The sequence below is a fragment of the Vulpes vulpes genome, chromosome 11, assembly GCF_048418805.1.
Source record: "Vulpes vulpes isolate BD-2025 chromosome 11, VulVul3, whole genome shotgun sequence".
In the NCBI taxonomy this organism is placed as follows: Eukaryota; Metazoa; Chordata; class Mammalia; order Carnivora; family Canidae; genus Vulpes; species Vulpes vulpes.
The window spans coordinates 2,900,569-2,972,657 of NC_132790.1; the positions used below are offsets into that span (position 1 = coordinate 2,900,569).

The 72,089-nt window shown below is 38.0% G+C and overlaps 2 pseudogenes; both read right to left on the reverse strand.

The window, feature by feature from the left end:
* Nucleotides 1-20,950: 20,950 nt before the first annotated feature.
* On the reverse strand, nucleotides 20,951-21,691 carry LOC112935017 (RNA transcription, translation and transport factor protein pseudogene; annotated as a pseudogene).
* A 12,909-nt stretch (nucleotides 21,692-34,600) lies between these two features.
* LOC112935015 (AN1-type zinc finger protein 5 pseudogene) lies at nucleotides 34,601-35,248 on the reverse strand (annotated as a pseudogene).
* Nucleotides 35,249-72,089: the final 36,841 nt, after the last annotated feature.

Sequence of the window (72,089 nt, forward strand, 5' to 3'; positions counted from 1 at the left end):
CATTTTAAGCTTGACTGGGTTTGGAGAATACACTTCCAGACTCACATTATGGCTGTTGGCAACAGATTTAATTTCCTTGGCACGTGGTTCTGATGGCATGGTTTTTCCTAGAGTGTGAGGTCCAAGGAAGAAGAATACACCCAAGATAGAATTCATAGTTTTTTATAACCTAATATTGGGAGGAATACGCCTTCTTTTCTGCCATTCTGTCTATTAGAAGAGAGTCCAGTACACACTCAACAGTAGGAAAACTTAAAGGTCCATCTTTTAAAAACGGGAATATCAAAGAACGTGTGGACATTTCAAAAGTGTTAAATTATTAACAGAAACAGCTGACATAACTTAATATCAGTTTATGCATTGGAAACGAATTGTCAAAAACAAGTCCCATTGTTTCTTGTAAGATGGTATCAGAATGATAAAAGCCTAAAAATGTTCTTAGTATTTTGGGAATAGAAGCATTTCATGAGTCACAAATTAGCAATGGGCACAGTTCATTTCTTCAACATAGTTGGTTGGAGTTTTGTATCATTAATGTGCTGAGTTCTTTGGATACAGTGCAATAGAGGAGATGAATATAAGAAGAGTTAAGCAAAGTAGGGAATAGCAATGCTATGACAGGAATGACCCAAGTACATGTGGGGACACAGGAGAATTGGCCAGAGTTACAGGATGGAGAGAATTGGAGGAGGGACTAGTAAACTCATCCTAGTGGAATTAATTCTTAAACTAGGTATTATAAGAAATTGTTTGGAGAATATATTTTAGTGCAAGCGCACTCCTGAGAGAGAGAAAGAGAGAAAGAAGCCTCCAAACAAGGAGATGACATTCCAGAGGAAGGGCACATCTTGGGCAGAAGCCCTAGAATCATCAGAAATAAATGAAATGGTTTGGAGGTCCAGGGAACTCCTAGAGATATGTTAAAGTTGTTGATTCAGAGGACAGAGAATGGAGACCTAAAAAAGTAAGGCCAGAAATATAGAGTAATGAATGGAATGCCTTGCTTTCTTGCTACTAGGGAACTTGGATTTTATTCTAGACCTATGTTTTTCAACTTTAATAAGTTATATCTCACGATCAAAATTTTTGCCAAGTCTTTATACTGTCCACACTATTATTTATGCAATGTTTAAAAACTATAGTCTGATCTTACCTGAATATATTTAGCTTAACACGGAACATCTTGAGTTGGATATACTAAATTTATTTATTAAGATACACATTAAATATACAACCTGTTTGGACAGTTAGGTAGGATAGAGAAGGGGCATTGAGGGATTTTAAGCAGATGAACAATATTGTAAGATTTATGTTTCATGGCGATCACCCTGAGAACTGTATGGAGAGTCAATAGCAGAGGGACACACAGGACACACTTTCCAATTCCATGTGCCTTGAGCTGTGGTGGCCCATGAATAAAATCAGCATTTTCTTGAGGCAGAGTCCCACTTAAAAAAAAAATAAAAAATAAATAAAAACCCTTGTCTACTGTCTGAGGATCATGATAGCCCCAACTAAGCAGCACAGAGTGTGAGTAATCTTGAGTGGGGGAACCTTGATGCATTTTATGAATTCCCAACAGAAAGAAGCTAATAGTGCTATCATCCTAGCCCAGAGGAAGAAGGTCGAAAAATTACTTGGAGTTTTGGAAACTTTTTTGCCTAAATTTACCCAGAATACCCTGATTAGTGGTAAAGAATGGCAAGTGGGTTGCCTTCTTTCAAAACATCATGGTTGTTAGTTATTAGCTTCATCTCAGAAAAAGCTTACTTAGTAATCTTAATATTTAAGTTACCTGAGCCGTGGTGAAGATTCCCAGGTTGATATTAGAGACACACTCATTCTTATATATATTTACAGGTTTCTCATACTGTGTGTAACTTCTGGACGCCTGGCAGGGCCTTTTAGAAAATGATCTTACACGTTGCTTTTCTTTAATAGTTAGAGAAATCTTGAAATAGATCAACAAGAGCTTCAAAGAATGTAAAATTTTCAGTTTGGGATATGCCCAGGTTACTCTAAAATGGATGGAGTCTCAGCAATATTGTTCAAATGATGACATTGAAGTGACATAGGAAAAGAAAAGTATGTACCGGCTCCAACTCATTTTTCTCCATCTCATAAATGTGCCTCATATTATTTAATGGTGTGCTTAGAATTAAAGAAATTATGTAGAGATTGAGCTTTAACATTTGATTTAAGTAGGATTTGCAATGTTTCCAATTCTCAGAGGCAAAAAGCATTTCTTTATATAAATACAGACACACTCACATGCTTCATACATACTGAGGAAATGAAAAGTTAGTGACTTTTAATTGGCACTGGGATTTCATGCTTGGTTTCCTATGTTATATACTTGCTTACATATTTTTTTTTTTACATTTATTTAACAGGGGAAGTTTATTTAATAGCCTGGCATTGTATAGGGACAATGAGTGGAGAGAATGAGTAGAAAATAAGTACTAGAGTGGAGAAGAGAAACTTGCCAGCTTTTTCAAATTAAACCTGAATTTGGCAATAATTTGTGAAATCCTCATTTGATATTACTTCATGTTTATTGTGTGGTATTTTAGGCTCAGAATTGTTGGTGAATATTTGATTTAAAAATAAAAGCCCTAAGCCACTCATTTTCTGCTGTATCGGTTGTAGCGACCACACGCCATTGCCGCTCTGGCTAAGATGCATCAATGCATGAAGCCATCTGGAAAGATTGGCTCCATATAAACAGCATCCTCACTTCTATGGTAGTTTTTCAAGAAGAGTGGCCTAGCCTCCAGATATTACAGACATGTTGGATATTTTCTGAGGTCTCTGGACCAAGTGACTGCTTTTCCCATCAAGTGCCAATCCGCACATCTGCCCTCCTATAATATATGTGGACTTAGAGCATACAGAGATGAGCTTGCATCTCTGTAATTAAGAAACCTTGTGAATCTCTTAAAAATAATAGCCATAGTCATTTGGAAGAATAAGATCAAAGCAAAAGTAGGCAACATTTAAAGTCATTATGAAAAGTGCAAATGTACAAACAAATTGACCCATTATTCTTTGCCACATTCAAACAAGATGCATAATGGCTTCTTCCTTTCTGCCTCCACGGTACTTGGTTTTTTTCAGGTTGTAGAGCTGGATTATCACCTACCTTATTCACTTGCATGAGGGCTTATTTATCCACATGAGGTTTCTCTACATGCAGTAGATTAAAGACATTTGGGAATGTTGCCTATGAGAATCTGTTTATTCTTTTCAGTGCCTACCAATAAATTTCCTGGCCCTAACAGACATTTAAAATTTATTGAATAAAATTGCATCATTTCAACCTAGAGATCAGAGATTTTAACAAATAGAACTCTTTCACTGTACAAATGAGTAAATTTCAGAGAAGTGTGACCTTCCTGGAGTCACCTGAACAGTGAGTGGAGTGTCTTGATTAGAACTACTGCTCTCCAAGCTGACACTCTTAATACTCTGGCTCTCAACTGGCTCAAAGTCGTTGCTATGATTTAGCATCCTATTTTCTATCTTACAACTTCTTCCAGTTTCTGATGTTTTCTTAATAGCTCTACAATATCAAGGCAGTGATTTCTAATACATGCATAAAAGGTGGTGTTAAAAAACTGGCTGAATATGCAAGAGTACTCTAAGCAATATGGCACTTAATTCCAGTTCTTCCCTTTGAAATGAATTGTAGTTGTTTTTACCTGCTGACTCCTTCCATTTCTCAAGTAAATAAGCAGAGAGGACTGAGAAGTTTTATTTTATTTTGTTTTGTATTTTTTTAACATGTTACAGAGAATCCCTGCTGTTAGAATTTCTAGTTCTCCAATTATGCGTTGGACTTATTTACACTGAGTTTTTAGAATGTACTAGGAAAAGGTCATAGAGGTTCTAATTGGTCTCTCTTGCAAAGTAGAATGAAGTGGTTAATACCAATAATGGGGTTAAGGCAATAGGCAGAGTTACAATCAAACTTCAAGAGGTACCGAGAATAACTGTTAAGCTACTCTGTCCACTTTATTGTTAAAAGCTGTTAATTCAATCACAGGGCACTTGGATTCAGGGCCTTGCAATTACAGATTTTATTCTGATAAATAATTTCTGTTAAAGTCAGAATGCACCAGGTTATTGAGTTGATTTTACTCAGGCTATTGCAGTAGGGTGCGTGTGCCAAACCAAGGTGGGAAACAGCAGGCTGTTTCCCTTAAACTTTTTTTTCAATTAATTTTTTATTTTTTATTTCTTTTATTTATTCTATTTAAATTGATATAGTTAACATATAGTGTATCATTAGTTTCAGATGTAGAGTTCAATAATTCATCAGTTACATGTAACACCCCAATGCCCCTCACTCACATCACGTGCCCTCCTTAATACCCGTCACCCAGGTACCCCATCTCTCCACCCTCCTCCCCTCCAGCAACCCTCAGGTTGTTTCCTATAGTTAAGAGTCTCTCATAGTTTGTCTCCCTCTCTGATTTTTCTTATTTTTCCCTTCCTTCCCATATGATTGTTTTGTTTCTTAAATTCCATATATGAGTGAAACCATATAATTGTCCTTCTCTGATTGACTTATTTCTTTCAGCATAACACTCTTCAGTTCCATCTACGTCAGTGTAAATGGTAAGATTCCATCCTTTTGGATAGCTGAGTAATATTCCATTCCTCACACTCTATGGGGACAGGTAAACAAGTTGCAGATGGAGCGAGTCACGTGGTTATTTTACCCTCAGAGGAGGTCTCATTCAGTTTACTAAGAAGGAAACATTTATTTCTGCCTCAGCTAGTTTCAGGGGGACGGAGTTCTCACCTTAGTTAATTGCTTATGAGGACAAAGAATAAAAAATGAGCTGGGGGTAAGAGGAAGGGTCTGTGTCTGGCCTTATCAGCAGGTTCAGACAAAAGAGGAAAGAAAGGTCTGTGTTTAGCCTTGTCCTTTATTAATGGGATGTTTGTGTTGAGGACAAAGATGTACATGAATCATAATGAAAAGTGTCCCTCCTTCTTGGGTGGTTTACCTTGAGGAAGATTTATTATTCTTCCCTCCCCTGTCTGCTCTCCATTAAGATACAAATATCAGAGCAGCTTACCCAATAGTCTTAAGAAACCTACAGGTTTCTTTCCTGTGGTTGCTACAATAGATAACTGCAAACTTGGTGGCCTAAAACAACAGAAATTACTCTCTCATGATACTGGAGACACAGACGTCCCAAAACAGCCAAATGGGACTGAAATCAAGGTGTGGCAGGGCTGTCCTCTTTCTAGAGACTCTAGAGGCAAATCTCTTCCTTTTGTCAGCTTCTCGTGGCTTTCTCCATCTCTTGGCTTGGGCTCTCATCGCTCTCTTCATCAAGGCCATCATCTTTAGATCTGTTCATCTTCTCACTGCCTTCTCTGTGTTTTATAAATCTCCATTTGCCTCCCTCTTGTAACACCTGTGATTGTGTTCAGGACCCACCTGGAGAATCCAGTCTACTCTCTACATCTCAAAGTCCTTAACTTAATCACATCTGCAAATAGCACTTTTCTGTTAAAAAAAAATTATAAGTTCCAAGGATTAGTGCCTGATATCTTTCAGGGTCATCATTTAGCCTATTATAGACTCATACATTTATTTTCCCAATTTATCCTGTTATGGACTCACACATCATTTTCCCAGTTTATTCTAATAAGTGATAAATGAGTCCTATCCTGGAATGGGCACTTTACTCTTTTCCTGAACTGTGTTAAATCAAGAAAGGGGCCAAGAAATTAATTCAGATTTGCTTAGTACTTACTATATATTTTCCAGTGGTTGTTACAGTCATTATCTCATGCTACATTAGAGTCAGCATTTAGAGAATGATTGGCAGTATTCTTACTTTACAAATGGGGAGTAAAAGACAAAGGAGTTTTGTCTGTGCTTTGTAAGCACTCACCTACAGAAAAATGTGATGAAGTTTTCAGTAATCCAGAGATGCAGAGAAAAAAAAAAAAAAAAAAGGACATGGAAAAATGAAATAATTGTGTGTTAGTGACATTCCCAAGTGCCATTTCCTTTTTTTTTCCTCTCCCCACCTCCAAATTCAAAGAATGATCACCTATTTTGAAAAAATTGATCACTCTTTCAATATTTTGGATGATAAATGCCCTTCCTTCTGTGAAATAGTGATGAAATACTCTTTGTTCTGTTTGTTGGTTGGTTTTCATGTCAAAATTCTATGTTGGGAATTCAGATGTTTGTTATTACTGCTTAATTTCACTCTTCCACAAAATATTGCAGTCCAGGAAACTCCACGGGCATTAACCCACTGCATTATCACAACCAGTGACATTGTGATTCACATTCAATTAGGTGGCTCCAAAGCCTATATTTGTTCCTGCTGCCAAGGAGTTCTGCTGATTACTGGAGACAAGAAAGAGAGATGCCTCCATTTCCTCACCACAGGCTGTTTTGTAATGTTTTCATGTAAAGAGGTAAAAAATTAATAGGGTTTGTAACATATAATTTTGTTCCTTCCTTGTCAGTGTTGTGATATATTATCACAATTGGCAGGTAGCAGGTATTCATTGTCCAAAAAAACAAAAAAAACAAAAAAAACAAAAAGAAAAAAACAAAACAGAAATAAGCTGATTCTTTGGGTGGTGTTGGTAGAGGTATGTTTGGAGGAGAGCTGGTGTGTAATTGCCATAATAAAGATACATTCTTGGCTCATCCCATTTCATAACTCATAGACCCAGCAGCTCAAAGGTTTCCTGGATCGTTGAATGAACGAACTGCATGTTGAAGTAGCTGAATTTGTGCATGATTTTCTGATCAACTTGCATATTGCATCACTTGAATTTCCAGATACAGGTAGTTTGCTATAGAAGTTGAATTTTTAAATAATTAAGATGACAGGGACTCCTGGGGGGCTCAGATTAAGCGTCTGCCTTCAGTTCAGGTCATGATCTCAGGGTCCTGGGATGGAGCCTCGCCACATCAGGCTCTCTGCTCAGCCGGGGTGCGGGGGGGTGTGCTTCTCCCTCCACCCCTCTCCCTGCTCTTGCTCTCTCTCTCTCTCTCTCAGATAAATACATACAATCTTTAAAAAAAATAAGATGATAGAAATCGTTTGAAGAACTCTGCCTACTTTCTGATTTTTCTTTTTTGCACAATTCTCAGGTTTAAGGATTTTTTTTTTTGAATACAGAAAGTAAGTCCTTTGGATAACCAGTCGGCTGCTACACCGCATTACGTTTATACCCATACTTACCAAAATTAAATTTATATTGTTCATCTCACATGAGAGGAGAAAAGTGATATCTTGATGTTTCCTTTTCTTTAAGAAAACTTGGGATTCAATTTTGACAAAGGTTATAGAAGGATCCTATTTCTGGGCATTGTTGCATTTGAAAACTTATAGTTAGGAAATGAAAGAACCTTGTACATCACCCTGTAGGCCAACTCTGTAGAGATAAATAGTGGCTTTATACCTGGCCATAAAGTGATAGATCACCTGTGGGAAAATGATAGAATCCGCAGCCCTGTTCATTCTCCCCAGGTGTGCAGGAACCTGAGAACCAGTACTTAAAGGTTCTACAGTTATGAACTGATAATCATGATTATGTCCGCTAACCCCCGGAATGTTTCTGGACATTATATTTATGATTATAAAATATATCATCATACTATTATATTATTATTAATTAACCATATTATTTTTGTTCTACCATTGACTTATTTTCTACTTATTTTCCTATTACACAAATCACTGTAATATATACCTTTGAGTGCAAGTTTTTTTTTTTATTGAAGATTATTTACTTCAAAGAGAAAATACCTTGAAGTAAAATTACTAGATAAACATATTTAAAAACTTTTATCTCTTTAAAGAGTTTTCAAAGTTTGTATATGAATTTATTTTCACAAAATGTGTAGGAAATATCAGAAAGGGAGACAGAACATGAAGACTCCTAACTCTGGGAAACGAACTAGGGGTGGTGGAAGGGGAGGAGGGTGGGGGGTGGGGGTGACTGGGTGACAGGCACTGCGGGGGGCACTTGACGGGATGAGCACTGGGTGTTATTCTGTATGTTGGCAAATTGAACACCAATAAAAAAATATTTTTTTTAAATAAAACAAATACCACCACCACCAAAAAAAAAAAAAAATTATTTTCACACTAGCATTGTAAGAAAGAGAAAATTTTTATGGTGTTCTAGCCAAGAGTAAGCATATTAATTTTGTTTGTTTGCTTAATAGGAAAAATGCATTTATTTGTTTTAGTGACGATTGAGTATTTTATTTTGGTGACATTAGATTAAGTGAGAATGTCATTAAACTAAACCGCTGTGGTTTACCAGATGAGTGTTTCTTTGCTTCTAAATTTGAGATCTTACCTTTGTCTGATGGCTCAGATAAATGTTCTTTTTAGATGTTCTTGTTCCTTTCCTCTCCCTCTCACTTCAGGAATCTGCTATGGCTTGTTAAAGTCCTTAGGTTGGTTTTAGGTAGTGGCGGAGGGGAGTGAGGTCTCTGCTATTCTGATTTAGGTTAGGTCTTACGAACCCTGTTCCTGGCCTTGCAGTTGTGGCCTTCTAGTACCTTTTGCCTTTACCTTGGTTCTAGTTATTTCCTTAGTATTGAATTTTATCATTTCTCCAGAAGTGAGGTTCTTCCTAAAGAGGGTATAAATCTCCCCACTGTCTGCAACAACCCAGGCTTTCAGTGATCCTGCCAGTCCATACTTGACGTTCGCCAGTTTGTCAGTTACTCTATTTGAACTCTGGTTCTAGCTGCCTAGTTGCGTCTACCCTAGGTCATACTTGCTTATGTTTTCTCTGTCCTTGGACACAGTAATTCTCCTCGTATTTTGTGCCAGCTGTTTACTCTGTAACCTCAGCTACTTAAAAGTCTTGCTTTTTTCCCAGCTGTATTAAAGTATAATCGACAAATAAAATTGTAAGATATTTAAAATATATGTGATAATTTGATATGCATCGTGAAAGGATTCTCTCTCATTAAATTAACACAACCTCACGTATTTGCCTTTGTGTATGTGTGAACATTTAAGTTTTGTTCTCTTAGCAGATTTCAATTATATAACACAGCATTTTAAACTGTAGTCATTGTGTTATACATAAGATTCTCAGACCTTAGTCATCTTATAAAAGTCTTACATTTGAAATTGGTGCTCCCTTTTTTTTTATGAGTGGATATGACTCTCATTCCAGCTTTCTGTACCCCTAGGTAGACGCTAGCTTTTCCTTTAGTAAATTTTTTAAAGTGTTTTCCAAAATTCTGAGGCAGGGAGAAAGAGAGGAGAGATCTTGGTACTAGAATAAATAGAGATTAATAATACTATTCAATGAATCACAATCAAACTATATTTCTCTCACCCTTAGGGGATTCTTTACCTTGAAAGAAAAATCATCTCAAGGTCCAGTGAGAAGTTTTGAGTTCTAGTGCTGTGTTCTAACTTAAGCTTGTTTTTGTTTCTTACTTAAATATTGTGAATATTGTTCATAATTTTAACATTTAAGTTTGTTCCATGAATTGTACTTAGGTGGGATAAAAATGTCAATGGAAAATTGTATTTTCTTCCTGTTTTCTATGCTTCAGCTTATGGAAAATCTAAAATCCTGGGTGATAAGAAAATGAGAGTGATGGCTGCCAAAAATATCACCTGCTTACAGTGAACAACCTCAAATAAACTAAACAGGCAGAAGTACAGGCTTTGCAAATGGCCTCACATGTAGTGTGAAAGTAGGCCACAGGGATGATTGGGAGGAATCACGTGTGTCTGTTAGCATGATGGGGGGAGGTCAGTCGTAGAGGGTCAGTCTATAGACGTGTAAGGTAAACAAGCAAACAAACATGGTTTTGCTTCCATCCGTGAAGATGGAATCTTTCCCTTAGGAGTTTTCCATTTAGATCCCTGGAGGCTTCCATTACTAAGGATACTGGGGATGGATGAGATCTCATGTAGTCTGACGCTGTTTCTGGGAGGCATTTGCAAGTCTGGGTTAAGCATCATATGGATTTTCCAAAGTCTTGGGTCAGATCTCAACACTACACAGAGTCTATGATTTAGAGAAGCTTGTTAATAATCCATAAATCACTTTTGTCCTGATAAATTTGAAATTGAATATATTAGTCCAGAAGGTTTGTAAAACCATATGGTTTGGGGACATATTCGCTTGTATATAGAGATTATTTATTCATAAAAGTTCCCTCTCAGAAGAGAATTTCAAATGATCCATGAAACATCGATTTTTTGCCTGTAGTTTTACAATGTACACTCTTCACATAAAACACTCTAATGTAGTTTATTTTCCTTTTTTTAAAATAAACTCTATTCCTTGCCCAGTGGGGCTTGAACCCTGAGATCAAGAGTCCCATTCTCTATCAACTGAGCCAGCCAGGTACTCCTGCTTGCTATTTAATGCAGTTCTTGATACATTAGAATAAGATGACCACTCTGCTTTTGGCTATTTATATGTCTTTTCCAATAATCCAGTTATTCCTAATTCATAAGTGTTTCTATTCCCAGTTGAAAAATATTCCTTTTGCCACACAAGCAAATGGCAGATTCTTAATTCTTGAAATGGCCATTAAAATAAAATTAAATCCTTCATTCAAGCATTTCTTTTTCTTTCACATATATCCATCGCAAACTTGACAAAAGTATACAATTTAGTATTTGCATTTCTCTCTGGTTTAAAGTTACTGTCTAAAAAATATTGAAGGGGCACTGTGGTAGAGAGAAAAGAATATAGAAATTAGAGTCAGACGGTCCTTGGTAAGTTATGCAACTTTTCTAGATATCAGTGCTTTTGTCCTTAAAATACTATTACCTACTGCGTATGGTTGTTGTTAGCATTAAAGACAATATTTCTAATGCATTTTTTTAAAGTATAAAATACTCTAGAATTTGGAAAGGAAATGTGGTTATTTTTTTCTAGTATATATTGGTTGTGAAGTAAAATAGATACTTCGTATAAATTTCGATGCACAGTGGGGAGGAAAGAGAGAGCAAAAAGGCTGCAATCCATCCTCTACTGTTCCTGTGGGAGGCCCAGGAAAGAAAAGTGACCTGGTCAGATCTTCTTGTAAACAAGCTAATAATGGATCTGATAGAACACTCATGGTATTTACTAGCATGAGAGTCCTTTTTTAGGGAATGCTTCCAACATGATTAACTTCATCTGTCTAGCTTTGCTTTTGGTGAATAAATCTGGAATCTGTGAATTTATGAGGACTTGCTTACTTTTGTTGAAAATATATGTTTATTGAAGACTGCTTATATTCAATTACGTTCAGTCTGCATCCAAACACAGAAGAAAAGGCTGGATAGCATTAGAAAACCCGACTTTTCCCTCTTTTAATTGTGGCTTTTACCCTTCAATTACAGTAAAACTCGACACAGAATAAGGTTTTTATTTTTTGAATATGATTTCACAATCAATTTTTTTAACCTAGGTAAAAAATTAGTTGTTTTTAGCAGCAGTAATTATTCAAGCTAAGAAATCTTCAAGTTTTCTTTGATATCTTCTTTCTCATCCCTGTATCTAATCAATTATAATATCCCATAAATTTTAGTTCTAAATATGTCTTGAATGTGTTTATTTCTCTGCATTCCCACTGCTACCACCTCAGGTTAAGCCCCTATCATCTCTTCTGTTTCTTACAATAGCCACTTCTGGTATCTCCTGTCCTCCTTACTATCCTCCTTCAATCCAATTTCCACACCACAGATTCTTTATTTAGAGGTTCTCAGTAGTTCCCCATTGCTTTTTGTCTAAAGGTCAAAATCTTTCACATTGCTTTATGCCTCTGCCTGCCCTGACCTCCCACTCCATGATCTAATCACACATACGCACGCACGGGCATGCACACACATTTTGTTTTGTTTTGTCTTTCTGTTTCTCAGTTATATCAATTTCTTTCCACCACAGAATCTTAACATATGTTGATTTTCTATCAGGATCATTCTTCACTAGCTAATACACATCCCATATATTACTGAAATCTCAATTCCTCCCAGAAGACGCCTTGACCCTAAACACTGGAATGGGGATGTATTCCATGAAGAATCTTGATGCTTCTTCAACGTCGGCAGATAACTTTTTCAACTTGTAACTTTTTAAATGTCTAATTTCTATAGTCACACATGTACCATAATGTTCATAAGGAAACAGATCACGTCTCTTTTGTTCACTGCTCTCCCGCAGGGTAAAACAGCATCTAGCCAGTAGTAAGTATTCTAAAAAATAACTAACACAAGTCATTTTCAGGTAATGGGAGCACCGTGATTAGGTGCTGTGTGTTAGTGGATATTTAAGATGGAACTCGCCTGGTTCTTTTCTCCCTAATCCCTCTTTGCTAAACGTTCTGTAGGAACAACCCTATAACACAGCACCCACAAAACAGAAAGTCAGGTGAGCTATCAAAATTAATACGTGGCTTTAATCAATACAGCAACTTTTTTGAAGGGCTTACTGTTTAGAGAAAACATTGGTTGAGAATGAAACAAATAAAATATCTTCTGTCAGTAAAAAGAATATCAAATGTTCATAGAGAATAATGGGTCAATGTCTTCCACTGAGAGAAAAGACGAGTTATAAGCTTGGGAACAAATATGGGACAGACACTGTAGACTTCAGATTTTCACGGGGGCTAGACCTGTCAGGCAAAATATGTGCATTTGGAAGAGTGTTCATATTATTGTTCAATCTTCTCTCAGCACAGTACTTTTCTTCTTTATTTTGTTTCTTTACCATGTATGTATAGAGTTTGCGTTTCTCAGTCTTCCAGCTATCATTTCTCAGCATGTCAGAGGGGAGAAATCTGAACAGACTGACACAACAGCCATTAGGTTTCTTGTAGAGGAGATGAACATCTGATTGTTCTCAGTGATGCTTCTGGCTCTTAACAAGTAATAAAGCAGAGCATAAATAGCTGCAAGCAAGATAGAAGAGATCTCTCATCCGATTCTAGCTTCTATTACATTGCCAGTAAGGATGAGTGGGTTTAAATTTTTGATATACCACCTATGTCACTGTAGAAATGGCTCAGTGGGTTGGTAGATTGTCATTCTAAGTACTAAATCTTTGAGGAATCTTTTGGTTCAATGGTCTGACACAGTCTTATCGATTACGCATGTCACCCAGTGCTGTTTTTTTCCTCCAGTAGTTTGGTATATTGTCCAATATAGGTGATATATTCAGAGATTTTAAACTCTGTAGAAAATTGATGGTAATAGGATTGCAACTACTTATTTTTTATAGGTTCTTGAGGTTAAAAATTATTTGAGAAGTTTATGTTTTCACAGAACAAATGAAATGCCATGATTTTTATGGCATGGTAATGATCTAATGAAATGTCTCCTAATCTACTTCACACACTTAAATTGTGTTCAATGCTACATATGCTATGTGTATGCATGTGTGCATGCTTCTGGGAGATGATGACATAGTCTAAATTACACTACTTTTTATGAGGTAGTATAAACCTGGAAAGAATCAGAGTGGATAATCGCTATAGGGAGAGCACTTTGGTGGAGGGATAAAGACAAAAAGGAGTGATAAGGCCCGAGTTCTATATAGAAGGTCTTTGGGCTGGGAGTGCAAATGTGAGAAAGCGAATAACCAGCCAGAAGGGCTTGAGTCCTTGACTACAACTCCCCTTCGAGACTCCCTACTAGCATTGGCTATGCACCAAATCCGGTGTGGGGAGGGCAGCTTTCTGAAGGATGCTTTCCAGGTAAAGCCTTTATAATTGCCTGTATTCAAGCTTGAAAAAGGCATACATAAGTTTTTGGCAAGGATCTGTACTTTTCATTCTCTGTCTTTGAAAAGAAGAATATCACATACCTCAAGTACAATGATCCTCTCTCCCAGGACAGTTCTACACTTAGAAATTGGAGAAAGAGAAAAGACAAGTAAAAGAAGTTCATTTAGCTGAGTTAGTAGTGTCAGATGCCTGTAAGCCTCTTTTGAGTGTTTCCCAGTACAACCTCAGAGAGAGAAAAAAAGAAAAAAGAAAGAAAAAGTAATGTGTAAATGAATAAAAAGGAAACCTGATTCTAAATGGAGTTGGAAAGCAATGGAGGGAGGGTTCTCACTCAGGAACCACTTAGTGCAGCTTACTTTACATAAACCTGTAGGAAGTAGCAGACTTTACATAACCTGGCAAGAATGAAGATTTTCTCCATGCCCAGCAACAGCCCAGCCAAGAAAACCTGCCAATGAAAAGCCACCACAACTCAAACTCTCATTCTCCTCCAAGGGAACTTTAAGCCAAATAGCTCCTCCCAATCCTCTCCTTTCTTCCATAAAAGCAAGCCCTTTTCCTGTGGTCTTCAGACTTGGCTATGGTTCTCCGTAGTTTACATGCCCCAAATTTCAATTCCTTGCCTATTCCTGAATAAACTCACTTTTGTTGGTGAAGTAATTGACTATTTTGTTTTTAAGGTTGAGAGCAGATAATCAAAACTATGGATACTTTGTCTGATATGTGGAGGAAAGTTTATATAGAAAAATTTTAAAAGTTTTTGATGTCATGGTATGAAAGTGTTTTTTTCAAGTATGTTAGTAAATATTCCAATTTTTTTATTAAGAATTTTTCGACACTCTTCAATTCTAGCATCCACCCCTGACACTGACAATTGAAAAGGCAATGAATAGGGATGCTGTCGGTTAAGTGTCTGCCTTCAGTTCGGATCATGATCCCAGGGTCCTGGAATTGAGCCCACCTTAGGAGCCTGCTTTTCCCTCTCCCTCTGCCCCTTTGCCTACTGTGTTCTTTCTCTCAAAGACATAAATAAAATCTTTTAAATACATTAAAAGAAAAGGCAACAAACTGACATATTTTGAAAAGGAGAATGGCATCATTAGATTTATGCTTTAGGACTTGGCCATTTTTGGAACAGCCCAAAAGGAAAAAACAGGAAACAGAGCATTTAGAATTCCATATGCATAATTCAGATAAAGATAAGGCTGACCTGAAGTAGAGTGGTTGCAATGGAAATGGATCGTAGTGTGTACAGGTATAATGTGTATTTCACAATTTCGTGTATATGGTTTGATAATTGGTCCAAAAATGAAAATAAAGAGAGGCAACACAGTAAGAGATCTAATTTTAGAAAGACTTCAGTTGGTTTCCTGCTAAAGTTTTCTAACATTTACTAGATACGTGACCATTAATAAGTCTTATGCTTTTTTTTTCATCTTAGTTTCCTCATCAATGAAAAGGGATGCTTATAAATAACAAAGAAGTGCTAGATTTCTTGTGAAGTTTAAATGCATCATAAGGAGGATTAGTGAATGCTAGTGTGTGATGTGCTACATAATATAGCTATGGCTATTTCAATGAGATCATTGATCATATTTTTAGGGAAATGTTATTATTTCTAGAATTCTGAGTTTCTTCACAATGTAAAAGCAATCATAAGACAATGGATCATGAAATTCTATGCATTGTACATTTTGCAGCCAAATCACAAGTGAATGGGATTCAGATCTTCAAGTTCAGATTACACCTACTAAGCATAGTTCTTAGTATTTAAATATATGTTTTGTGCTTACAAAACATTGACAAATCAAGTCCTAAATTGTTCAACACTAAGCTGATTTAAAATGAAAATAGACAATTATAGATGAAGTTATAAAAATGCAGATGCGTCAAAAATAAATATTGGGCATTGCATGCTACTGACAAAGTGATTTTACCCAGCCACATGTCATTGTATTAAGAAAATTGGCCTTTAAAAATGTGGTGGGTATTGTATTGATCAGCTGTCCTGTAAAAGTAATCCTACTATGTGAATTAGGAACATGTAACCACGTTGTATAAGTAAATGTAACATGCGTTTTCACATTGACCTCTACTGAGACTATAATCTCTTCATAATATTATCTTTGCTGAGACAGCCCCCCTCTATAGGGGCTGCTACGTGCTGCGCTACGTGTATAACAAAGAACTATGAACATTGCTGTTTATTCCTCAAGTCTTCAGTCCTTCAGTATGTGTTGGAGGTAAACTAAATAATCATGAGCCTTACTCACACTACTGTATCAGTGACTGATAACAACTCCATGTTCCTCTAGTTAGTGGAGAACTATGATTATAAAACAGTTGATTATGAGATAAGACATATGTGAAGATAAAAATAAAACAAGAATGAAAGAATGTTGATAGCTGTGGAAGTGATGAATATTTTGTTGATTCTATGTGGATTTGGAATTTCTGGTAAGAAAAAGTGAAAAGAAACTATGACTGGAATCAGATAGACCTAGGTTCTACTTCTGGGTTTGTTAGTGATTAGTCTATAACCTTGCACATATTTCAGTCTTTCTGATCCTAAGTTTCTTTATCTGTGGAATGAGGATGCTATCCTTTCAGAGAGGGTTGTTGTGAGGACATAATGGATAACATCTTTTACAATCTAAGTGTAATGTGGAGCCACCATTTTCCTACATGATGCTTCGTGCATGTGTGGTTATATGTGTGAATTAGAAAAGTTTCCCTTCCTTGAGACATCTTCCTGCTACCTGTCAGGACCAAAAAAGTTGCATGTAACAATTTATAGGGACTATAAGATGAATAGTGCCCTAGCAGTAGCACTAAGTCTCTGACACATACTAAATGCTTAATAGCTAATACTATAATTCCCCATTATCAAAGCCATTGAACAATGGTAAGTTATGAAACTGAATTTCAGATGAGCCAATGTATGGGAAAGAAGACTGAACCTCACTGAGGGACAATCACTCTCACTTCTACCCTAATCCGATCAATTTTCTATTTTCCTGTCTATTAAGATCCTGGTTAAATCGTGTTCATTTTTTTAGGAAATTAGAACAATACATTAAATGTCCCCATTACGTTCTTTAACTGCCAACAACCTATAAAGTGGCTTCTCAGTGATGAACATTGTAATCACCACCTACCCCAGGGAAGGGGTCTGGGAGCATCTCTGATGTCCTAGCTCACTTTTCATGCTTTTTATTAGACTTTTATCCCTTCTAGTTCTATTTTGCATAATGTCTGCTTTGTAGCAGGCTTCAAATAATTTGGTTTAGAGAAAATGAAGTGTAAATTCAAAATAAATGCATTCATAAATACAAATTATATTTGAAATGGGAAATGGCAAAGCTTCACATTTTCTGGACTTGCTGAGTAGAGTACTTTATGAATTGCAGAACCGTGTTGAGAAAAGGAATGCTAATGAGATGTGAAGACTCTACAAGCTTTAGTTCATGTTACTTCTGCACTTAGAATTCAAGGACAGCAGAGATGTTCTCTACTAAATGTTATTAATGAAGGACATTCTACTTGATATGGTTATATATGTGCTTTGCAACCACAATAACCAGAGGAATGACTTTAATAACTACCAACTACAGAGCCAAGAGCATAGGTTGTTTTCTGAAGTTTTTACTTTCTATTATTTTTAGATACACTGAGGGATTGCTTGTGGCTAAGAAATTTACATACATTTTTCTCATTCAATTCTAACAACATCCCCATGAGATAGAGATCATTACTATCCTCAGTTTACAAATGAGATATTTAAGGCAGGAAAAAAAATGAACAAGTGGCTCCTCCATCCTAATAAGTGGCAAAGCCAGGACTCCAAACCTAGCCTTTAGCATGAAATCCTCTGCCTACGACACCACACTGTGTTGCCAGTAGGTAACGTGCAGTTGACATAAAGTGGGAAACCACCCATCAGCTTTATAATATGGTTCAAGAATCTTTGGAAAATCACAGCTTTTCTATGGAATAGAATAGGGCAATATAACTTTAACAACTTTATTACTGCGTTTCCATATATGAGAAAAAATATTTTAAGGAAAAATAAAAAAATAACCTCAAAAAAATAACCTCAAATACTTTCTCCTTAACCAAATTAGTTAAATCATTCTTTTTTTTTTTTTTTTTTTTTTTTGGTCTCATGCTTCATTTAATCTGAATAATGTTATAGGTTCTTTGTCTTCTGATATAAATGATAATTTTAGAGAACAAGCAGCAAATTCAACAATTTAAAAACTAAATTTACATGATGTTGATTTCTGGCGACAGTCCTCCCAATCAGGTTTTTTTTTTTTTTTTTAAAGTCATCCCCTGCCCCCATGCAGATGTGCACCATGCCATAGAGGATCTTCAGAACAGGATAAAAGTAAAGAGACCTCCCCTGAGACCTGCTGTAAGGAAAGGTCTTCATGATTTCAGATACTTGCTCTATCTCCTTCCCACTTTGAGAATTAAGAGCAGAGAGAGCAGGACGGAGGCCAGCAGGTAGGAGATGAAGCTGTAGAGACCGGCGAGTCCAAGGATGCCAGCCGTGGCCCCTGACAGCGCTGACACTGAGGTCCTGCAGTAATCCAGGACCATGGCATTGCCTCGCTCAGCTGGATGAGAGTGGGGACACGTAGGGTTTAGAGGCTTATTTAATCTGTAGTACTTAACACAGATAACTCAGATTGTTATAATACCTCCTCCATGCCTCCATGCAGTGGGAATGAGGCCAGGAGCCTGATGCTCTGGAAAGGGGAAGGGAGAAGAGAGGACATGTGCAGCTTTGAGACACCCCCCCCCCCCCCACGCACCCACCCACATGACTGAAATGCTGCTCTTAGACCGGCCAGCTGAGTGCCACTTCCCTTATCATTCGCTCAGTCATGTAGTAAAAGGAAGAGCCAAAGTGGGAAAAGGTTGATAAAAGAGGACTGTACAAGGAGTACACTGCCTGTCTGTCCCTCTTTGGAGATCCTAGAATGTTGATGCCTTTAATAAGTGGCAATTTAAATATGTATCTTTCAAATACAGAAGAGATTGTTTAGCATGAGGCTATTTAAAACCACCATGTGGGTGCCCGGGTGGCCCATTTGGTTGAGCGACTGACGGTTGATTTTACCTCAGGTCATGATCTCAGGGTCTTGAGATCCAGCCTTGAGACAGGCTCTGCACTCAGCGTAGAGTCTGCTGGAGATTCTCTGTCTCCCTCTCCCCCTCCGCCTCTCCCTTGCTAAGAGGGCATATCCTCTCTCTCTCTCTCTCTCTCTCAGATAAATAACTAAAGCTTTAAAAAATAAAGAACTGAAGCTACATGAATATGTTTCCTCTAACAACAGAAGAATTATTAAAAAAAATAAAATCACTACAAAGGACTGTGAGAATAACTGATCCCCGTTTTAGGATTAACCGTTAATGCAAACATGTATTTTATATGTGTTCCTCATGAGAGAGTTGGTATAAGTGAGATGTAGCCTCAAAAGAGAATTGGTGAAACCCATATAGAATATAGCAACGGCAAATAGCTAAGAGGGGAAACATCCAGATTCTTTCATCTAAAATATGTCTTAATTCTAAATTATCCATTAATTGCCTGGCTCTTATATCACTTTGCTTTGAAGTGGCTAACTTTTTTGGAGCCCCGACTCATTGTGAAGATGCCCCAATCTCTTCATCTGTCATAGCTCATCAGGGATATGTATTGTTTTTTGCTTATTCTGGTTCATATGAGATATTGTACAACTTTGTATGAGACTGAAACTTAGGAGAGTTTTCTCCAAAAATACCTGTAGTTGCTGCCTGAAGTATCTCATCCACAGTTCCCCAGAGTTAGAGTTGTAATAAAAGAGGACTTTTAGCAGAGATTTATAAGTCCCATAAACTGTGCAGCAATGATTTATTCTATTACTTTAGGTGTTATAGGTACACTCCCTCTTCCCTGCCGCAACAGCCTTGGACTTGGTTTATAATTACGTTTTATACGTTCATATGCAGAGTAATAATTGTAAATCAAAATAATTGGTAAGTCAAATTGCAAACTATTGCTTTAGAAACACTTTAGTATAAGTTGTGCGATATATATGTCTATGTCAGTTCCAATCTGTTCTTCAGGGCAATTACTTAATATTTGAAGCTATTTAATCAGTTATGCATTCTCCAGGATGGCATACTAAAAGTCTTCAATTTGGACAATACGGTCTTAACTTGACTGTTCCTTAATTACTAAATGACATGAGAAATAATTTTCTGTGGAGAGATTTCTGGTAGTCAAGATATGTGGATGGTTAATAAAGGTTTTATAGAGACTTCTGCCAAAAAAAATCCAAATAACTTCCTAGATCCTTAGAGTGGAGCTCTTTGCTTTGGAATCAGACTGGATCTGATTGGATTACCTTAGAGGTAATTCTTCCCCGAAAAGACCAGAAAATTTGCTAAACCTACCATTATAGTATTGTTGCATCTGCTTATTATTCAAAGGACATTTCCATGTTCTGTAAAAAAGAGAACAGAGACTTGTTTTACAAGAAGAGGATGTGGAACTTCTGTGTGTATATGTTTGTATAGGTGTGTACACCTTCTCACTGATAAATATCTCCAGGTGAAACAAAATTCAAGCTAAATTTAAATCTCATTAAAACATACCAGATGGTAGTGAATCTGTTAGGACAGAGAAATATAGTCATAATAAGTTACCAATCTCACCCAAAAAGAACCCACACCTGTGAAAGTCAGATTGGCTTAGTTCTCATCATGACAGTAACAGCTATAATCGCTAGCGTCTGATAAATAGGGACAAAATATTGTTGATGTCTGTAACATGTTGTAAGGATTAATTGTGATAATCTGCATAAAGGGCTCAGCACAAAAAATAAAAAATAAAAAAGGGCTCAGCACAGTGTCTGGTTCCTGGTAAGCCTCTATAGATGCATCCATTGTACAACTACAACATTTTATGTATATATGCTATATTATTTTATGTATATATTTTATTATTTTGTAACATTTTATTTTTTTCCACTTTCCTGCACTTTATTTTAAAAAAGCAACGATGGTAAATCTCTAGAAAGTCAACATTCTAGGATCTCTCCCTCAAAAATGTGACATTTGATTTCCAAACACATGCCAGAGTTCCAAACACATGCAGGGTTCCCAACTGTGCCAAGGAGGTGAGGAGCTAAAATCATAAAATGTTCATCGTCCAACTTTCCCCAGTCTGCCGTCTGTCTTTGGATCAACAGTAATTGCCTGAACAGCTACTATAGCTTCATGAATTTTTGTCTGTAGCTCTCAGCTCTTCCATATGCAGCAACCACAGAATTTGAGCAGCTTCCTTAAGAACTGCATCTCCTCTGTCAAAACCAGGGAAACGTTTGTCTTAAACAACAGGCAAGCCCTCTTTTATTTGATTTGCTTTAGCAACTGCCTCCTTTGTCAGGAGCTTCCAGACCAAAATGCGAATTGCCTTAAGCATTGCCTTAAGCATTCCTGGGTAATCATGATGCTGAATCTGAAGAAGGCTGGACAAAGCCATTACGCCAGCCTTAAAATCGAGATTATTTACATCCAAATTGATCAGTGGCTCTGCATTTTTAGCTGCATTTCAGCATCTTTTGTATTATCAGGTACCAACTCCTTGTATTCTTCAGCATTGTCTCCATATTCAAGTCTAACATCTAAACCAAAAAGCCAGTCATTTGCTTCTTGTCAGATCTTGAATCTTGGAAAGACAGTTCACATCTCTGAGATACTTTTCAGGAACTTGGGCCAGTCCGTGCTGTGAATGTTTCTTAAATCACTTCTGTCTTCAGTCTCATAGTATGTGATTTTCTAGTCTTCAAGCCGAACATTAAGGTTTCTAAATTCTGTTTCATCTTTGCAGTTGAAGCCATTAGGCTTGTGGTAATTGAGGGCCACCAGCCTGTGTCAGAACATGGTCCCCGCTCTGGTCCCCAGGCTTTGGCCGGGAGAAGAGAGGCCAGGAGGAGCAGGCAATGCTGGCACCTGGGATGCACAAGACCTGCACATGATTTTTCCAGAATGGTACCTTGAGTCCCATTAGTCTTCATGTTACTTACACACTTAATGACGACAGGGTGATAAGTTTGTAGTTTCACTAATACTAATTACTAATACTCTGCACTCTAGTCGCTTCCAGTCATTTGTCTTCCCTTTTGACAATAGATAATACCTGGATGAGCATCTCTATGCATTAACTATTTTGAGTTCTGTTGAATTACAAGTGTATAGTAAAATGCATGGGGGGATGTTTTATGACTATTGCCATGTAGCAGTTTGTCTTTTAAAAAGTTTACACGACTTTATAATATCAGTAGTACTATATCTATTCTTCAATTTTATTACAACTTTTTGCAATGAGTATTATAATTATTGATAGTATTTTATTATTATTAATATTATTTTCAAATATTAATTTATTTATTCTAGAGATAGCAAGCAGGAGCAGGAGGGGCAGAGGGAGAGGGAGTAGGGAGAGGGGCAGAGGGACAAGAAGAGATGAGAGTGGGGAAGAAGAGCAGGTGGAGAGAGAGGAGAGATTTCCAGGAGGAGGGGCAGAGGGAGAGGCAATCTCGAGCCACTCCTGGCTGGACAGACCACAATGCGGGCTCCATCTCAAGACCCTGAGATCATGACCTGAGCTGAAACCAAGATTTGGACACCTAACTGACTGTACCATCCAGATGCCCCTAGTATTTTTTTTTTATTTTAATATTGTTAATTCAAAGTTGTTTCAATAAACATTTCTTTGATAGTATAAACAGTGAATATATTCTTAGTATTTATTATTTTAGTTGCCCTCTATATATTCATTACACTTTTAAAAATTTAGTACTAAATATAAAAGTGTATATTTAGTGCTTACTTACTAATTGGTTACAAGAGTAAAAAAAAAAAAAAGGCAGTTTTAGGCATTTTTATTTACACCTCCCATGCTTCTGTTAAGGTGAGGTGGCACATCATTGCAAGATGGCTCCATATTAATAGGTGACTGGGAAACACAGAAAAAAACTCTCCAGAGCTTGCTTAGGGTTGCTGATTCCCTTTATCCAGAGCTGCATTATTAACTATGCTCAAAATGACTAACAAGGGAGAAAAGACAAAGGTATGGGAAACTAGCAATTGAAAAGAAAAAAAAATCAAGAAACAAAATAAGTTGTCCTTCTATCAAAATTGCATCGTTAAAAACAGGCTATCATTCTCTTGAAATACATAAAACAAATAACATAGATGTTGACCTTAAGGCTTCATCTGTTGTACTATTTACAGGAAAATATCCATCAAGGGACCAGGTAAAAAACAGTGAGTTACATGGAAAGAAATAGAGAAAGGGATGCTGGCACAAGAAAACTAAAGATAAGTCGTGAATTGTTCATTCTTTTGAGAGTTCCAGTTCTTTTCCAAGGCACATAATCACGATAGTCATTGGACATTCACACCAGATTTGGTAAATAGTATATTTAAGCCAGGGTCTCCCTACCCATTTGACTACCCTATAGCATAATTTAATTTGGCCATAATTAAGATGCCTCTGTTGAAATGCTTACGTAATGAAGGCATGTTAGGAAGGACTGTAAATCCATTGAGATTAGTCTCCTGTCTGGCTGATACAACACACATCCTATAGTCGACCTTTAGACTTCTCCATTGAAGCTAAAACTGACACACTTTCCTTGGGACTATGGTACAGCATCTGCCTATACTATATTTGTCATTTATCTAACATGGATAATGGCCTTTTTTTCTATCGCTGGGTTAATCAAATCAGAACCCCTTTTTCGATTGATGTATAGCAGGTAAGGACATTTATGACTATGAGCAAATGAATTTGTGGATAAAGGAATGCTTTTTGCTATTCCATGACTTAGGACAGTTTCTGAGGCAGAAGAGAGAATGGTGGGACGGATACATTATCTTATCACACACAATCTTTTACTGCACTGTTATTAGACATACCAAAGTCCCAACCACAACTTCATTATTCTTGATTACGTATTTCCTCATTTTTTCTGGGTCTCATATTTAATTCCCCACATAATAAAATATAATAAAACACAACTTGATATTATTGAAAGTATTAAAATTGATTCCCTCCTGGAAATCTTCCAATAAAATGCCTGGTCCGAAGAGGAAGAAGAACCCCTAAAATGCAATGTCTCCTTCCTCTTCATGTATATTCTAAAATACCTAAGTAGGTGGTGCTAGTGAAGTGGGACCCCTGTGTATTCCAAAGGCAGTTGCTGTCTGTGACTGAAGAGTCCAAAAGCCTGTAAAATATTTTCCTTAGTATAAAACTCGTAGTTTGGAGTGTCTTTTGACACCAACCACCTATTCTTCAGTGCTCCCATTCTCTGATTCTCTGACACTGAATATCTAACAATTTAGTTTGTTCAGTTCTAATGCTAAGTGCCCAGAGTTAGTCAGACCCCATAAGTTAAAAGGCTCAGTCCCATAAGAATTCTCTCACTTTAGATACTGTTTACAAATGGGGTTCCCAGGCCACCCACACTTATTTTCTGCTAACTACAAATTGAGGGTTCCTACACTGCCTTCTCTGGGTTCCATGATTTCCTAGAAAGGCTCACAGAACACAAAGAAACACACATTTACTGGTTTATGATGAAGGATACAAGTCAGGAAGAGATGCATAGGATAAGGTATGCAGGGGAGATAGGGAGCTTATTTGCCCTGTCAAGGTAGGCCACTCTGTCCATGTGTTCACCACATGGGAGATCTCTGAACTCTGTTATCATTATTATTTTTTAAAGGAGGTTCATTTCATAGGCATCGTTGATGGAATCATTGGTGGCTGGTGATTAATGCAACTTCCAGTCACTAACTCTCTCCTCTCTCTCTGAAGGTCAGGGGGCAAGGCCAAAGGTTCCAACTCTTTAATCAGACCTTCATCTCTCTTGAGGGTGGCTCCCATTTGAAGCTGCCCAATGGCTCCTCCTTTTTTTTTTTTTTATTTAAGATTTATTTATTATTTATTCATGAGAGACACAGAAAGAGAGAAGCAGAGACACAGGCAGAGGGAGAAGCAAGCTCCATGCAGGGAGCCCGACGTGGGACTCGATCCCAGGTCCCCAGGATCAGGCCCTGGGCTGAAGCTGGTGCTAAACCGCTGAGCCACTCGGGCTGCCCCCAATGGTCCCTCCGCTTGAAGGCAGCCTCATTAGAATTGTCTCCTATCATCCAATCACTCATAACATTACAAGGGTTTTAGGAGTTTGTCCCAGAAACCGGGATAAAGACCAAGTCGTTTTCTATGATACCACACATAATATGTTAGACAGGAAGGGGACACGTGCATCTGGCATGTCCCTATACAGGGGAAAGGGCAGTGAGTTAGAAAAAGGAAAGGGACATGTTAAGAGCAAAGCCTAAGTTCCAGTTCTCTTGAGGCCAAGGTGTATAGGAATACGTCCTTTTGAGACTCTTCTGTGTGTGCATGTGCTAATATTGCTAATATTCCAATTATTCCTAATCCATGTGTTAGTTTACTAGATATTTTACTTTACTTTATCACTTACCCTCAGTTTACCTTGATTATGGGAATACATTTATATTTTGCCAGCTTGTTAATCCTCTTAAATAATTGGTGGATAATTAACTCTAATAATATACTAGTTAGCTAGAATTTGACTATAGCTAAACATAATAGAAACAAAGCTCAAACCTGGAAGGTAATTTCCTTACTAGGTAGCATTAAATAAAAATCAAGTCTTCCTTTTCTCCTGCTAAATTTAATAAAAATCTTCATTTTACTTTGACATTTTTGTCTTTCCATTTACATCTTTTAAAAGGTTAGAAATAGCAATATTTCCCTGCTCAATACTTGTCAATCAATAAAGGCTATTTACTGCTTACAATCCAGCAAACAGAACCAAAACATTCACGAATTTCTATCTAACATTTATTAAATCTCTAGTTTTGAATGATGCTGCAAGGTTTAACAAGATTTAACAATAAAAAGACAAGAGCACAGTCTCTGTGGGTTAACATGATATTAAATATATTAAATATGTTTTTTAAAGGTCACCATAGTCCATTGTACTAGGAAATGATTTGAAACCAGAAACCAGTAGTTGATACACTTTGAAGTAAACATTTTTTGTGATTTAATCAGATGATGGCTTAGTCAATATCAGGAAAGACTGGAAAGAAACATAAGGTTACAATTTTGAGACTCTTGTGAATAAATTTAGTGATGTAGGTTTTTTTTTCTTTTTAGTTAATGATCTATGCTTATATAAGAATATAAATAAACTCTTAAAAATTACAACCAACTATATAAAGACCCAAATTAAATTATTTTGGCAGATTCACAAAATATCTCTTGATATTTTCACAAAACAAGAAAAATTGGAAATTGTGTGTTTATATGCTTGGATGTCTTATACATGCATACAGCTGTGTGTTCATTGACATGTAGAAAGTAGGACAGATACATAAATATATATACATTTAGGCTTTCACTATCTAAAAGGCATGATTCTACATGTATTTTACTTTATTTTGTTTTATTTTATTTATTCTATTTTTTCCATAAAAGATGAACATAGGTGGAGATACTACAACTGCTCTGAACAATACAGTATTGTAGGGTTGCTAGGAGTTTGTAATTTGAATGGAAGAGCTAGAAATGAGAGTTGGGTAGAGAATTTATACCATGTATTAATTAAATCACGATTTATATGTTTTAGTGATGGTTCTCTGGTAGGAACATTTTATTATCAATAAATCTGAAGTGAAGGACACCTGGGTAGCTCAGCGGTTTGGCACCTGCCTTTGGCCCAGGACGTGATCCTGGAGTCCCAGGATCGAGTCCCACATCGGGCTCCCTGCATGGGGCCTGCTTCTCCCTCTGCCTGTGTCTCTGCCTCTCTCTCTCTCTCTCTCTCTGTATCTCTCATGAATAAGTAAATGAAATCTTTAAAAAAAAAAGTAAATCTGAAGTGAATAATCAAGTACATAGAAATTCTGAAACTTTATAATCCATAGAAGAACTTGAAAATTACATATAATTGTGGGATGACCAAAATAAATATGATGAGTTTCATTTACAATTTTTTAGTTCCCTACAATATAATTACTTTATAGGTCCATTATGTAATGTATATTCTAGAGATTAGCTTTACTAAGTACTTGCGATCATCATATGAGTTGATGCTGGAGATTATATTCCAGGGAAGTATTTCAAATATCATGAAGATTCTGTATCTTTCTTGGTAAACTATAAAAAAGACCAAGCCTTTTAGATGTGAATTAAATATGCTTTTTTTTTTTTTGTCTTCTCACAACTTTAACAATGTCTTTTTTTGTCTTATCAACTCAGTACATTAAGGATTCAAAGTACTTATATCAGCAAGATTCCTTCTTTTCAAGGCTTCAAATACCAATATGACCAACAGAATATTTCAACTTTAATTCAGGTGGATTTTTTTTTTAGATTTATATCTATTATCTCTAAAAAAGGTATATGTAAGGCAAAGCATCATTAAAGTCAGTATGCCTGGGTAGCAAAAAGTTGTACAATGGATCTTAAGACATGTATTGTAAAGATATGTATTATAAGTATAGACAGGTCAAGTTAAGAAAGATTTTAACAAACATTGTGCTCTATCCTGCAGGTAACAGAAAAAAATAGCTTTTTTTTTTTTTTTTTTAAAGAAAGATCATTCTGTGGACAGAATGACTGTCAAAATACTATATCATTGGGATTCTACCAAAACGGTGCATAACTTTCTACACAATTAGTATTGCTCAACTGTGTTTTGTTGGATCATTTTTACTGTTCATTAAAAATATCCCAGGCAGAGCCTATAGTTTTATTTTTACTTGGTTGTGTTAAAAACCAAAACTCTAGGGGTTCCTGGGTGGCTCAGCTTGTTAAGTGTCTGCCTTCATCTCAGGTCATGATCTCTGGGTCCCAGGATCCAGCCCCAGGTTGAGCTCCTTGCTCAGTGGGGAGTCTGTTTCTCCTTGTCACTCTCACTCAGTGCTCTCTCCTTCCCTCTCTCTGTTGTCCTCTCTCTCAAATAAATAAATAAACTCTTAAAAAATCCAAAATTCTAATCTCATAGCAAATTTAAGGTTGTCTTATCCTAAAATTTGTATGGAACCACGAAGACCCACACATAACTTTGAAGAAGAAAACAAAAGCTTGAGGCATCACAATTCTGGATTTCATACTGTGTTAAAAGGCTGTAACCAGGGAGATCCCTGGGCCACTCAGCAGGTTAGTGCCTGCCTTCAGCCCAGGGCATGATCCTGGAGTCTCGGGATTGAGTCCCATATCAGGCTCCCTGCATGGACCCTGCTTCTCCCTCTGACTGTGTCTTTGCTTCTCACTCTCACCTTATCTCTCATGAATAAATAAATAAAATCTTTAAAAAAAAAAGCTGTAACCATCAAGACAATATGGTATTAAAACAAAAACGGGCACATAGATCAATGGAACAGAATAAAGAACCCGGAAATGGACCCTCAACTCTATGGTCAACCAATCTTTGACAAAGCAGGAAAGAAAATCCAGTGGAAAAAAGACAGTCTCTTAAACAAATGGTGTTGGGAAAATTGGACAACCACATGCTGAAGAATGAAGTTGGACCATTTTCTTACACCATACATAAAAATAAACATGCTAGACACATCTCCAGAGGAAAGGGAAACAAAAGCAAAAGTGAACTATCAAGATTTCATAAAAAGCTTTGGCACAGCAAAGGAAACAGCAAAACTAAAAGGCAACCTGTAGAATAGGAGAAGATATTTGTAAATGTCTTATCAGATAAAGGGATAGTATCAAAATCTATAAAGAACTTATCAAACTCAACACCCCAAAAAACCCCAAAAAACCCAGCCAAGAGATGGGCAGAAGACATGAGCAGACATTTCTTCAAAAAAGACATACCAAGTCCAACAGAGGCTTGAAAAAAAGCTCACCATTACTCGACATCAGGGAAATACAGATCAAAACCACAATGAGATAAACCTCACACTGGTCAGAATGGCTCAAATTAACAACTCAGGAAACAACAAATGTTGGTGAGGATGAGGAGAAAGGGCAGCCCCTCTTGTAGGTGGGAATGCAAACTGGTGGTGCAAGCACTCCAGAAAATAGTATGGAAGTTCCTCACAAACTTAAAAATAGAGCTACACCCAGCAATTGCACAACTGGGTATTTCTCCAAAGGACACAAACAGTGTTTTGGAGGAGCACATGCACTCCATAGCTATAGCAGCAATGTGCACAATAGCTAGAATATGGAAAGAGCCCAGATGGCCATCGGCAGATGGATGGATAAAGATGTGGTGTCTATATACAATGGCATACTACTCAGCCATCAAAAAGAATGAAATGCTGCCATTTGCAATGATATGGATAGAACTTGAAGGTATTAAGTGAAATAAGTCAGTCAAAGAAAGATAAATACCATATCATTTCATTCATATGTGGGAACTTAATTTAAACAAAACAGATGAATGAACCTAGGGGAAGAGAAAATAAGACTAAAACAGAGAAGGAGGCAAAGCATAAGAGACTCTTAACTGTAGGAAACAAACTGAGGGTTGCTGGAGGGGAGGGGTAACTGGGTGATGGGCATTAAGGAGAGTACTTGAAGTAATGAGCACTGGGTGTTGTATGTAACTGATGAATCACTAAATTCTACCTCTGAAACACTTTATATGTTAATTAAATTGAATTTAAATATTTTTTTTTAAAAAATTAAATGTTATCTCTCTAACTCTTCTCTGTTTCTATTAGGCTTTGGGAATTTTATTTTTTATTTATTTTTTTTCTAAGTAAACTCTACCCCCAACATGAGGCTCAAAGTCACCACTCACAGATCAAGAATCACATGCTCTGACTGAGATGCCCCAGGCTATGGGGATTTTATTTATTTTTTATTTTTATTTTTATTTTTTTGGCTATGGGGATTTTAAAGAGCACTTTTTTTGTTTGTTTGTTTTTAAGATTTTTTTATTTATTCATGAGAGATGCAGAGAGAGAGAGAGAGAGAGAGAGGCAGAGACACAGGCAGAGGGAGAAGCAGGCTCCACACAGGGAGCCCGACTCGGGACTCGATCCCAGGACTCCAGGATCACACCCTGGGTGGAAGGCAGGTGCTTAACCACGGAGCCACCCAGGGATCCCCAAGAGTCAGTACTTTTTTATTCTTCACTTCATCCTATCACCCTGGTTTGTAGGGGTGTGTAGAGCCTGAATCTGAGGAGATATCTCACTTCCTTTGGAGAAGATTTTCTTTGAGGAAAGAAAGAATAGGGAAAACAAATTTTGTTTCCCAAACTTATCCCAGCACATGGTAAGTTATGCAACTTATTACATCGTGGTAATGCAGCCTATCACAGGCTGGTGACGGGGCTGCAGAACAGTTGCTCTGGTGCTTCTGTGATCTGTTCTAACGTGATGGTCTCAGCATAGAGGATGAGTTTGCTTTACCTCTTGAAAGTAGCATTTGGGCCTTCCTTGGATCCTGACATCATTTATGACTCATTCCAGGGAGAGTTGCTACATCTACAGCTAGTCTTACCAGAACTACTGCACACTTCTTACCAATTCCAAGTGAGATGCTGATGTTATACCCTACTTTCCTTTCATCTTAACTTTTTTTTTTTGCTCCCTCATGTGGAACCATGGAAATAGATCCCTGATCTCTGTGAATGATTTTTTTTTTTTTTTTTTTTTTTTTTTTTTAGTTCTCTCTTATGTCACTTTGTGAAGTTGAGAGGACAACCAGGAATAAAAATCTCTTTACCATGAACATTGATCTGGGCACAGATCTAAGATGCAGTCAACTTTTGTTGTTGTCCTTTCCTCTCCAGTTTTCTTAAAAACACCTTATATAAGGCAAAACCACTGGAGTTTAGTTGGCCATAGAAAGATTGTTTGTTAGTAAAACCAGAGGAAAATGTGTAAAGCCAAATGTTGACAGGTCTTTTCTTATGGATCCTTTTCCTTTCTTTTACTCTTTTTTCTTTTCTCTTCTTTTCTTTTTTCTTTTCTTTTCTTTTTTCATTTTTCTCTTCTTTTCTTTTATCTTTTATTTCTTTTCTTTTCTTTTTTCTTTTCTTTTCTTCTTTTCTTTTCTCTACTTTTTTCGTTCCTTTCCTTTCCTTTCTTTTCCCCTTTTCTTTCCTTTTTCTTAAGATTTGTTTATTTGAGAGAGAACATGCATGCATACTAATGGGGGGAAGGGCAGAGGGAGAGAATCTCAAGCAGACTCCCCACTGAGCAGAGAGCCCAATGTGGGGCTCTATCCCATAACCTGTGAGATCATGACCTGAGCCAAAATCAATGGTAAGAACCACCCAGGCACCCCTGGACTCTTTACTCTCAATTGTTTGTATTGGTTGCCAAATCTGTGGTAACAAAAATTCTCTCTCATTGTCTTAATATACTAGCTACAGAAACCAAGCTTATGGGAGGAAAAAGAAAAAAAAAATAAAGCTTCTGCCAAAACAACTTTATGTAAAGGATATTGAGATTTCACAGAATCAACATAAAGGCTGGAGAAATTATCATACCAAAATCAGCTCCAGAAAGCTAGAAATCAGAAATTGCAGAAATTTCTTCCATAAGGGAAATTGTCCGGCTATGGTGATATAGTTAAATTTAAGGGATTCCAAATCTTTTTTTTTTTTTTCTCATCTTTATTGGCACTTGCATGCTTCTCTTTCAAGATTTAATTGCAGGAAGGGAATATATGATTAATCAGGCTTCGATCACGACTCAGTCCCTTTCCTTGGTAGAGAGACAAAGAAATTAGATCTTGGCATATGCAGTGAGAAGCGCTCTCTGGCTCCCTACCTCTCCTTCACTGCTTTCCATAAGGCAACACAGCATGAGGACAGTAATTTCTTCAAAGAAAGATGGCAGTGAATGCTTGTGGGTAAAAAAGAGAGAGAAAAAAGAAGTTTGGTGTTAAATAACTAGTTTAGATAAGCTGTCTATTTTAAAATGACCTTTCAAATATTGTATCTCATTGAGGGCCCCATAAGACAAATTAGTGGCCAGTAATGCCTTCTTCAACAGCCCTAAATGTCCTCCAGTTGATGTCCTTTCATTTGTCTATAGTACTTTCAGAATCTTCCAGTTTCTGTATATTGTTCATACGGAAATCTTAGACCTAATTAAAAGGCATGACCCATAAGATTAGTGTGTCAACAAGCCAATATAAAGCAATTAAAACCATCCATCAGAAGATGAAAATGCTGTTTGAATCACCAAAATGGGCGTTCAAGTAAAAAGTTATCTATTTTAATAATGTATATTTAGTTTTCTAAATAGTTTCAAAAAACTATTTTTTGGCAAAGATGATAATTAGAGTTAAATTAAAAAAAACTATTGGCTTGAAGGACATGGAAAAATGTGGTCAAATACATTCTTTTTCTATTAAATTTGAAAATAAGCTTGAAATCTTTTGAGGCCTGGGATCACGTGAACCACATTGGAGGGTTGATTTAATTATACTCAGTTTTAAAGTATATTTATTTCACTATTGCCACAGAGTTTTTTTTTTTTTTTAAACACTTATTTGTTTTACTGAATTTTTTTTTCTTGCATACTCTCTCATTGTGGTGGTTTAAATCTGAATAATCCATCACTCCTAACTCATGTATGACCTCCCAGGAGCCATCGCCCTGTGTAAATTGTGGTTGTCAATAGTAAGGAAAAAAAAAATAAATGAACTCACAAGGAGAATGTAAACTGGGGTTCTTGAGGTGTAAGAGAGACAACTACTGGCTAGTTCAGTCACTTTGAAGTAAATTCTCAGTAAGTCCAAAATCCAAACTCCTTAACAGGGTTCTTTTCTATTCTCCGAAGTGTTCCCTTGCTCCTGTCTCCTTGCCAAAATGATCCTGTCAGCACAGAGGTTTTGTGCCTGTAAGGGACAGAGGTATAGACCTTGATTCTGATTACTGTCCCCCGGGTCTTGATGTCCTCACAGCAAAGAGATTGCTGTGGCCTGATTCCATGTCCCTGCGTTAGAGACTGCCATCCTGTGTTTCCTCCCACCTATCATTTGGAGCATCGTGCTGGCTCAGTAGGGTGGAGATTATGCTTCCTGTCATTAACCTCCATCCTGAGATGCTTGAAGTCTTTGGCCCCTTCACCTTGTACAGCCAGACAGAGCCAAGGCCTTTCAGCACTTCCCTATCTCTTCATGTTTTACCAAAGTCATCAGAAGATGTTTTCTTTCTTTTTTTTTTTATTTTTAAAAAATGTTTTATTTTCGTGCATATCATGAACAGATCATATCTTCATCTTTTCATGACACAGTTTTTAAATTTGAAGCACTTATCAGTGTTGAGCATAGCAGGAAAATGCAGTATCTGAACGTTCCCTGGTTCTTTCAACACATCTAGCAGTGTATTAAGGATATCAAGAATCTTAATTCTCTTTTAACAGAGATTGAGGTGACAAAGATATTAGGTCCATTCTCACAGTCAGATTTTTCCTTTCCTTCTCATGGTAGTTTCTACTTCCTCTACATCCTTTCCCTAATCAGTAGAACAGAGAGACAGAGAGAGAGAGAGAGGCAGAGACACAGGCAGAGGGAGAAGCAGGCTCCATCCAGGGAGTCCAACGTGGGACTCAATCTTGGGACTCCAGGATCACACCCTGGGCCAAAGGCAGGTGTCGAACCGCTGGGCCACCCAGGGATCCCTTTCTACACCATTCTTTATAGTAAAGTTCTATCATTTAAATAGCACTTGAAACAGAGCTTTTGAAATTGAGGAAGTATCTGACTCATTCAATAATACTGTAATGTCAGAACTATATATATTGAATTTCTTTTTTTCAGTTTGGAAGTTGATTCCTAAACTTTAATTATTTATTTACCCATAGAACATTGCATTAATAATTTGGAACCAAAGGCTGAATTGTTTTGACTGAAAAGAGGATGATCTTACAGTGTGAAGAATGAAAAGTGAGAAAGATATTAATATGTTTTCAAAAGCATTTTTTAATTGATCATTCTATGACATGTATATGCTGTTTTCCCAGCAAATAGCCAACTGTCATTTCTTTATTCACCGGTGTCTACTGAGAACCTTCCAGGTGTCACACATTGATCAGGATTAAAATGGTTTTAAAATGCCTTATGTGTAAACATGATAATTATGGGCAGCCCTTAAATATATTTATATAATTTAAAATCTTAGACTATTGCTCTTCTTATTGTACACAACAAACATATCTTACTAATACTATTTTAATCACTCCCTAACATTGCTAAATTTATTTTGTTCTGAAACTATTCTTCACAGACTGGACACAGCAAATATTAATAATTGTTTAAGTTGTATCATTTTGTTTCATTTAATCCTTTAATCATTTAACAATTATGAGAGGGACAGAGTAAGTACGAAGTAAATTAGAATGTGACCTTTGCTATTGATAATGCCTGCATTGCTTTATAAGGCTTAGATCCATTATCCAAATGAGCTTAGAGATATTTTATTCCCAAATTCGACTTAACCACTTGGTGATATATATGCTCAGCTATTCAGGGACAGGCCAAACTCCTAGAAGGCCCACTTGTGAAACTTTTCTCACGGAGAATCATAGGAAATTGTGCACTTTTTAGAAGTCATCTTCAAAGAAAAAGAAAAAGGAAAGAAACTGAGTCCTGCCTGTTCCTTTGTTTTTCTACAAGAGTGTGCCCAATAATTTCTACCTTCTACTTTCTTTTAACATTGCATTAGAGGTCTTAACCAGTACAATAAGACAGGAAAATGAAATAATAGGTAAGAGTGTAATTAGTTCATGATACTGTAATTGAAGTCTCCTTTTTTTTTTTTTTTTTGGCCATGCATCTGCTCTTTAATGTTTTCCTACGATATATTAAAATAAAAACAAAGTTTCAGTCTCTTCACAAGTAGTAATTTATATTCTCTGGATTTTTTCACCCACAACAACTGGATTCTCCTTTCTGATTTTTGCTGCAGCTTCTGCTTTGTAATCATATGGACAGTTGTGCTTGTCAGAATAACGGTGAAGTCCACAAAACAAATTTCCACATCGGCAGTCAAACCCTGTAAGGCCAACTTTCTTTCTGCACATAAAACATCTGTTCTTCTTTGGTTTGGGCAACTCAGGAGCTTTTTCTTCACTTTGAGAAGTACTAGGCTGAGAAACTGATGGACTGGGCTGAGTGACAACTGGCTCTGACACCTCTGTTTTCGGGGTAGTTATTTTGTCCTCTCTTGAAATGCTCATTTCTGTCATTTGCTGAGTTACAGGCAAGGCAGCCACAGGCACATTTCTTGACTTTTCAGATGTGCTGCCAGCAGCACCTTCACAGTTGTTTAAACTTGTGTCTGCTCTCTGTACAGATGCAGAATCTGAGGTAGGACTGTTGGAACCACTAGCTGTTCCCATTGAGCTCATTCTGCCACTATTCTGCTGCCTCTGAAGATGTTCTTTGTAGCAAATGGAACACATTTTAGAGAGAGATGGAGTGTGGGGGCAGGGGGTGGGGACAGGCAGAGCGGCAGAGGGCGAAGGAGAGAATCTTGATGTTGACCCGAGGCTTCATCTCACAACCTTGAGTTCATGGCCTGAGCCCAAATCAAGAGCCGGATGCTTAATAACTCACTGAGCCACCCAGGTGCCCTATGATGTTCCCTTTCATAAAAACATGAAGCTTGGGGACTCCCTTCAGTGTTCCCCAGAAACATCCTGCATCACTCTCTACTTTCTATCACTGACCTTCTTTAAATCCCTTGAATAAACTTTTTTTCCTCCTGTGACTCAACAGGCAGTACTCTCTGCCCTCTTCACCATGTCATCTTCTATTTATCCTTTATATCGCAGTCAACCTCCCTTCCTAACTCTCTTAAACACTTTATTTTTTAGGTCACTGAAAACAGTTTTAAATTACGTATTTTCACAGCCATTTATTTAAAGTACGTGTATCATACAAAAGGGGGGAGACAGCTGAATCCAACATGGACCACATACATGAACCTGTTGAATAGAAAGGATCATCTGTCAGCCAGAAGCAACGGCGGTGAAAGAGCCTTGACAGTAGGCACGGAGACACCACAAGTGACAACAACGGTTAATATTCTGAGTAAGAGAAGCCTGAATAAAAGGCTTTCATATTGACCCATAGGTAGGGATGTCTCCACACCCCAATTCAGCAGGAAGGAGTTACAGAAGATGAGACCTTTCACCTTCAACATCCTCAAAGACTTAAGGGTCACAATTGTTCAGGACGGAAATGAGGGGGCAGAAGGGTAGCTGAGGACAAAGCAGAAGCAGACTCCCCACACCTCCCCCTACTCCTGGGTGGGATTGTGTGACAGGAAGCTCCCAACTGTCTTAGTGTTAATGCCTTCCTAGGTGGATAAACAACTTTAACTTGACATTGGGAAGGCCTCCAGTATCCTATAGGTCCTCTTTAACATATGCATATCCTTTGGAAACCTCCCTTTTCCTCACCTCCCCCAACTCTCAAGTGTGTAATCATCCACCCCTCACAACCCTAGGGAGGCAGCTCTTTCTGCCCATGGGTCCTGTCCCTGTGCTTCAATAAAACCACCCTTTTTACAAAACAAAAACAAAAACAAAAAACAAGCAAACAAACACCAAAAATGATATGTATCTTCCTTTTTTTTAAAAAAAGATTTTATTTATTTATTCATGAGAGACACAGAGAGAGGCAGAGACACAGGCAGAGGGGGAAGCAGGCTCCATGCAGGGAGCCTGATGCAGGCCCCATTCTCAGGACTCCAGGATCATGCCCTGGGCTGAAGGCAGCCGCTCAATCACTGAGCCACCCGGGTGTCCCGGATATGTATCTTCCAATGCACTCAAGGTTTCATGGAGTCAAAAATAGTGACATTTATTGCATATTTTACTGCAGAACCTATAATTCCTTGGCAGAGAGTAGCTAGACCAAGTGTTCAATACATATTTGTTGAGTAGAGAAAGAGCATTTGTTGATTTTTACCTGGGACATTGGTGGGGAAATCTGAAGTGAGCAGTGTATGCAGGCCACATCCAAGGTGGTGCAGAAACAGGAACGGGTGCGGGGGGGGGGGGGGGGGACAGAGAAGCAAAGTGCAGCTAGAAGGCTGAGAAAAGGGGTTCCCAGTTTGTTTTTTAAGATTTCGTTTATTCATGACACACACACACAGAAACAGATACACAGGCAGAGGGAGAAGTAGGCTCCATGCAGGAGCCTGATGCTGGGCTCGATCCCAGGACCCCAGGTTCACATGCTGGGCCAAAGTCAGGCACTAAACCGCTGAGCCACCCAGGGATCCCCAAGTGTTCCCAGTTTTAAAGCTCATCCACTTGGACAGATGAGCAAACACCAATTTTTTCCATCAGCAAGTGGAATGAGGCCGTCCAGGTCAGGCAGAAGTAGCCAGGGAACTTACCCCAAACAGAGCTTCAGCCCCTGCTTGGGAATGTTCCTTAAAGTCCCCGTCCTGACGTGGACTAACCATAGTTGGTTCCAATTATAACCATTCACCTGGGAAACGATGGAGAAGCTCCCCACGCACAGCAGAGTAGCCTGGATCTATTGAGAGAACAGTGAGGAGAGTCAGCATCCCCTTTGCTAGGGAGGGCCCATGTTTCCTCCAGCAGCCTGGGTGTATTCAGAAGCCTATTCAGATAATTATCCAAGATGTCAGGAGGGAGGTTAGCAGCCAACATGTTCAGGCAAACACATTCTGTTACAGCCCCTTGTGTGGGGGTCCTGATGTGGAGCCCTGTGCTCTGCAGAAGATCTAACTGATGGATCCCACTGAGGCCGTACAGTGTTACAGGTGATCAATTCTTCCCTAAGTTTTACAATCTAAATTGTTTCCAGTGAGTTAAAAGACACCCCAAGAGAGAGTCCTTGGACACTGGAGACCATGCCTTGCCACGAAGGTTACTCCTGGTTTTACCTTGCCTCGGATAACATACAGTTTTTAACCTATGGAAAACACTAGAAAAGTTTTACAAGGGGAAAATACACAATTTTGTAGGACCCAATCTAGAGAAGTCCCCGCGGAGGATGGTTTTTTTCCCATCTTAAGAACCTGGTAGGAGTCTCTTACCCAGTACCTGTCGTTTTAAGGATCAGTGGGTCAAAATTTTCCCAATTTTTCAGGGTGCAATCCAGAGGTGTCTCTGCCGAGGATGGGTTGTTTCCCATCTTGAAATCCTAGTAGGAGTCTCTTACCCCGTGTCTGTGATAGACAGGTTGGTTGACTATGAAGTCAGCTCTTCATGTCAGCTCTTGTCTAAAGTGAGGTGTCCCTTGGTTCGCCCTCCCAAGTGAAGAGTGGCCTAACATCTTGGGATGAGGAGGGATCAGGCCGGTGGGAGTTAGCCACTCTTATTACCCATTTGCCACCTAATCCTCTTGAACTCCTCTAGATTTCCCCGAAAAAAAGTCTGGCCTATTCATACAGCTTGGTGAGGTTAACAGTTTCAATTGTGATATTCTTTTTTAGAAGGCCAAGGAAGCAAGTGAAACACCTAGGGTGTCTCAGTGGGAGGCATGTGCCGCTTATGGATGAGGCTTCTCAGTGTGTGACCCCCAGGGCTGGTCTCCATCCTTTTATGTGTCCTGGAGACCCCAAGGACCCCAGTGGCAACTGAAGGGCAGGTTCAGAGTGCTGGATTGCCAGTCCTTACGTGTGGCCTCGGATGAACCTTAAACAAAGCAGGGAATCCTATACATGACCTTATTCTTCGGAGCTCTCTTGCAGGAGCCCTCATTGTTTGGTCATGTGAGTTCACTTGCATTCCCAGCTCCATGTGCCCGGTCAGTCAGGTCGGTTATTAGCCAATTTCAGACGTTTGCTCGCCTCACCCTTGGCGCTTTTCTGTTCCTATACCTGAGGTCCTACTTGCAAGCATGGCCCTCTTGAGGGGTGCAGACCCCAACATTTAGCATCATAATTCCATATTTTTGTTGTTGGAACAATAAAGCCTAAACTTTATAACACCCAAGTTCCAGCTGATAATGCAACCAGTTGAAGAATTGGCTGTGGGAGTTGCAATTCCCTCCATAAGGCCCAAAGTATTACAAGGAGAGTAAAGCTCAGGGAACATCAGGCTGCCTCCAACTTGTCTCACAGGACGTCTTTAAATGAAAAATCAATCAATCAGTCAATCAATCAATCAATTACCTTGTACGTATATAGGCAACACTCTTCCTGAAATGAATCCTTGATTAAAACAGCTTGTAAAAAAATAGAAATCAGAAGCTGTGGAATCCAAACCCTGACGTTCAACGTGTCAATCATTTGTTTCCATTAGTAATAAAATGGAGGAGGTTCCCCAGATGCACCCAACAGGAAGAAATCCTGCAGCAATCGGCATCCACCTCAGGCCTTTTTAGTAGCAGGGAATATATCACTTCTGCTGATATTTCAGATAATCAACCTATTTTCAAGGTGGCTTCGGAGATTACTAGAAAGAAGAAGAAGAGGAAGAAGAAGAAGAAGAAGAAGAAGAAGAAGAAGAAGAAGAAGAAGGAGGAGGAGGAGGAGGAGGAGGAGGAGGAGAAAGAAAAAGAAATAAAGAAGAAAGAAAGAAAAGAAAGAAAGAAAGAAAGAAAGAAAGAAAGAAAGAAAGAAGAAAGAAAGAAAAAAGCAAAAATAAAAAAGAAAGAAAGAAAGAAAAAGAAAGAAAGAAGAAAGAAAGAAAGAAAGAAGAAAGAAAGAAAGAAAGAAAGAAAGAAAGAAAGAAAGAAGAAAGAAAGAAAGAAAGAAAGAAAGAAAATTTGGCAAAATCAAATGCTGTGTCCCTGCATCTTTTTTTCATTTTTTGTTTCTTTGTGTCTTTTGTAAAGAAAAAGAGAAGCTGTTCTCTAAAATAAGTCACACCATGCACTATTATCTTGTAAATCCTCTCATTTCCTTGCTTCTCCTAAGTTATAGGAGAGAAAAAGGAAGTTATGTTTGAAACAGTATGTAAGATATTTCAAAATAGGAGCTGTACTGGATCATGTGTCATATTCTCTGTTTTGCCAAGTATACTCCTGGCTATTTTCTTTTTAAATATTTAATTTATTTATTTATTCATGAGAGACACAGACAGAGGCAGAGACACAGGCAGAGGGAGAAGCAGGCTCCCTGCGGGGAGCTGGATGTGGGACTCGATCCCAGGACCTCGGGATCACGACCTGAGCCCAAGGCAGGCGCTCATGGGCTGAGCCACCCCGGCGCCCCTGCTCCCAGCTATTTTCTAGGCAGTCTGAAAATGTTAGCATCGAGAGATTGCTCCACAGCCTCTTATTGACTGGGGTAGTATCACAGGTACGTTTTGAGTAGTTGTATGCGCTTTAGAACTCCAAATTATTGAAAGGGTTTATCTCTGAGAAAATTAGATAAGGGGACAAGATGAGAATTGGACCAGGTGGAAAGCCTAAAACAAAGGTTTTCCTGCTTTAAAATTATAGTCAATGAAAGTATTGAGAAATAAAACCTCATTCCTTTTTATGTTGGGGCTCTGAATAGACAGCGATTTCCACGTTTAAAGGGAATTGCGTGTCCAGGGAGGCTGAGCCTCGCCTTTGGAAAGCTTCATTTCAGGACCCATTATAAGAGAACAGAATATGGGGATGTTTGCATCATTTTAATAATGTTTGTAGCCTGCGTAGAGAAGCCTACGACTGCTGGCGCAAAGGATCAGGGTTGAGGCTGAACTGCGTTTGTATTCATTGTCAAGCAGAGTCTGGGCGGATGACAAGTATTATGTTTATCACAAAGGACTTTCTGTTATGAAATGCTGTTGAGCAGGCAGTTTCTATTTCAGAAATCATGTTAAGAAGATGCCTTTTTTGTGTTACGTTTGAGAGAAAAAAAAAAAAAGGAACCTGAAATAGTATAGATAGCAATAAAGGGCACCAAAAAGAGAATGAATCGTCAACCTTCTACCTTGGGCTTCATGAATTTCAGGTTCTGCGTGTGTAAAATGGGGACAATGTCTGTCCTGCTAGGTCTCTTATTCTCTCTGTCTCTCTCTGTCTCTCTGTCTCTCTCCTATCTTAGCATCTCCCCATAAACCAGTCGTGACAATAATAGCCGATCTTTAGTCCTTACTACGTGTCAGGAAGTCTTTTATGGTCTATGTGTTAACTCTCTAATATTTGTAATGATCCCGTGAGATTCATACTGTAATAATCCACATTTTGCAGATTAAAAGACCAAGGCACAGAGAGATAGGTGACTTGCCCAAATTTAAGCATCAAATTGGTAAGGAGCAGAAGCTGTGCCGTAAACCCCGACCGTCTGGTTCCAGATTTGTGTGCTCTTACATCCCATGTTACCCTCATTCAAATCTTTAAGACTTTGTGCTTGGATCTAGGTCTGCTAAAAAGTGGTTTTCTTGCATCCTTCCCTAAAGTACTCTCTAGTCGCATTTCAGGTTTCTCTACAAGTATAATTTGATGTGGGATACAAAGGTAAAAGAAAAAAATTCCATTTCCTTACTGCCTACAGCCCACTGACAAGCCCTTGAAACAGGTGCAGTAACCTAGGAACACAGCTGCTGGGGACAAAAACAATCCGAGCTGAACATTATCGTGACTCCTGCCCCCCACCAGGGTTCTGTAAATCCTCTTTACCATATAAAAATTCCTTTGGAGGGATCCCTGGGTGGCGCAGCGGTTTGGCACCTGCCTTTGGCCCAGGGCGCGATCCTGGAGACCCGGGATCGAATCCCACATCGGGCTCCCGGTGCATGGAGCCTGCTTCTCCCTCTGCCTGTGTCTCTGCCTCTCTCTCTCTCTCTGTGACTATTATAAATAAATTTAAAAAAAATAAAAAAAAATTCCTTTGAAAACTTTGTTGATCTCAAACCCCCTCCCCCCACCACACACACAGGATACATGTTAGCCATCATCCCCAATATGACCCCCAATATGACCCATCATCCCCTCCCCCCAATATGACCCACTGATACACACCCGAAGGGTCTCAGGAGTAAGGTTTCATTCAACAATAATGAATGACCTTTTCCCAACAACAGCCAGCCCGCTGGAGGTCCTGGAGAACTTGCTTCCAAAATTCCTGAGACACTTACACTATCCCTGACTCCCTTCAAGCTTGAAAGTATGTGATGGGCCACTCACTCCTCAAGACCGCAGCACAGCTCTTTCTGCCCAGGGGTCCTGTCCTTGTGCTTTAATAAAATCACCTTCTTGCACCAAAGACGTCTCAAGAATTCTTTCTTGACCATTTGCTCCAAACCCCAACATTTCCACGTCATAATTGTCAAAAACTGACCTCCATGCTTCTCTATAACGCAAAGATAGATTTTGGGATAAAGAAGAATAACAGAGGGACGCCTGGGTGGCTCAGCAGTTGAGCATCTGCCTTGGGCCCAGGGCATGATCCTGGTCCGGGGATCGAGTCCCACATCGGGCTCCCTGCGAGGAGCCTGCTTCTCCCTCTATCTCTCTGCCTCTCTCCCTGTGTATCTCATGAAAGAATAAATAAAATCTTAAAAATAAAAAAAAAGAGGAATAATAGCTTTATTGCTTTGCTGGGCAAAGGAGGCTGCTGCAGGCTATGGCCTTAAAAAACCACAATCTCCCCCCCACCCCCAACAACGACCACCACCATCACCATCATGGAGGAAGAGGCTGGAGGTTTTATAGGGAAATAAAGGATCTAGCCAGTCTTGACAGGAATTCTGTGTGTGCTGCCAACCTCCTTAGTCATTTTCAGGGGGGCACTGGGCTCCTGAAACAAAGGCTAAGAAGGAAGAAGGGGAGATTTGTGGAAGAGAAGAAAAAGGTTACTTGAAAATCAAGCTTTCCTGAAGCACTGGTCCAACCATTTTGATTTTTGTTCAACTTGACGCTTTTAAGGGGCTTCATAATCTCTTTCAGAAATATTTCAGCCCGATTCTCCCACTCTAGACTTCTCGGTGCCACCATGGGAATCGGTGTCAACAGCTTGAATCGCACTATGATTCAACTTTTTCCTACTTCTGTCTTTCCCGCCATTCTGAAAACCTTAGGGACAAAGACACTCCAATCCCTCAATAAATTTTCCCTGTCTGTGAATGGGAATACGCAGAGATAACATGAGACAATTTGGAAAAACTGCTTTATGAAGGATAAAGTACTCCTGCCAATGTTAATAGAACGATCACTCATTAACCAGGCACCCAGAAAAGTGTTCTCTGTGTTGAAAAGAAATTAGGAAAACCATAAAAGGAAAGTGGTTGAACAGGGCAGGCACTACTCATTTATGCCTCTGATAAGATAGAAGACTTTACTGAAGGGCAGACACGAAAGGAGGAGGTTTTCTGTTGGCGAATGTCATGATGCAGTTCAGCAGATGCTGCTAAGGGATGTCCGTGTGGCCCGCATCCCTCGAATGCTCAGCCAGTAGCTGAATAGGGTGAGAGGAGGCTCGCTAGGTGGGTGCCCTCCTCCATGTGGTGAGGTTGGGGACCTTTTCCTGGGGGCTTGCTCGGTGAGAAGGCAGGTGGGATGGGCAAGGCTCTCCTTCCACGTCCAAGGCTCTCCTACCACTGACGTCTCTGTCTAAAGTGGAAACCCAAATAGCGTCTGACAGTCAGCTTAGAGAAGAGGAAATGCTTGGTGTCCAGAAGCAGAGAGACCATCTGGTCACTGTAGATTCGCCCCCTTGACAAGATGGTAGGACAGTTTCTAGCTCCCCCCCGCCCCACAAGTGTGCATTAGCAACGTCTACCTCTCATTGGACTCTTGTGGAGATTCCAAGGGGATCGTGCGTGTTAAGTTGCACATCAGCACGTTTGTGATAGGCTTTTAATGAATTTCAAGTCTACCTAACTCTACACACCCTTGTTTTCCCCCTGTGTGCAGTGACCTACGCTAATTATTAGGCCATATCGTTTTAAGGTTTTGGCTTTACATGATTATAACTATAGACTTGATTTAAATCGGAGTTTCCTTTAAAACTGTCCTTAACTAATCCTATTATACAGATACACTAAATGCAATCAATTTTGACAATTACCTAAGTTAAAGTTTTAATTGCTCTCAGTAAGTGTATTAACTCTACAGTGGTTTCACCTTAATTCCTTAGAAATTCCATAACAGCCCAAGAACAAAAGATATTAACCATTTGCTGTTAGACGTAGCATACTGAGTCTTAAGAAATTCTATGACTGCAAATCAGATAAAGCATAATAATAAATAAACTAAGGAGAACAGGGATTATTTTACAGTAACTTTCATTTCAATTTGAGTAGGGTATTTAAATTTTTATATGGCATAAACATTAGACCTAAGCATAATCCAACACTTATATCAGTAGCCGTTCTGATTCCTCTTGAAAAAGTGTGGATTAGATAGCACACCTGAGGTTACATATATTACGGCTTAATCGAGGTTTAGGGACTAGGAGTGGAGAGAGAGGAAGTTGAAAATTATAAATCAGGATTTTTAATAGTCGCTTTCACATGCATCACTACAGACAGGGTATATTATATATTAATTTTTCCTATTTTTATTTTCATTTTTATTTTTTGGGGGGGGAATTTTTCCTATTTTTATAAATGAAGACCTATGTTCGTAGAATAATTAATGCTCTAGGCAAACCCACACAGATAAAGTGCTATGTTGTTTAAAAAAATGTATTTATTTAGTTGAAAGAGAGAGAGCACAAGCGAGAGGGGCATAGGGGGAGACAGAAAAGCAGATGTGGGGCTCGATCCCAGGACCCCAGGATCGTGCCCTGAGCCCAAGGCAGCTCTTAACCGACCGACCGAGGCATCCAGGCGCCCCAGTGTTACGAAGTGTTAGAGACAGTATTTGTAATGATAACACTTAGTGTCTGTGACGTCCAGACACCGTCCTAGAGGTTCCAGGTATAAAAGTAAGCAGAGTTCTTGGTTTCACAGTTTTGCTTTGTTTTGTTTCTGTTTTGTTTTCTGAGTGAAGATGAGCAATAAAGTAATCAGCGGATAAATAACTAGCATGACCTTTCGAATGATTCGTGCTGTAATGTAAATAAAGATGGAAGAGGGGCTAGATCATGTTGAGGAAAGGGCTTATATTTTAATCATCTTACAGTTGAGCTATAAAATGCTTTTCTGAAATGTGAAATCTGAGCATTATTCTAAAGAATGTGAAGTGTTAAGTTATGAGAAGCCCTAAGTGCAGGTGTTCTTAAGTTGAGACTTTGGTAGAAAAAAACATGGCATGTTCCAAGAATTTCAAGACCGGTGTAGTGGGACCAAGGGTGAGCAGGGGGAGAAATGACAGGAACTGATGTCAGTAAAAGAGGGAGCCGCCAAATTCCTTGCAGTAACTTTGAATAATTTGAGCCAAGAAGTGAAATGATTTTTGTTTTGAAAAGACGGGTGCATTATTGGATATCACAGTTCCTTGATATCTCTTGGTTTTCCGTAATTCTTACATTGATCATTCTATAATTTCTGGTCCCTAAAAAAAGAGATGACGCCCCTACCCCAACAGGCTGTTAATAAATAGATTTGCAGAGGTTTGAAGAGGGTTAAGAGAAAAAAAAATAAGGCAGAGTAAACCTTTATCTGTTCTTACTATGAGTCCTTGGTGACTTTGTCTTTATTTGCATGATACAGATTTCCATGAACTAATAGTTTTGGCCAGAAAGTATGAAGAAGCTTCCTAATGTATCTGGTGGGTTTCAGGTATAGTCTTTGCCCCTATAAACCAATCTCTCGTTTGTAAACAGAGTCAAGCACCTGGGCCGATACAGCGACCCTCTCCCCTGCCTCTTGGTTTAATGGCACGAGAAATCCCACACGAAGATGAGAATGTTCCACGGCTATATTTCTACATCGGGGCATTCTTCCATTTGGGACCAAGGCTTCTACACCTACTGAACCAAAGGATAACAGAAAGCAGAAATTTCTCAGTGGAATCATTAGGTAAAATAGTGCCAAGAGCCACTTTCACGTCTACCTTTTAATTCCTGGATGCAAAGTCACGTAGCTAAGGTGGACTTGACCTCATATTGCTCACTTATCTAGGGCATACCTTACAGCCTTCAAATCAGAGCCACATGTTATAGGGTGTTTCCTCCTGCTGGTTATTCTTAAGCTTTCAACAGGCCGTTCCTCGGGTCTATGAAAACAGCTTTCTCCAGGTGGGTTGAGGGAGCAAAGCTAATGCAGGCCGTAATGTTTTGAATCCACAGTGCATGCATCTATGTGGATAAATGAAAAAAAAAAAAATCCATACATGTGTTTGTGATTCTTCTGACTTAAATTGGCCAGGTCTTGTAGTTCTTCTGTTCTGTAGGCTGACTCCTCTGGGACCAGCCCTTGGTTTTCTGTGCCAGCTCTGCTGGCATCTGGCTCTGGCTGTGGACTTCGACGAGGTCAGGAGGGAAGGTGGGAGTATGTTCTGTTTAGCAAAGAAGTGTAGTGGGATTTAGATGTCCGAAGGCCCTTTCCTTGACTGTGTTAGATCAAACGTTCCCATCCTGTATCTCAGAGTCCCCGTCTTTCCGCTCCACTCTCAGAAAATTGGACAGATTGAGCACTTAATTGATTTGGCAACTTTACACCCTTTATTATATTCAAACTCAGAGAATGTCCCACAGTCGTTGAAACTGGTAAATAGTCTTTCTTCTCCTGTACTGAATTAGGCCTTAAAAGCATTTACTTTGTCCATTCCTCTATGAAGCCCCTATTTTTGCTAGAAGGAGCACCCTAAGCCAGTTTGTCTTTATTCTTCAATGCCACATTAAATTTCCTAAGATGCCCTAACTCCCATATCTTGTCCTCTGTTTGTGCTACTTTCCATACCTCTATCACCATAAATTTCCTAATCACAATGCCATCACAAAGACATTACCAGAGTCCCATATTCCCATTTTGATAATCTGGGTTTTTTTTTGGGGGGGGGGGGTCCACTCCTGGCATCAATGTATAAGTTCCCATCAGGAAAATAAGTGTAGATTCAAAAGGATAATAAATACAGCTTAATAGAAGGACTATTAGGAGGATGTGGACAGAGTTAAAGAAAACCAACAAAGGTTGATGAAGCCCCCTGGGGCTACCCGCAGAATTAAGCAACCGCTCTTGGTTAATGCCATTAACTACATTTGATTTTAGAGGGACAAGAGGTGAGAGCTGTTAGCGGAACCTGAGAGCAATCTGGTTATAGAGAAGAATCACCAATCAAGAGATAAGATATTTTTTAAAAGATATTTATTTATTTTAAAGGAGGGAGGGGCAGGGGGAGTCAGGGAGAAAAGCAGACTCTCCGCTCACCGTGGGGCCCCACTTGGGGCTCAACCTTATGGCCCTGAGATCACGACCTGAGCCGAAACCAAGAATCAGCAGAGCCACCAACTGAGCCACCCAGGTGCCACGAGGGACATGTTTTTGAATAGATGAAATGATTCACTACCAGCTCAGAACCCAGAAAGGAAGGAACCTTTTTATCTCACTCTCCAATCTTTAGCTTGTACTTATCATTGGTCAAAACCAAATAGAAATCAGAGAACAAAACAACCGTAAAAATAACACTTCCCGGACACTCTTGGTAGAAGAAGGTGGAGAGTATGCAAAATGGATCTAGAACTTACAAAATAAGCCTAGCACAGCCTCCCTTCCCTTCTCTGCGTGGTGTTCTAGCAATGTTCACAAAAAGGACAAATTGCTAAATAATTCTCATTCAATCTCAGACTTGGCAATTTTAGGTGTCCCAGTCTAGGAACTCTGAAGCTAAGCCACATATTCACATACATCCTGTGGGAGCTGTTCCGCGGTAGGATCAGTAAGCTTTAGAGTCATTTTTCAGGGACAGTGTTTTGTTATTGATTTTGTAAAAAAAAAAATCAGGCAAGATGGACATTAAAATTACATCCATTGACTGAAATAGCGGTGGCTTTGGTAGCTCCTATATAGACTGTAATTTAAAATCGAAGGTCACGACAGTGCTCCAGAGAATCCCTTATCCTGCCTGTCTCTTTTCATGCTCTCTGTAATAGAATAGAAATAAAAAGAACAGGATTTGGGTATAATTCACTTTAGGAAATACATTTCTACCTATCCTATCATTATTACCTGGTTGGAAAATTAAATATGTTTCTCACAGGCATTCCCAAGGAAGTGTCTATAATTTAGTAAGGTGGTTAAAAAATAATCCGGGCAGCCCTGGTGGCTCAGCGGTTTAGTGCCACCTTAGGCCCAGGGCCTGATCCTGGAGACCCGGGATCGAGTCCCACGTCGGGCTCCCGGTGCATGGAGCCTGCTTCTCCCTCTGCCTGTGTCTCTGCCTCTCTCTCTCTCTCTCTCTCTGTGTGTCTCTCTTGAATAAATAAACAAATAAATCTTTAAAAAAACAATCCAACATAATTCATTCAGTATCTATTGTATGTCTAGCACTGTTGAGGGTTGGCTTTAGAAAGCTCTGAAACTTTTATATGCATCCCTTAAAAGGTTAATTAACTGACCCCCTCACACACAGGGTATGGATACAGGAACTCATATTGCTGATGTGGGGGCACTGGACATCAAAATTGCAGTTTTTTTCTTTGTGTTAAGTTTTTTGTTCTGTTTTAATTTCCAGATAGTTAACATACAGTGTTATATTAGTTTCAGATGTACAATATACAATTCCGTACATTATGCACTGTTCATCATGATAAATGTACTTTTTCATCCACGTCGCCTATTTTCCCCATCTCCCCACCCACCTTCCCTCTGATAACCATCAGCTTGTTCTCTGTAGTTAAGACTCTGTTTCTTGGTTTGTCTCCCTTGCTCTCTCTTTTTTTTCCTTCGTTCTGCTTGTTTTGTTTCTTAAATTCTACGTGAGTGAGACCATGTGCTATTTGTCTTTCTCTGACGTATTTTGCTTAGTGTTATGCTCTCTAGCTCCATCCATGTTGTTGAAAATGGCAAGATTACATTCTTTGGAGAGGCTTAATAATATTGTTGAAGATCTATCTGTCTATCATCTACATATATCACCTCTTCTTTATCCACTCCTCTATCATTAGACACGTGGGCTGCTTCTATAATTTGGCTGCTGTAAGTAAAGCTATGCTAAACATAAGGGTCCTATATTCCTTTTATATTAGGGTATTTGTATTTTTTTGGTAAATACCCATAGTGTGATTCTAGATCATAGGGTAGTTCTATTTTTTAACTGGTTTGAATCACTTCCATACCATTTTCCACCTTGGCTGTACCAGTCTGCATTCCCACCCACAGTCTAGAGGGTTCATTAACTACATATACTCACCGATGTTTGTTGATTCTTGTGTTTTTCATTCGAGCCATTCTGACACGTGTGAGGTGGTATCTCATTGGGGTGTTATTTTGGATTTCCCTGATGATGTGTGATGTTGAGCATCTTTTTGTGTGTCTGTTCGCCATCTGTCTTCTTTGGAGAAATGTCTGTTCGTGTCTTCTGCCCATTATGTGATTGGATTATTTTTTTGGGGGGGGGTGTTGAGTTGTATAAGTTCTTTTTGTATTTTGGATACTAAACCTTTATCAGTTATGTCATTTGCAAATATCTTCTCACATCCCATAGGCTGCCTTTTAGTTTTGTTGGCTGTTTTCTTTGCTATGCAGAAACTTTTTTATTTTGATATAGTCCCAATAGTTAATTTTTGCTTTTATTTTCCTTGCCTCAGAAGACGTACCTGGAGAAACGGTGCCCTGGCCAATGTTAGAGAAATTCCCGCTTGTGGTATCTTCTAGAATTTATATGGTTTTGGGTCACACATTTAGGTCTTTCATCCTCATTTGGAATTTATTTTTATGTATGGTATAAAAAAGTGGGTGAGTTTCATTATTTTTTTTTGCATGTAGCTGTCTAATATTTCCCAATACCATTCGTTGAAAATACTTTTTTCCCATTGGGTATTCTTTCCTGCTTTCTTGGTTGAAGATCACTTGATCATATAATTGTGGGTTTGTTTTCTGGGCTTTCTATCCTGTTCCATTGATCTACATGTGTAGTTTTGTGCCAGTTCCAAAGTGTTTTGATTACTACAGCTTTGTAATATAACTTGAAATTTGGAATTGTGATACCCCAGCTTTTTTTTTTTTTTTTTTGTATAATAGAATAGGCTACTTGAAGATCAGTCTGTACTGGATATTTTACCAAACTGCTCATTTTACAGCTTTCTGAGCCTAACATGAGCTCCCTCCCCTGCCTTTTATTCCTTTATCCTGATTCCAAGCTTCCTGGTTCATAAACAGGTGCCTGAAGTATGAGATTGGATTTTTTTTGATTTGTGTATTTTGCAAAGATAAGAAGGGGATTCTATAAAGTGTGAAGTATTTTATTTATTGGTTTTGAGCAGGCTCCGAGGGGTTTGTAAAATAAGTTTTAGAAATAAGTTTTAGAGAAAATGCTCCCTTCTCAGTAATTTCCCATGGTCTTCAGGGTGGTGTGCCTTAGGAGAGCACCTGGCATTTCAAAGGAAACAAGCAGCAGAGGTCTTCAGAATTAAATCATCTGGAGTTCCCTGAAGCCTCCTCCCTGCTTCCAGTTTCTGCTAAGGCCCAAGTGGGTTCAATGTCTCCTTGGGTTTCTACATTCTTTTATTAAATACCATCTGTTGGATAGAGAGCACAAGGGATCAGAGCCACCTTAAACCTTGATACTCACTGCTGCAATGTTTGGACGGCTTCATTTGTGACTTAGTATTTTTTCTTTATATTTTTGTGACCTTTTTTTGACAGTCATTAGTAATTTCATCACTAAACGCATAATACTTCCAAATTATGCCACAGTGTACGTTATTATAAAAACTCTCCAGCTCTCTGAGTATAACTGGCCTACACTTTGAGGAATTTTGCAAGTTCAATCTGCTAGAAAACTATCTTTCTTTCTTATATTTCTTTCTTTCTTTCTTTCTTTCTTTCTTTCTTTCTTTCTTTCTTTCTTCTTTCTTTCTTTCTTTCTTTCTTTCCTTCTTTCTTCTCTTTCTTTCTTTCTTTCTTTCTTTCTTTCTTTCTTTCTTTCTTTCTTTTTCTCAGTGAGTTATGTGTGAGAATTAGGATAAATTAAATATCTATCTTGGGGGATGCAGTTCCATCAAAATGCAAATCAATTGATTTGGAAGTTTGTGCAAAAGGGAATAGGGAGGACTACATTTGATAAAATGTTTGTTCCAAGACAAGCAATTCAGGTCTCATGTGTCTCTGAAATAATTTGGAGAACTCAGCCCTTTTTTTTTTTTTTTTAAGATTTCTTATTTGAAGTCATTTACATGTTCTCATAAGAGCAGTTACAATGAACCGGGGTGTGGCTCTCTCCTGTGGGCCACTTGTGAGGAAATGGTGAGACGTTGCCCTTAATGCTCTTAAGAAGCCCATTTTCATTTTAGAGGAGTTCTACAAAGAAATGTTTTAATTATGTCAAAGGTTTTAACAAAGGTTCTTACAAACTCACCCTTAATTCTGTATTTGCTCTAAGGCTATTTCTCATTTTGAAAATTTTTGTTGGCTTCAGAAAATCACGTTGGCTCTTTTTCATTTACTCTAGGCTCTTCTAGAAACAGAACTTTTTTTCCCCCCTTTAATTTGTCTTTCTCCTAACAATCTGTCAATGCAGCCAAAAGAAGCCAGTTGGATTTTGCAACACTGGCTGAAAATTGCTTTGGCTAACTGTGCGTGTTCACTAGGAATTTTTTCTATCTTCTAAGTTACACCAACCTCTAATGGCAAATCTCACTGTTCATTCCACCACGAAGTCTCACCTTCCAGCCCCGCTGCCACCACCCACCCACTCCATCCTAAAGTCATTGCCACATGTTGTAGGTTTTGGTTTTGGTACCGCCTCACATCTAGTATTGACTTTTGATTCAGTTATTTATTGCCTTGAAGAAAAAAAGAAAAAAATAAAGCTGTCCAAAACTCAGTGACTCTAGAACAGCAAGGATTTATTATTTTTCACAATTTTGTTGATTGCCAACCTATCAATTGTTTGGTTTTCTCCAGGAATTACTTCTGAAGCTTCAAATATTTGATAGTTTGGGGCTGGAGGACCCATTATGAGTTGCTTCATATGCATTTGTTTACACACGCCACAGGCCATGCTGCCTCAAGTGTTCCTCCCTGTGACCTCTCTTCCTCTCAGTTAGCTAAACTCGGCTTCTTGACAGCAAGGTGGTTTCCAGATTTCAAGACATTTATATTATATTATATTCTCTCTTGCATATTTTCTAACAAGAAAATTATAATCAATCTGATCTTAACTTCTGTGTAATAGGTCTTCCCTGCAGGCCTCCCACACATTTGGCTGCTTTTTGAATGGTGTCTTTATGGATGTTTTTCAGCAATTTTATTTTAATGTGACTTGTTGCATGCAGTGTGTGTGTGTGCACATTTGTGTGTGTGTGTGCTTTTTTTTTTTTTTTCTTCCTAGCTTCTTGGATCTGTTGTTTTTATAGTTTTCATGAGATTTGGAAAAAATCATCCATAATTCCTTCAACTTCTTCCCCTACTACTCACCTCTTCTTTAGGACTCTAATTATACATCAGTTACATCGTTATTAGTTTTTTCAGTTTCCTTTGTATGACTGTTTCAGTTTTTATAGTTTCTATTGATGTATCTTTAAGTCCACTGATCTTTCTTTCTGTAGTCTCTAGTCTCCGGTTAATTTTATCCAGTTGAATTTTTATTTCAGATACTGTATTTTTCATCTCTGAATTTTTAAAAAAATATCTTCTATTTCTATCAATATGTCTATGATGTCTTTTAAGCCCTACCATATATTTATGATAATTATTGGGATATCTTAATCTCTGGCTCCTGAATTTTTGTCATTCCCCACCCCTTACCTTACCCTCTCCCCTTTAACTTATTCTTGTTTTGGTTAAGGATCCTTTGTTCCTGTTTCTTGGCATGTCTGGTAAATTCGCATTGGATGTTTAACCTTCTAATGTCTGGGATTTGTTATGTTCCTTTAAATAATGTGTATTTGTCTGAACACTGAGGTTTTGGGGACTCAGTTTCACCTCTCCAAGTCCTCTTTTTGTATTTTACTAAAAAGTCTCAGGGAAGGCTTCGTTCTCGGGATAGGCCATCCCTACTATAGAATGTGGTATACCTGGAGGCTCTCCGGAATGCTAAGGGAATGCTGACCGCACAGAGCAAGAACAACTCCCCAGTATGTGCGAGCTCTTAGAGTGGTTCAGCCTGGCTTTATGGAGATGCACCGTGTGCTTTCACAGCCTCATACTTCCTGGTGACTCAGAAACACCTCTCGAGAGTTCTGGCTTGCAAATTCTCACCACTTCATCCTTCCTGTACTCTGATCAACTGTACTCTTCTCAACTCAGAGAAACCACCGTGCTGAGAAAAATGCTTCTAGGCATAAATCTCAGTCAGTGTCACAACAGTTGTTTTATAGATTTCTGTTCCGCTTCCAGTTGTTCACAGCACGAGGATAATCTGCCCGTTATGCCACATGTTCCAAAGCAGAAGGCCCCCTAGTAATAACATGATTAATGTTTTCTCTTTTACACACACACTCACAAATCTGAGAAGGTTGAAAATCGTTTGTTCCTTATCATTGCCATTGTTTTCTCCGGACCATTTTCATCTCAAGAAATAATTTTAAATATTCTTAGCTTAGTATTAAAAATGCTATTTATTTTGTCAAATTCAAGATATGCTTTGCTGGTAATTGCAATTAATGACATGCAGATGTTAGTCGCCAAACACATTTCATTTCATTTCTTTATTTCTTTATTTCTTTATTTATTTAATTAAAGTAGGCTTCATGCCCAGAGTAGAGCCCAACATGGGGCTTGAACTCACGACCCTGAGATCAAGACCTGGGATGAGATCAAGAGTTGGATGCCCAACTGACTGAACTACCCAGAGGCCCCCCTCAACACATTTAAAATGACTATTATAAAAATATTGAATGCCTTCTATTCTTGATGATAAACATTTATATTCCTTCTCCAATTTTCTGTGGTTCTTCAATTGTGTTTTGAGAATACTTTAGCTTTTAATGTTACCTCGCTTCATAGTAAACCATGAGTAGACAAGTAGATATTGAAAAGAAATGATTATTCCCCCATCCCTTCTTCTCCCTGGCCCCTGACATTCTTTATCTATGTCAAAACACAAATTATTATTTAACGTGATAGATGTAATGTATTGTGTAGCTACAGTTTTTTGGAAAGTCAATCTTTTAGGAATTGTTTTTCAAATCTTCAATAAATCTTTTCTTTAAATTTCAACAATAACAACAGAAGACACAAATTATTTTTCTACTTGTACACTCTTCAGAAGTACAGGCCAAATTTCACACTGGGCTTCAGGTATGCATAGAATGGGATAGCAAATCACAATTTACAGTTGGAAAGCCTCCTTAATTATCCAGGAACCTCTGGAGCAAGTCTATGTATGGCCCTTTTAACTTTCAGCTCCACATATTCTATAACTTATTAACATTAGATTATTAATGAAAACTATAACTCTCATGTCTCAGCCCTTGACTCATTTTGTCCTCTCAGCTTAGATGCTCAAAATAGTAAATTAAATTTCTAGAAGATGTCCACTTGCAAAGAAACTAGTTAAAATTTTCTTTCCTCCATAAGGGATGCTCCTTCTCAATCACCAACTATAATTTTCCATATGTTACTGTAATTTCTTAATTGGCTGAGGCAGATTATCTGCAAAATTCAGGTTTACAAGGCGCATTTTCCTTAGCATCTGTGAAATACCATTTGTGAGTTAAAGATAGGGTGAGTTCTGCATTGCTCTCCTATTTATTTATTTATTTATTTATTTATTTATTTATTTATTTGGATTTTGTTTACAAATACCTTATATATTCTGTATAATTAAATGTTTCACAAGCAGCACTATGGTGTATATTTTCTTCCTTTTCTCTTGGAAAGAAGAAGATACGATAAGATCTCTGTCATTAGTACTGCTAATAATTCTTAGAGCTAACATTTATTTTATACTTGCAAAGTGCTAGATACTGTTCTCCGGATTTTTTGTGAAAAACTCATTTGAAACAATAACATTATAAGCTATGTTTGATTCCTTTCTCTTATTTTATTTTATAAGTGAGAGAACCAAAACTCAGAGACCCCAAAAGTTGCCCAGCAAGACTGGTAAATGCTGAAACCAGGGTTAGAACCCACACTATGCACCACAACTGTGATGAGCTAATGTGCCCACTTTGTGTCAGTTAGGAGGGACATAAATGACCATTGTTAAGTTCTTTTACTTAAAATGTCTGAACTAAATCTTTGATGCATAAAATACGGTAAATGTTAAAATGATGACATACAAATGCAAAAAATATGCTGTAAGTTTGTAGAACGATAATTGGCCAGAAATTACTTTAGTTTGTTGTGTAATATTGCCTCACCTTACTCATCTGTGAACAGGAACTGTTTCTGTCAAATATTCAGTGCCTTTGTATATCTAATTTAGGTCTTGTATCTGATAGGCATTTAATAAATATTTATTGAAACATAAAGATGAATAAACAAAAGTGAATACATATATAAAACTTTGTCCTTATGTAAATATTCAGAATGGTTGAGGTAAATTACAATTTTCAAAGATGTGTGTATTCTAAACTCTATCTGTGTGTGTGTGTGTGTGTGTGTGTGTGTGTATTTCAGGGAGATGAAAGTACTATGATTCTAAATGATTAGAATTACTGTTCTTCATCCACCTACTGATACTTAATTATGACTTAAAGGAGCCCTTTAAGTTGCAGTTGAATTAAATGGCATTTTTTGGCCCTCAGATTTTTTTTTAAAAAGTTATTTCTGACATTTCCTATGTATACTGATACCAACTGAATTCAGAATATAATGACTCATTGGCTCTGAGCTGTCTCTGTGTGCCTAATAATAGGTATATCTTATTCTGTGTGGTATCACATCCTTAATCTGGGACATCTATTGTGTAGAAAATTAAAATCTGCATTCATCAGAAAAATCATGATAGTACTTTGGAATTGGTCGCAGTTTCTATCCATGGGCTTCACAAAAGCATGGAAGTATTAATTAGATTTTATCGGATTATATTTCCTTTAAAATATGTGTGCAAAAGGATCAAGATATCTTTATATTTTCCAAGAGACTAGAAATACACAAATGATCATGAAAGAAAATACTACCCTTTTTCTCTTTTATTTTGAGAATATTTGAAACTCTTAACTGACAAAGTGTATTATCTTCCTAATAGACTCTCCATATATAAGATTAAAATATTTAAGGTTTCAGGGGCACCTGAGTGGCTCTCTCAGTTAGGCATCTGGCTCTTGATCTCAACTCAGGCCTTGGTCTCAGGGTTGTAAGTTCAAGACCCCCACACTGGGTTCCGCAGTAGGTGAGGAACCTACTTAAAAAAAAAAAAAAGGGTCCCTGGGTGGTTCAGTCAGTTAAGCTGATATTCTTGGTTTCAGCTCAATCTCAGGCTGATGAGATAGAGCCTCATGTTGGGCTCCGTGCTCAGTGCAGAGATGGAGATTGAGATTCACTTTCCCTCTCCCTTCCCCTCTTGCACCTCTCCCTTAAAACAAACAAACAAACAAACAAACAAACAAATCAAATATTTTTTAAAAGACCTTCCTTCTTTAAAAAAAAAGAATTTAAGATTTCATTAAGATAAAATGCCTGTTTTATATTCCCAGAGAGGAAATCAACTATTACCGGCCAATACTTCTTTTTAGTTCATGTTCTTGACTTCAACTCCAAATATTTCCAGTTATCTAGCCTAGCACTGTGAGCTTCTGAAAGATTTTTAGTCACATCTGTGTTTTAAAAATAATTTGCTATATTTTGTATTCAAATTCTATAAGAAAAATCTTATGTGAAAAAAATTCCTGTGACTCTTGATTAATGTTCAAACATGCTTTCATCCTAGAGCTTTCCTAGGTTAAACATTTGTCTTTAACACATAAGTTAAAATCGTAAGTCACATTTAATAGTTAAGACTGAGCATCTGAAATAAAGCCTCTACTCTGTTCACTATGTGCTGTTTGATTGAGGACAAATCGCTTCCAATGTTTAAGTCCAAATTAGCTTATCTTTAAAATAGGTATGTACACCTCGTGGGTTTGTAGGGATATTCAAATAAGATTATGGATGTAGAGGTCTTAGCACATAAGGAACAATAAGTGTACGTGCTCACAGCTATGATTTACCCCCTTCCTAGTTCTCTGGGGTCATCTTCCATCACCATTACCTAACTCCTTCTGTTTCAGCAACAGTGGAACACTTGCTGTTCCTCTAAACCACCGATTGTCTTATGGCACTTTCTACAGTGATGGGAAGGCACTGCCCTGTGCGGTGTCTGCTAGCCACCTGTGGCTACTGTGTACTTCAAATGTGTGCAGTTCCATCAAGGAACAAAGTTTAATTTTATTTAACTTTAGTTATTTTCAGTATAAATAGCTAGTGATTCCCTTATTTCACAGTACTGCTCTAAAGCACCATCGATCTTTTTGTTTGCTGCTCTTCTGCCTTTAGTGCTTATACATTTGCTTGCCCATGTCCTTCAAGTGTTTGTTCAGGTATCACTTTCTCAGAGATGCCCTCTTTGACCAGTTTATATAAAATAGCAGTACATGTTCAGGTAGTCATCCCATATTATCCTCATAGAAGTTTAACTATCTGATAAAACTGTGATTTTGTTGTTTTTGTTACCCTAGAGTAAAAGTTACATGAGAACGTGGAATTTTGTATAATTCTTTTCACTGTTCCATCCCAATGCCTAGTATCTGGCTCATAGGGGGCACTCAACACATATTTGTTAAATAAGGAAATAATCGAATAGATCCCATTTCTATCGTTACTAGGATTCTTCCTCTTTTCTCAAGACCTTCTTTCAGCTTTCGTTACAGGTTTCCAGTGTAAAGTTTACAAACTCATAACCTGTAATTGTATGCAGAAACATATATATTTATTTTAGACACTGCAGTAGTTATGATAGTAGCTGCCAACCTTGAAAATAAAGAAAATAGATGGGGAGGCAGTTATGATGGTAGGTTAGGCAAATAAGGCTGTGGACAGGGTGGGAGTTGACCTGTAGAATCAGGACACTTGGCTTGTGAAGAAGCTGAGGAACAGTCAGAAGGAAGTCCTGAGCAGTAGTGGTGGGATAAGAGGCACCAAAGCCAGAGGTAAAAAAGCAAGGGGAAAACTGCAACAAGACAGGATAAACTCATGCTATGTGGAAAAAAAAAGAAATTATTAGGGCATTATTAATAGAGGTTAAGAAAGAAATCTGTCTTTAATGAGGTTGAGGCAACAGACAAGCTGACAAGACATCAAAGACGCTTCCAACATGCATGAGACCCTTCATGGGATGGAATTCTAGGAGAATTGGGTCCAGTGAGAACACTATGGCTGGAGACTGAAATTTGGGATATGTCTGCTGGACAGCAAATATTCATGAGTTCAGAAAAATAGAGAAGATAACTTGTAGAAGAAAGGTAAAAGAAGGTGCTCTGGGAATATGCAAAATCGTAGAGAAATGGAGTCATGTTAAAGGTGAAGGGTCTTGATGCAGATTGCCTGGACTAACTAGTTCTGGCATTTGCTAACCGGGTGCCTTTGTTCAGTAACTCAGCATTTGGATAATATCTCTGTGGTTGTGAAATAATATCCACGTCGTAGAGTTGTGGTGAGGTCACATAAATCCATGCATGTAAAATGCTTAGGGAAATTCTTAGTTTACAGAAAGTGCTCAGGCCATGATGGTAGAGAATACCAGAGATATTAGGAGAGTAAAATTCCTTTTAACCAACTAGAAGCAAAAATTTTGCAGAATGTCAGTGAACCCTGTGCAGGAGAGCGTTTTAAAGAGTATGAAGTCAGATGACAAAAATCACTTCGAGTACTTAATTTGGTTTCAGAGGTGATTCTCACAGCTACTCCGTGTGAGATGAAACAATAAGCGTCCATTTCTAGATGAGGAGATGGAGGCTGTAAATATTCAATGTGGAGCTGGAATTCTAGTCCAGGCCGGTACAACTCTAGAGCACATGCTCCTAACCTACATTTCACACTTCCCGGAAGGAAGGTGGGACAGTATCACTGGACTAAATCTGAGTGCTGGCGGGGCTCGTCCCTTCTGGAAGCTAGGGGAGAATCCGTTTCTTTCCTCTTTTGCTTCCAGAGGAACCTGGCATCCTTTGGTTCTGAATTACTCTAATCTCTGCTTCTGTCATCATATGGCCTTGTCTTTATCTCCGGCCTCTGATCCCCCTGCCTCCATCTATAAGAGCACTTGTGATTACATTGGGCCCCCCCCCCCCAGATAATCCAGCATGTTCTCCAACCTCAAACTCTTAATCACATCTGCCCAATTCCTTTCACCATGTAAAATAACATATTCAAATATTCCAGAGATTAGGACATGGACTTCTTTGAGGGGCCGTTATGTATCCTATCACACGGTCCATATCTCTAAACTAGTTTTTGCATCTTTCTAAACTAATGTGTTCAGATAATTCTCCCTGTTGGTAGGAGACTAGAGAGTCTCTGTAGACAATATCTCCTGAGGGAAAATGAAAAAAAGCCAGATCTGTGAACTGTAAAAGCAGCAGAGTACCTGCAGGAGGCCTGTGGTGGTACAGTGCTCCATGAAAGAGGATTTGTTTCAGGTACCTGTGAGACAGCTCCTGCTGTGGGCAAGGGAAGAGGCAGTTCCAGGCGACTTTACAGGTGGACAGAGGGAAGGAAAATGTAGAAATTGCAGGTATTAAAGCCCTTCTCTAGATCTGAGAAGGTCTGGTAATACCTGAGGAAGGTCCCTGTAAATGTTCTTGGACATGTAACCAACCAACTTTAATTCACCTTCCACATCCGTAAGTAAAACCCACTCTTTTCCTGAGTTTCATACAATTTAAAAGTATTTGCACTGGAAGTAACTCATTTAAAACTCACAGAAATCCTAGTGAAACAAGACTCCCTTTTGTCAGTTTTTGTTGTTGTTGTTGTTGTTTGGTTTTGAGCAAGGAAACAGAAATTATATGATTTTTCTAAGGTTACATAGCTAGTATGTAGTAGGGCCCGGTCACAATTTAGAGTTTATATTTTATATTTTCTGCTATCTCAGATTAAATCTAGTGGTCCTCCATTACACTCAATCTTGCATACACCTTCAGCTGCATTCCTTTTGCTTGTTCAGAAAAAAAAAATTAGCAAAAATAAACTTTCCGCTTACTCTGACCTCACTGATATGGTTGGACATGGCTAGAGGAAACTTCATCATACTTGTAAATCCATGATGTTTAGCCTCAAATATGCCATTGGTGCTATCCATAAATCCTTTCTTAATTTGGTACATTCCCTTTTCTTACCTATGAGGTGACTATTTCATACTTTCTTTATTCTGACCTCAAACTTCAAAAGTTCCTTCTCATCCAGAGTCTCATCAGATGAGAAATCAACCAACCAGAAGAAAACTTTCAAAAGCACCTTCATCTGAGTCCCCAAAGTGTATTTATTTATCTAGAAATACAGTGCAGACACTGAACAATCAGAATTTCCATTGGTCATAAACCATCACTTCTGGCTCATGAATATTAAGCAGGGTGGCCACCACCTCAGGCCACCAAGATTCAGCGATAGGCCATGTTCTTCATGCACATTCTCCTTGCCTTCCCACTGCTCTCTGTGAGGAAGTGACACAGAGGAAGAGCTGGTGAGTGAGCTCATTAATGAGGAAAGCAGGGCCTGTGTTATGTTGGACTTGTCTGGCTAATAGGTAGAATTTGGAACTAGTTGCCTGATTTCTAGTACTGGCCTGGCCATGTACAGGCTTGTGTGTAACCTTGAATATGATTTGGTTTCCCCTGTCCTAGCAGAGTTTATACTAATGCCCAGATGATATGCTTATTGAGTGGATTAAATGAGATGATTCATGTAAAATGCTCAGACTAGCCCCCCGGGAAAGAACACACCAAATTTAGCTATAAATTCTATTGCTTCCTGGCTCCTGTGATCTTGAGTAAGGCAATTCTTCTTAGCCTCTACCTTTCCTGTATCAAGAACTCAGGAAGTTTAAGTAGATACCAGATCCCTTGGGAGGTTAGCCTCATAATCTTGATGATTCCTTAGAATTTTAGGGAGCTTTTAAAAATACAATAGAAAAAGTATTATTTAAAAGCCTGAATTTATAATAGTATTCATATTACATATGTAGCTACTAGAAATAATACAAAGCTAAGCAAGCAATTCCTTGATAGGCTACACTTTGAGGTGATCTTCATTTATGATAAATATTGTATCTAAATACAAACATCTCAGAACTAAAGTAGAAAAGTGAACATGCCTAAGCATAACCTCATCGATGACATGCTTTGTTTTCCAGGTAAAATGCAGGTAAAGTCTCTTAAGAATAAGGTACAAAAAATTTATATCAAAGCTAAAGAAGTAGGGACACCTGCCTGGCTGTCAGTAGAGCACGCAACTCTTGATCTCAGGGTCACAAGCTCAAGCTCCATGTTGAATGTACCAATTACTTAAAAAAAAATAATAAAAGCTTAAGAAGTGACAGGTGCCATCCTCTCAGTAGAGGAGTTGGTCCAAATGTATCAGTTTACCGTGACATCCTTCTAATAGGGGACCAGGCTGGGCATTTGTTTGGAAGTCTGTGTGTCTTTGACACAAGGCATAGTTAGTGCATTCGTCACACAAAAGAGATGAGACTGCTTTCATTCATTAGTCAGGCTGTCTCAGGGCTCCGTTTTGAAGTATATTTTGTAGTGGTCACATTAGATGATGCCACAGGGCCAGTGGGAATTAATTTTAGGCCCCTTTCCATTTATCAGAAGTGAAAGGTATCCAGGTCAGTACATCCATTAAAGGATATGTAAGACTTGGTCTATTTCCGGGATAGGGCCAAAAGATCACCGATGTCTTAGAGGACCTATCTCTGAAAGGTCTTGGTGAATCTATCTTTCTGGGGTTGGTTGTAAAAACACGAAATTCTGAACCATTACCAATTTGTCTCTGTCTTGTCTTCGTACTGATCAGAGGCTTGTAGTTCATATCTTTCTCCTGTCAGGCCTTTTTCTATAGCAAGAACAGATGCACAAGGCCTGTGGATTTTTATTAAGAATCAATTTCTGGAGTTTACAGGCTCCTTTTGTTTTCTGAGGGAAAAAAATCACACCTATTGGGATTTATTTTTAGTTATATAATTTAAGTATTAAAAATAAAATTGAGTGTACTGAATTTTAAATGCAGTTTAACATATTTGAGTGCATATATTTAACTACATGTATGATAGGGACTAATATTATTATAAGGTCCTTAAAAAAGGAAGGCTAAAGGGGCAAACACAGTAGCAATAAGCATAACTGGCATCCAGATATTGATTTCTAAATATCATTTTTCAATAAAATGAACCAATGTTCCTTGAAGAAATGGTTGATTCTAGGGACAGGGAAGGTAAAATGTAAGATATTTTTCAACCACTTGTACATGGCCATCACATTTTGTATCTGTTTTTATACCAGCAACATTACTAAAGAGAATATTCATTTTTTAAAAGGGATGAATTATCATTATTCTATATGAAAAGACTGTCTCATGTAGGGTTTATAACCTATACCATATGCCTTCCATGTAGTAAAGACTTCCTTTACATATTTTACAACAAGAGGTATCTCTTGGCAACAGTATTTTCATTCTTTTAATGTTAATTTAATTAATTTAATATTTATTTCATTCGAGTACATAGTGTGATAGCTGATACCTTATAATGGCATTGTGTCTGAAAGAAATTTAAAAATTTGAGTAAATTTAAGAAAGATACAGAATATTTATTGATCACTTCCTCAGTAAATCACTTTAATATTAATTTTCCCATTATTTTGACAGTGGAATAAAGAATATGGGTATTTGAGAGCTCACTCACCTGCATATAAAGACTTCAGTTTTAAGCATTATTTTGCCTAAACTTTGCATTGTGATCATTTCTAAAAGGAATATTTTGCAAATCTATTTCACTGCAAAATTGCCAAGTCTCTATTGGAATAATTACGATTGAACAAGGAATTACAATTATTTTGTGAAGATTTTCTTTGAGTTGTATATAAATCTTCTCTAACATTTAATAAAAAAATAATAGGAGCTTATTTTAACCTAGAAAAAATCTTGTAAGGTCAAAAAGGAAGGGAGTGCTCAAAAAGATTAAAATTATAGGCATGTTGTGAACGGGACTGAATTTAATGACCTATTTCCACCTAATATAGTAAGGTAGGAGGAAAAACCTGTAGCTTTACAGTGGAAAAGCCTAAGAAGCCCATCTCTGCTAGGTAATCAAGGTTAATATCATCAGTGATAAGTAATATCAGCAATAATCAGACAAGACTCATGTAAGTCTCCTGCATATGGTGTTGATAGCACATGCCCTTGACAAGATGTGATGAGACCAGCGCTTCACCTCTGTGGTCTTCCTGGCAAAACCTCACAATCTTGGTTTAACTGTGAGAAAATACATCAGACATATCCCACTTGAGGGACCGTCTACAAAACACCTCACTCTTACTCATCCAAATTTCCTTAAAAAATAAGGAAAGTGTGAAAGTCATCAAAAACAACAACTAGAGAGACCTGATGATTAAACAATGTAGTATCCTGGCTTGAAACCCAGAACAGGAAAAGGACATTAATAGTAAAACTAGTAAAAAATAAAGTCAGGAGTTTAATTCATAACAATATTGATTTCTTAGTTTTGACAAATGTACCATGGTGATATAGGATACTCGTAACAGGGGATTCTGGGTAAAGAATATTTAGAACTCTACTATTTTTTATAATTTTTCTATTAAAGAGTCATTCCAAAAATTTTGTTAAAAGGATGTCTAAAATATGCTTGACTATGAAATAGTAACTTAACTTAGTTAAAGTTAAGAATTCTATGCAATTCAGTACGTGAGGACCCTGATACATGCACACACACACACACACACACACACTATATATATATATATAATTTTTTCTATGTTAATCTTTGTGTGCAATGTGGCAGTCAAATCATATTTTACCTTAACCACTCTATTTGTTGTGACTCTTTCTTTTGTCTTTTAAAAATTTTTGTCTACTTCATTCCTTCTCAAGCCTCCACAAAGTGTATGAATTTTCAATACTGCAAAAATAAATGCCCATAAGCAGTTTAAAACTGAGATTTATTATCTTATAGTTTGTAGACCAGAAGTCTGACATGGCTTTCATGGGCTAAGATCAAAATCAATAAGGCTGTGTTCCTTTCTGGAAGTTCTTAGTGGCAAATCTGTGCCCTTCATTAAGTTTGTTGGCACAATTGAGTTCCAGGCTGATACAGGACAGAAGGCCTGTAGCCTTGCAGACTGTCTGCTGAGGGTCATTCCTAGCTTCTTAGGGTCACCTGTGTTCCTCGGCTCTTTTCACTCTTCCATCTTCAAAGCCAATAAAGGAAGATAGGGTCTGTCTTACGTTCGAAATCTCTGTTACGTTTTTTCCTACCTCTCTTACTCCAGCCTTAAAGAATCTTCCAATTTTAAAGACGCCTGAGAACAGACTGGGTCCACCTGGATAATCCAAGATAATCACCTTATCTCAAGGTCCAGTTACCTTAATCGTATCTGAAAAATCCCTTTTTCCATTTTAAGTAACATATTCACAGGTCCCACAGTTTAAGGTGTGAATATCTTTGTAGGATCATTATTCTGGCTACCACAATGAAACCCTCCCCCAAAACAAAAAACCCTCCAAGTTTAGTCAACAAAGGAAGAAAACCCATATTCCATGCAATGGCATTTTCAAGGCGTAATGTTAGTTGAACAAGGGCTTAATGGCCCTTAGCACGAAAGCAGAAATTTAATCATTTAAAAATGCTAGTTCATGCCACTGTGAAACTGTGTTATTTTTATGACATACAACATCTCAAATTTTCTTAGCAAGTGTGAGAGCAAACCGACTCTATTAGAAGTATATGGGATTCCCATTAAGGATTTGGAAATGAGATTTAGGGCTTTTATGATGATCACCTTTCTGATTGATGAATAGTAGGTTTAGCAATCTATCGTTCCCATAATCATTACAAGAATATTGGTTGGAAAAAGAAGTGAAGCAGTGTACTCTCTAGCAAATAAATAAAACCTGGACTATAGAGGCATCATGTTGAAGGAAAAGAGATTTGTACTTTCTAGTGATAATAGCAGATGGTTTCATAACATGTGAAGCTGTGCCCAGTGTTTCGCCCTTCCCAGAAACATGATGAAGGGCTAGGACTTTGAGGGAATCAAGCTCATCAGTAGATCCTATTGGATACACTCAAACTCAGTCTTCAGTATGGTTGACAGGATTGGAAATGTCTGTTGTTAGAAACTGTTGGTGCTTAAATACAATTAGGCTGGGGTCTGTGAGAAGTATGTTACCAGTTTAGCTCCCTTTCTGTACTGGCTGCCAAAAAGGATAAAAAAATACAATGAATTGATCAACAATCTTGCTTTTAAATCTTAGACATTGCAGACACGTACAAATATAATACAAAATAAAACATGTGAATGTCAAGGAGGGGTAGAAACTGATGTATAGGTTCAGAGGAAGAAGTGATTTACTTCCATAAACCAAATAACAGGAGGTAAGGAAGGCTTTTGTCACAGAACATTTGAGCTATATTTTTTTTTTTTTAAAGGAGAGGTTTTTGACCATGTAAGCAAACGTATAGAGGCAGGAAATTTTAGGGCAGGAAGGAGTAATGATTTCAGTAAAGCAAGAATAAATTGTGTAAGGACAGGTATAGTGTCACATACTTTGCATTAAATCCAGAGCCCTGTGTTCAGATTGGTTCTTAACTTATCAATATTCATAACGATATGTAAAGAAGATCCATAAGGTAATTTGGGAACAAAGAACATTGAAATAACATTTAGAGTTTTCTTTTTTTGTTTTAATTTTAGAGAGAGAGCCCAAGTGGGGCAGGGAGGGGCAGAAAGAGAAGGAGAGAGAATCTTAAGCGGGATTGACACCTGGGTTGGAGACCAACACGGGGGTGGATCTCAAGACCCTGACATCATGACCCCAAAACTATGATCTGAGCCACAGTCAAGAGTCAGACAGTTGACTGACTGAGTCACCCAGGTGCCCTGAGGGAAAATAACATGTATTCTCTGTGCTCCCACCCGGGCATTTTACTGGGCATCTGGTAAACATGATCATGTTTTCGTTTTTACCTTATGTATGTTGAAACTGCATTTCAGACAGGCTGGTCATTGCTCAAGGTCACACGTTCGGTGTTACCTCCAGTAATAACAGAACCAGTACATGCTGAGACACAGCGCTCAGCAGTGTGTTGGGAGAACAGTAGTTGCAATATTTATCCTGGGGAATGTTGTTAAATCTCTCAATCTCAGGTCACCCACTAGCCAATTAAGCCATGGTAGGGGTGGGGGTGCAGGCATAAAGTAGTTCTGGAAGCTCTCCAAGTGATTCCAGGATGCAAGGTGGGAAACAAGTGTACCACATGATCCCTTTTGAGCCTCACAAAACCCAGGATATAAATTTTAACCTTACCCTCATTTTATAGGTGAGGAAACAGATATTTAGAGTATGTGAGGTGGCTAATGCCTCTCGTTAGAAAGGGTGGAGTCAGGCCGTGACTACAGGTGTTCTGTTTTCCAAGCTGCTTCAGTGTCTTGCTGGGATAGTCACAAAGCACAGCTTTTTTTTTTTTTTTTTAATTTCCCTCTAAAGCAAGAAATCTTTAGTTTGTTTGTTTGTTTCCTCCCATCATGCCATTCGCAGTGATGCTGACTTATGTGCAGTACAGGGAAAGTCTTGCTGAATAGACTGTTCCAAAGACAAAAATGTGTATTCAAACATGCGTACTAATGTCATTGTGGCAGTTTAATCTGGCAGTTTCTTGATACCTATTTCCACCATTCTGGAGTTTTCTTTTCTTTCTAGAAATGTTTTGTTTTATTTTTTAGAGAAAACCTAGGGAATCTCCTCAAACATTAGCTCAAAATTTTAACTAATTCTGAACGAGGCTGCATCATCACCCAGTTATTTATAAAGTACCAATAAATGTTGGTTCTGTAGAAGTTCCAGTGCTGCCACTGTCAACAGCACGGGAGAATTAATAATGGAAATTGCAGACAAAAATGAGAAGTTTTTGATTACCCAATAGAAATTAGTAATCGCTTTTCATTCTTACCCAGCGCATAACAGAATAAAGATGGTATAGCTAATTCTCATTTGAGATCTGCGTTTAAATGCTTTTTTTTCTTTGCTAGGAGACTAAACCTAATTTTTATCATTTTTTTAAAGTAGATAATGCCTTACCAGGAGGCCATTCAGATTGACATTCATAGCACTTGCCACCTAGAAAGTTCCTGGGTGGCTCAGTCAGTTAAGCATCAGGTCATGACCCCAGAGTTCTGGGGTTGAGGCTCTGCATTGGGCTCCCCGCTCAGTGCGGAGCCTGCTTCTCCCTCTGCCCCTCTCCCTGCTTGTGCTCTCTGTCTCTCTCCTTCTCTGTCTCTCTCTCACACCTTCTCTTGTCCTCTCTCTCCCTTTCTCATAAATAAATACATAATTAAAATTTCTAAAAGAGAGAGAAAATTCTTAATGAATATTATAGTGTCTTTAAATAATCATTATTTTATAACACTACTTTAGATGACTAGATAATTTTGCCTACTTTATTATTATTATTTTTTAATTCCCCTTACTCTTCTGTAAGTGCAGACAGGATTCAGGGAAAGGCAGTAGTAAGAATCAGAAGAAACCAAGTCTTTCCGTATGAGTTGACTTCCAGACTAGAACCTGCATGTTAGTTCCTGGATCAATGTATTCCCCTCATTGAAGGCACGATCTCACCATCTGCTCATTTACTGAAATATCAAATGTTGACATAAATCTAGATATTGAGAAAATGACCTGAGTCCTTGGAAAAAGGACTTTTAGGAAGTTGTAAACATGTTCTAGGTCCCAGGGGTGTTTTCATCTGGAATGATTACAAAACCAAAGCTGCATTTGTTAGTAGACATTTGGACCTATGGTGAGGTCTCCCATGAGCTGGTGAATCTTTGGCTTCTGTCTGTCTTACATACTTACATATTATAATTGGGTCTCTGTAGTACGTAGCGTGTGCCCAAGCTCAGCATTTTTGACACGTGTGTCAGAGAGATGAAATGATGAGTGAAAGAGCTAACATATCTTACACTTATTTGGGCTGGGTACAGTAGATTCTCAAAATGAAACATCTCCCCAATTCCCAGACTCCAGAATGATGAAAACCTCACAAAGTTCTTATTATTATTTTGTGGATAGAAATATCATATGAATTTCCACTTAGTAGTGGACACCCGTGCATTAATTCAATACAATTATTTAAGTGGCACGTGCCAGCACCAACGCTGGGTGTGAGAGATTGGGTTCACTGGTGGAGAAGTTAGAGTGAAGACCAGTTCAAATACACGGTGGTGCTACAGAACTCATACGCGCTACACCTTCACAGCAGAATTGAACGTGGCCAGTACAATACAAAGAGAGTTTCAATTGAATACAAAATGAACTGAGAAGTACAGTGTCTGGAAATAAAAGGAGTCACGCGTAGAGATAGTAAACTGGACCGTTGAAGAATGAAAAATCTTCACTCATATTCAAAGCATTGGGCCTGGGAGGGGTAGGTAGTATGGGGATTATATAGTGGTGGGATCCCTTTCAATTTCAAGTCTCAGTGGCCCTGAGAGACTTCAGTGAAAGCTGATAGGAGCACCTTGGTATTTTAGTGAAGAAATAGCAAAGGAAAAGCATTTGGATTTCTTTTGGTCATCACGAGACTGAGTCACATGGGGGAGAAAGCCTTGGAATCACAGAGGCGTGGAATCCTGACTTTGCTTGTCCTTTGGATAAGTGGCTCTTATTCTGAGAGGTGGCTTTCCTCATGCATACGGTGTAGACACGTTCTCAGATTGTGATGTGAGTCATAAGTACACGGTGGACTCGTAAACAGTGGCGCATGTCTGTTGTCAGTGTTCTTTGCTCCACGCTTTGAGAAACGTTGATATTAATATCTTGAAAAAGTTTTGAGATGGTAACTCATAATGGAAGTGAGCTATACAGTGTTTTAATAAATACTAAGATCATTTATGTCCTTATTTAGTAACCTGCTCTACAGTTTTTATATTCTAGATTTCTGGGTCTCTGATAGTCCAGGTTTGCCTCAGAGGCCATGCTTATGCTAAGAGATCTTGGGTTCATTCTACATACCGCATGCATCCTCTGTGAGTCTGGTGGGGCCATCTAGGAAATGGCCTTTGGAGTCTTTGGTATTTTTTTTAAACAGAGTTAGAAAACTTGAAATGGATCATGGGGAGCTCAGGGGCATATTGAATTTTCAGTTTAGGATATGTTTAAATTACTTTAAAATGACTGGTTATTCTCAGCAGTTATTTTTTTAAAGATAATATTGGAGTCACATGGAGAAAATAAAAGATATACCTGCTCCATCCCATTTTCCTGCAGCTTGAAATTGTGCTTCATATTGTTTAATAGTATAGCATGAATTGAAGAAATTGGGCATTTTATTTTAATTTTCACTTAAGAATTAAGACTTCATGCTCCAAGCAAATGTATTTTCCAATGTTTCTGATTCCTAAATGGAGCAAATATTCATTTTTTTCTTAATGAACTGTGGGAAAGGAAAGACGGCAAAGCACTAGGAAGCCTTGCTTGGTGTCCTGTTGTTACATTCTCACGCACACGCCGTACCAGGAGGACTTATTCCACAGCAAGGCATTGCCCGGGGACAGTAAGAAAAGAAAAAAATGTGTAAAATGTAAGGCCTGGAGCAAAGGAGAGGAAATTATGCCAGGCTTTACAAGTTAAAACTGATTCTTTTCAGGGATTTGTGAAGCCTTCATTTGCTCTATTTCCAGTGGTTACTATATGTGCCCCAGCTGCAGGCTTTGATGAGTTTTGGACATAGCTTGACGTTTTTTTCCCCCTAGGCCAAATGTGCCCTGCTGTAACTTGACCCAGAGAACACAAGTCTAGAAACGTCACTTTGGTTGTACTACGTCAAACAATCTGAAGAGGCTGCTTCAGACAAACCTCGTTACTGTGAGTTATTTCTATTTATCATCCATCTATCTATCATCTATCATCTATCTATTTATCTATCATCTATTATCTATTTATTTATTATCTATCTACCTACCTACCTATCTATCATCTATCATCTACCTATCATCCATCTATCATTTATCTATCATCTATCTATCTATCTATCTATCTATCTATCTATCTATCTATCATCTATCTATTATCTATTATCTATTTATCATCTATCTATCATCTATCATCTATCTCTCTCTCTCTTTTTTAAAAGAATAAGTTGTGTTTCTAGGTATTGCAGACCTGCTGAATAGTTTTCACATTTTTTAGACCAGTTGGCTGCACTGACTACTGGGCAACTCTGCTATGTAAGATGTGACTTTGGGGCATGTCATACTGTGACACTGATTTTATTTTCTTGCCATAAATCCATGGACCTCTAAAGACTGGACATCACTTGTTAATATGGGGGATGCGAAGAAAAGCTATGCTCAGTAAGGTTACCAAATCAATGATACGCAAATACAGATATCCATAATTCTGTGACCTACCCTAAGAAAAATGTTAGTTTTTCCGTGATCCTCAGCATTTGGATTAAATTTACATTTTAAACCATATCACAGACTAATCTGCCTTTCTATTACATGTTTAAGGTTTATCTTATGCAATGGATTGCAAGCAATTTGAGAAAAAAGATGACAAAAATTTTTGCAATTCCTTCATCACATGGAATACATGTTATCAAGAGCTTAATGATATTTGTCAAATAAAAATATAGAGTTTTCAAGACAGATGGGACTATATATTTTAATAAATACACTCATTCACTTTATAGTTGATGAAACTAAGTTTTGGAGAAGGAGTGTGGCTTACCTAGAGGTGTGGTCAGTTGGAGAGCGTTAACGTTGGAAGTACTAACTCATCTAAACACTTACCATCAGCTACATCAAGTGGAATGAAAGGGATTGCCTTGATTAGGCATCCTGTGTTCCACGTTATAACTCCTTTTTTATCTTCCATTATCATTGAATTTCTCATTTTTAGAAAAATAATAAGGCAGTACTAAATCATTTTTTTTAATTAAATGAGACACCCATTTGATGCACAGTGGTGGTATTTCAGAAACATGAACTCAAAATATGTCTTTCCAAGAAAATGTTGTTGTTGTTTTTTTTTTATGTAAACTCCATGCACAATGAGGGGCTTGAACTCACAACCCCCAAATCAACCATTACATGTTCTACCAACTGAACAAGCCAGACACCTCTCAAGCAGATGGTCTTTAATCATACTTTTTTTTTTTTTTAATTTTACAAATATAGTACTTGGTTTTTGTATCTCCAGGCTCCCCTGATTCCAAGTTAATGCTAAGTACTTCCCGTAGAACACTGCCATAGATGCATCCTGGAAATTTTGATAGGTCATTTTTTAAGCTTTATTTATTTTAAAGAATTTTCTAATTCCCCTTGTGATTTATTATTTGGCTCATGGGTTATTTAAAAGAGTATTGTTCAGTTTCCAATTGTGTGGCCCTTTACCGATACTGTTCCATTATTGAGTTTTAATTTGATTCCATTGTGGTTAAAGAACATATTTGTGTGTTTTAGTTGCTTAGTATTTATTGTAACTATTTTATGGCACAGAATAGGTTGTGGTTTTATCTTGGTAAATGTTCTGTATGTAGTAGAAAAACATTTATATTGTGCTATTGTTGGGTGGAACATTCTATAAATGCCAGTTAAATTGAGTTGATCAGTTGTACCGTTCAAATCTTCTGTGCTGTTCATATCTTCTGTGTCCTCACTGGTTTTTCTCTACTTGTTCTATTTATTACTGAGAGGATAATGTTTAAATCTCCAACTGTAATTGTGGATTTTTCTGTTTCTCCTCTAAGTTCTATTGGTTTTGATTTTATGAATACTGATGTTTTGTTTTCCAATATATAAATACATTATCTCTTGATGATTTATCATTAGAAATCGAATCTGTTTTTGGTAATATTCTTTGTCTAATACTAATATATCTGATATTAGTTTAGCTACTCCAAGTTTCTTTTGATTATTTGTAGGCATGATACATATTTTTCATACATTTACTTTTAGTTTGGATGTCATTATATTTAAGGGTGGTATGTTATAGATAACTTACTTTTGGATTTTGGTTTTTGTTAAATAAAATCATATCTACTTAATTCTTTAGTTTATTTTAGGTCACTGCCCAGTATAGGTTTTAGCCAACTACCAGAAAACTTAGTCATTTCCAGTTA